We start from the raw sequence: 62,332 nt of genomic DNA, 5'->3' as shown, positions 1-62,332 counted from the left end.
TAATCAAAAGGTGCCATAAGGTCACTGACAGCCACTACAGCTGACTGTAGGAACACCATCCACTGGAAAGCTGCGAAGATTCAACTAAATATAAAACATGAGGCTGTAAACTCCGCAACAAAGGCACAATAAGGAAAAGGCAAAGAGCACAGCAGCACAGAAACGCTGCATAGTGACATAACGAAAAGAGGAAAATATTCTAAGGACAGCATGAGAAGACTGTCACCGAAACTCAGCCTTGAAACAGCAGAAGCATGACTGACACACTGTGGGAATATTATAGAATATCACAAGCAGACAGTGTCCATGTAGGCGCATAAAGAGCGGCACGGAGACACTGTCAGAGCCCAAGATTATTATAAGACTGTGATAAAAGACTGTCACCAAAGCTGAGCGCTGAAACAACAGAGGCATGACTGACACACTGTAGGAATATTACAGGGATATCACAGAGGTGAACGGAGCGGCGAGCGCGCAGAAAAGGCGCATAAAGAGCGTCAAAAGCCGCAGAAAATCACAGGAATATCACGGAAGAAAGAAAGGAAAACGTACTGAAATGGCGAAGATGGAGACTCCTGTATCTCTGTCTCTTCTTCCTCCTCTCCTCTTCCTCTCTGGTTGGAAAGTCTGCAGCCTCCTTCTCTCACTCTCTCTCTCTTTCTCAGTCTCCGTCAAGGTCTCTCTACCCCTCCCTCTCTCTTTTGTCGCTGTGATAGCCTATCTGCCATGCCTTCAGTGGCGGAGAGCGGGATGGTGTGTGGGGGGGTGTGGAGGAGGTAGGGAGAGGGAGGAGGAGGAGGAACGAGGAGGGTCGGGGGGGGGGGGGGGGGGGGGGCAGACAGACAGACGGGAGGGAGGATTGGATGATGATGGTGATGATGATGAAGGTGGTGGAGGGAGAATCAGACACTGCAGCAGCAGAAGAAGAACACCACAGCGGGTTTACCTCTCTACCTCTCTCTCTCTCTCTCTCTCTCTCTCTCCTTCTCTTCCTCTTTTTCTTTATTTCTGGTGCACGCGCACGCAAAACCGGCGACGCGCCCGAACCGATGGAGAGGCAGCGGGGGCGCGCGCATGCAGGCTCCAAGGGTGGCAATGCACTGACTCCCTCTCTCCGTCCCCCCCCCCCCCCCCCCCCCCCCCCCCCCCCGCCCCCGCCCCACCGAATGAATTCCAAGTGTGTAGACTGTGTGTGTGTGAAAGAGAGAGAGAGAGAGAGAGAGAGAGAGAGAGAGCCCTGCAGTCAGTCTCTGGGTGTTGTTTTGATTTTCCACCCCGCAGACCAGATCACACACACACACACTAAAGTCTCTATAGGCGTTGAAATGCGTCAGTGTGTGATTCCCTTTGTTCAGCTCTGAGTGAACAAAGGAGTTGGACTTTTGGTCCATTTCGACTTTCACGTCATTGTGACCAGCAGCCGCTTGTTAGTGTTCAATCATTTTCTGATGCTTTCTTAGTAATAAGCCGTTCATTAGAGGAACATCTGGGCTGGTGTGAAAAATGCCCTGGGCTGGTGTTTATCCTCCACCTGCATGACCCCTGTTTTGCCTGTTTGGCTCTTTAATGGCTCTTTGCCACTGCAGGACTTAATAAACCACAGCTTTGCACCTTTTAGGTGATTCTACCTGAAGGTGTTGGTGGTGAGTTCAGGTAAAGTACTTTAAGCTTCCAAAATATTTAGCTGCAGTCTTCGTTACGCTGATGACTTATAGTGTTTTACTTTATAACAACTGTGTTAATTCCTCTTGTCCAAACTGTGGTCAGGTGAATCCTGGAGTCCACCTGTGGCAAACTGAACTGAGTGGACATAGTTTAGAAAGACATAAATATATGTAATACAATAAATTAAAATGGCATGGACAGAAATATATGGGCTTTAACCTAAAATCCTGTAGCACGTCCTTTAGAGGCAATCACTGCAATCAAGAGTGTTTTGTAGCTGTTAATGAGACGTCTGCTCGTTAGCAGCTGATAGTTTGGTCCACTCCTCTCCACACTACGAGTTTCAGCTCCGTCCATTGATGTTCAGATGGATTAAGAGGACTCGCAGGCCATTTCAGAACAGTCCTCCGTTCTGGGTCTTTATCGTGTTGGAGGAGCACTGACTTGTGGCTCTGATGCCTTGATAATCTTCTGATTTGATTTTTCCCCACACAGATTCAGGTTTTCACTTTTTTCCCTCCATTCCTTTGGTGTATCCTACCATCCATCTCTCCACACCTCTCAGTTTTCCTCCTGTTTTTCTAACCTTTCCCTCCTTTCTCTCTCTCCCTCCCTCCTGATTTCCCTTCCATCATATCCTCTTTTCCTTTCCTTCTTCCTTTGATTACTCCTTCCCTCATCCTTCTTTCCATCCCTCGGTCCGTCAATCCCTCCACTTGTCTTTCTCCCTCTTTATTCTCTCCATCTCTCTCCATCTCCAGTCATCCCTCATTCCCTCCACTCTTCCACCTCTCTCCGTCTCGTCTTCTTCCCTCCGTCTCTCTGCTTTGACAGCAGACAGGAGTGAACTGAGGACACAGAGACAGAGAGAGAGTGGTAGAGCGAGCTTGGTTTGAAAAGGCTGACCTAGTTAGACTCTCCCTTTAATAAAATATTGAGACTGTGAAAAGAAACACGTAGGTCTCTCTCTCTCTCTCTCTCTCTCTCTCTCTCTCTCTTTCCCTATTCATACACACACACACACACACACACACACATATATATATATATGTACTTACTGCATTATATTTACTTCTTTTGGAAAGTTCAGTTTTTGATTTCTGCTCAGTCAAAACCATCGAGGACTAATGATGAAGATCATTATAAATAGCATCTGCATTGAACTACACACAGTGACAGTGAGTGCAGGACTAAACCTCACAATGTTAAAGCCCCTATGTGTCTGTACAGGATTTGAAAATTTGTGAGTTTGGCGCCTCCTAATGCAAGCATCAAAAATTACACTAGCTGACAGCAAAGGACAGCGCTACATAAAGGCAAGTTAGGGAAAAAAAAGTGAAATAAATAATAATGGTGCTGGGAGGGAGTTTTAAAAAAGAAAAAAAATTTATGTTCTCTGCAAAATTTCAGAAACCTGGAATTTGCTGCATTTTGTAAAATTTGCATTTTCCACATTATTCTGTTATTTCCTCTCAGTACAAAACAGCAGGCGACTGGAAATGAACCTCACTCATACCAGTTACCAAAGCTTCACATTCTGAGTTTATATTTTGAGCTCAGCCTTCATTTACATCCACTTCTTCTTTTGAACATTTTCAATTAGCGCATTAAAGAAACGTCAAAAAAAAAAAACCTCACTTCAGATTAAACCACAGCATTAAAGCCAGTTACTGGTTTTAATGGGAACTATAGAGTTAAACGAGAAGAAGGTGACCTTGTCTAGCTTTCCAGTTTGGCCTTCACTGTTGACTGCAGTGCAGACAATTTTTCTCCTCATAAAACTCTGACAATAAAGGCAGACATGATGTTTACTCTGGTAGATTATAGAAACTTGAATGAGTTTCAAGCTTGTGCAGGTAGATTTTGTCTGAACACATTCACACCGTCTTGCACACACTCACAGATCCATCATCCTCACGCTGATCTAAGCTGGTTAATCAGATTTCTGTCGTTCCTACCTGTTTGGATCTGAACCAACAGGCACATGCTGTCGACTTCTCTGGATGAATTCAGAGACACACTCCCTCTTCCCTCTCTCTATAGGTCTGCAGTGTGTAGGTGTGCAGCAGTGTGTAATAGGTTTTTCAGTGCAGCTCTGCAGCCTGAAGCCTCCACTGGGCTCAGTGGGAGAAAGTCAATTACAGCAGGGCTGAGCCTGGCCTGCGGGGGGGCATATGGGAGGGAGATAAGAATGTAAAGATGGCTGCCACCGAGCACTCCCCCGACTGCATGCATGGGCGGCGAGCGCTGCACTTTGCCCTCCTGCATCTTTCCAGACGCAGAGCCGGAGAGCTGCAGCAGTGGAAACTCAGACTGAGCCTGAAACACAGAAGAGCAGATGTGGTGACTGTTAAACTTGAATACTGTCTGCTTTAATACACAAGTTTCTTATTGATCGCTTTTATCCATTCAAAGGTCCAATCAATAATATCAGAGCATGGACATTTGCAGTTTATTCACACAGAGTTTAAAAATAATTCTTGGATTTTATTTTCATAGTTTCCCTCGGTTATCAGTGATGACCATTATCAAGTATGTATATGTTTTACTTACATAAAAGCAGCAATACTACACTGTAAAAACACAAAAGTCTTGCATTTAAAATTGTGATTGAGTTAAGTGCCGAAGCACTTACTGTGAAAAACGGTCTCTTTCAGATTGTTAAACTACAAAAGTTCCAAACATGAATTCTTTTGGTTTGTTTTTGTTAGTTTTGTGCAACAGGACAAGCTACAACTTTACCTTTCTTCTCAGTAAATGTTGACACAAGGCAACAGGAAAGAGAATTCAAATGCAGACACACAAGCAGGTGCAGTGAAGTAACTTTCATCAAGGAAATGGTGACGGCAAGAGCTTGCCAGCAGGCGAGCAGATACAGGAACAGGTTCTGAAGACAGAAACAAGAGGAGTCCACGACATGAACATCAAGAGAGACCCACAACGATCTGGCAGAGAACAGGTGTAACTGGCTGGAACGGCAGCAACTAGAAAGTTCCAGAGAAATTCAGGGGCCTGGGGAAAACACCTGTGTTTCAGGGTCTTTCATTTAGAGTAACCTATCATTTTTATGGGTTGAGCGTGTTTTATATGTAAAACCAAAATAAAGAATAACTAAAGCTAAAAAAGAAAGAGATGTAGTGGTGAAGAAGTATAAATGAGAAGTACTTAAGTAAAGTACAAGTACATTGAAGTACAGAACTTCAAAATCACACGTCTCTGTACGTAGTTTTACCTCAGACCACCTCATTCATTTGCTTTTAACTTTATAAGTTTAACTTGTTAGCAAACACTTGCTTATTCACACATCCAGCAGTTAAAGAGAAGCATTAGCATTCATCTGGAGTGGCGTTTGTGTCTCTTTTAGCTCTGTTTTTGGTCTCTACCAGCTCCTGAGGGAAATATCTGGCTCTTTAGCTGCTAAATGCAGCTGCTGCTGCTGCTGTGGCTGAAAACGATGCTACGAGAGAGAGTGAACCACAACAGTAAAGTTGTGTCTGGACAGATAAACAATGAGCTGAAACTCGCAGTAAAGCTTGGTAAGGCCGAGGGCCGCTGCAGATTCAGCTGACAATTTGCTGTAGGTTCATCATTACGAGTGGCCCCTTTCACACTGTCACATTGCTTTCACATTGCCATTTGTCAAAATATTGATTATAGCAGCTTTTAAAGCGAGGACATTTTGTCTGGTCTTCACTTCTTCAAAGGGCAGTTTGACGGTTAGGACTTGGTTTTAGGGTTAAAGTTAGAATTCACTTTAGTCTAATATTGAGTTTAGGGGCTAGAGAGTGTATTACGTCAGCTGAGGGTTGGAAATACAATAATGTGTATGTGCTTCTGAAAGCCTAAAGCTCCTCGCTGCACAGGATTAGCAGTCTAGCGTTTCAAACAGAGGGAGAGGGAGAGGGAGAGAGAGAGAGAGAGAGAGAGAGAGAGAGAGAGAGAGAGAGAGAGAGAGATTGTCAGACTGATGCTCTTTCTCTCTGCAGAAGCTAATAAGCTCCACTGGTTTTCCTCCTGCCGTGAGCTGATTACAGCATTATACCTCATATACCTCCATTCACCTCCCAATACACCGATACAGCCACCCAGCATGCTATACCTCCATAACCGAATATACCCTACCATGTACCCCAGTGTGCTCTTTTTACCACAATTCATCTCAGTGGGGTTTTTACTGCAAGTTCAAGAATCCCATTATACTGTACCCGTGTGTCTCCTCACATACTTTCTAGTTTTCCTGCACTTCATTTCAGAGGAACATACAGAGATTGACCAACACTTAAAGATTAAGTCTGGTCATGTATGCAGAATTAACAGCAGCTCCATTTTGCATCATATCCAACAATGTAGAGACAACTATCACTTGCTTTGATCCTGAGGAAAACCTGATGATTCTCAAGCAAGTTCTCAAGATGTAAGAAACGTCTTTCTTGTATGATTTCGAATCTGATTTATGGAGGGTTATTCACGGCATCAGAGATAATGATATCCTCACATGACTCAGTCACACTGAATCCAAAAATATGTTTATCGTGTCTGTGTGCTCAGAGAAAGAGTGCGTTTATTGACAGTTTGTTTGGGGTAATCGGGCACTAATGGTTTTTAAGCACCTTATTTGCCTCCAACTGCAGGTTTCAAATTTTAAAAAAAAAAGGGGTTTTGTCAGCCACCACACCCCTCTACACAATCCTATATACAACCATGTCATTCCTGTATCAACCCACAGACTAATCCATGTACCCCATACATCCTCATATACCTTATACACATACCTCTGTGGACTTCTGTAACTTGCCCACATTAATCCTTATAAACATCCATATATTCCTATATAAATCCCCTAAACTCAACATAACCTTATATATCTGTAATATGAGCCTCATATTCACACACATTCTGAGAACCTTTTCCTGACTGAGTCCTGAGTCTGAGCTCAAACAAGATAATTATGATGAAGTTTTACATATTCGTGTAGATTATACCAGCAGAGCTGCTGAATAACTACCAGCCTTACTTCCTCTCTTTCAGTATGTGAGTGTTGGAAGCAACTGTGTTTCCCTGATGTCTCTGCTTCCCTGCTTTATATTCTGCTCCTGACTCTCACTTTCACACACACACACACACACACACACACACACACACACACACACGGTCTTGCAATGGACAGACAGAAGAGAAAGGGAAAGGGAGAAAGACAGAGACATTTGCAGAGCTGTTTCATTTATACTTGTATGATATGTGTCTCCAGTCCTATGCCCAGTATGTTTAATGGAGGAAATATGAATCAGTAAAATAATTTACTTATTCAGCACTGATGGAAACAGTGCACAAATCATTGACTTCACCAACATTATAAATACTACAGCGAGGTACGATACTTTTCAAAGTAATGGTTCAAAACCAAAAATTAAAAAAAAGGAAAACCAAAGTAAAAGACCATCTCTGAAGACTTTCTGATGTGAGCTGTGGCTCTCAGCTCAAAGCCCGCCCCTCCCCTCTGAAGACACAAATCTTTAGAAACACATCACAAACATATGATTTAGTTCATTAGTTTAAAAGGCTCCGTACTTTTCTCAATCAACAGGTCACTATAGCGTTTTATCAAAGAAGCAGGAGGGAACAGTGCATTTGCTGGGAACCATTTTCAATGGCTGACTAATCCACATGAGTCAGTATGAGACCGTGACTTCATGAGATCTGCTGACAATTAAAAGAAAATACAGCAGAGTCCCAGCACATGTTCTCCCAGAGAACTAATGGTTATCAGCTGAACCCAGATCAGATCAGGAAACAGCAGGACCTGCAGGAGTGTGTGTGTGTCGGGTGTGTGCCAGGCAGTGATGTCCTCTCTGTAGGTCATTCAGCTGGCTCACACACACACACACACTGCACAACATAGCAGTGCATCATGGGTAAAAGAAACATCTGGATGGCAAAAACACACAAGGCCTTTCTCAGTCTGTGTTCCTCTCTGTCCTCGTGGAGTCACAGTCCAAGAACTGTCCAGATTCAAAGTCCACATCAGGCCAAGTGCAGATTAAATACCTGTTTGTGCTCCACCTGTTTTATTGAGGACCTGACTCGTGTGTGCGCCAATCAGCAGTGATGGCGGAGAGTCTGACTCAGGCTCCAAGATGTTAGAATTTTTGTACTAGGACTGTCAATATGCTCTGGAGACAACCGGCCGGTTAACGTCCACCGTCTCAGGGAGAACAACCTCACATCTAATTTATCACCGACTGTTGTTCGTGGCCGTTTGAATTTTATTATAATTCCTTTTGGGAGATAAAATTTCAGAGTTGAAGTATAATATTTGTTGGTGTCAGTTTGTTAGAAAGTAAACCTGAATACATCATAAATACATGTTCTGTCTGACAGTGTAACAGCGGCGCTGCCTCTAAAGGCTTCTTCTGTGTACAGAGTGTCTGTGTATGAATGGACAGTGAAGTGTGTGTGTGTTTCTAATGTACATTACAGAGATCTTTTATTACACTTACCTCTTTCTCCTCCTTCTCCTCCTCCTGTTTCTCCCATTCCTCCTCTTCCAGATGTTCCCTTTCCTGTTTCTTTCTCTCTCCTCTACTCCTTTTATTTCCTCCCTCCTCTGCTGTCTTCCAGTCTCATTTGCTCTCTCTTTCTTCATCCTTCTCTCCTTTCCTCTCTTCTCCTCATTTCCTCCCCTTCCCTCCTCTCCTTTCCTCCTCTTTTCCTCTCCTTTCTTGTTTCTTCCTGTACTCAACTCTCTTTGATTTTCTCCTTGACTCCTTTCCTCACTTCTCTTCTTCTCCTTCACCCCTCTACCCTCCTCCTCCTCCTCTCTCCTTCTCTTTCTTCTCCTCCAAAGTTTCACCTGAGGTTTCTCAGCACTGGAGCCTCAGGCACACGGATCTCCTCCTCAAAGACCCTACCACCTCCTCCATAACACACACACACACACACACACATAGATCCATATTTAAATTCAGTTATCTAATGTTATCGAGGCCTGTCATGTTGCGATGGGGTGTACGTGGCGTGTTTGGATGGGGAGATTTGGGAATCATCACTGTGTGTGTGTGTGTGTGTGTAAATTATTCATCTCCCCTTGAAATGCAAACGACAGCTGAGGCGAGGGAGCCGCCACGCTATGTAGGTCACTTCCCATCCCGCATGGCCGTGGCGTTGGAGGAAAAAGAGTGAGAGATGGGGGGAGGGAGGGGAGGGGTACTGAAGCGAAGCGACCGGAGACGCACACAGTCACCACCGACAGGAAGTGGAGGCAGTGATGAAGACGAACTCTTCTTCGCTGGTTTTCTCAGAGGGACGAACATCTGTGAACTGCACAGTGTAAATTTTACTCAGAGGTAACTTCGACTTCAGTTACAGTAAAATTTCTCGTTCACCTACGGAGGAAACTACAACACTTTTTTGGAACAGTTGTTATAAATTTAGTCACTTTTGGCCACAACAACCAACTAAAAACAATCTGTGAGATCCTTCATAACAACAACTATATAAACTGAATTGTCCATTATCCGATAATGTGTCACCATTATCGTGTCTGAGAGTCGCTTCACATCAGGCTGGTGAGGTTAGCGACACAAACCGATGGAGCAACTGAGCACTTGAGTTATCAATTTAGCTTTTGTTCTGCTAAAAGTCAGAGTCAGACTCAGTGTTCAACGTGTTGTAATAAGTGCAGAGGTTTATGAGTTTGCTGATGAATGGTTATTCTTCTCGACCCTGACGAAGGCCACACAGCAAAACATGTTGGTCTTTTTACTGAAAGTGTTGCTGGGATTTTTGACCTCTTCAAATTCAACTGTTTACACATCTTTTCCTTCTGTGCATCCAAGGACACTGAGGTTGTTTCCACTGTGTTCCACAAGCATTTTGCTAACAATTTCTGTCTTGTCTAAAGGGATAAATCTATACTACCAAGAGTATCAGTACTTTCCATACAAAGACTCGTAGTGTCAATACTATCAATACCAAAAAAATGGATCTATCACATTAGGTCACATCACATTAACATTAGCTGCTTTTAACAGTTAACTTAACTTCCCTTAACTTCATATTTAACTGTCTGTTCAACTACACATACAAATATAAAACTGTACATTATCATTATCATTAACATACAGTTGTTAATAAAAATATATTATTATTCTTATTACAATAAAACATCATGAGTGAAGTTCAAACCTGTGACCTCTCTGTCTCTGATGGAAGACGGAGAGTTTTCGTCTCTGTGTGAGTGTATGGGGGGGAGGGGACGTCTGTTGTCTCCGTGGAAACAGGCAGCCATTTTGGATTCTCACAGGGAAGCTGATGGTGTAAATGCGGCTGCCATCAATCAAACTGTGGTTCCCCGTCGTGAGGGGGCGTCTGATCCGGTCTGCGCACACACACGCACACACACACACACACAGACACATACACACACACACACACATGCACACACACACACACAGTAAAGGTAGATACTCAGATAGAGATGGTTGACTCAAGGACAAACACAGTGTATACTGACATTAGTTTGTATGTTTGTATGCAGAGTGACCAAAGCGGAGTTAAAAGAAGAGTCAATGCTGGACTTACATTCATCACATGGACACGACGATGGCTTCAGTGGGATGCTGTTTTTTCTCTGTGTGTGCTGGGTGTGTAAGTAGGCAACTATTTGCTCATAAGTTCATCAGAACAGTTTCATCAGGTTGTCAGGGCTGTGTGTCGGAGTTCCTCCATTAACGCAGCTTTAAGTTTTCTTGTGGAAGAGGCATGGCCTAAGGATGCTGCTGCAGTTCAAATCAGTCCGTTCTGTTTGACCAAATTACAATATCTCAACAACCACTGAACAATTTGACATTAAATGTGCTCATGAATATTGATGATTCCCAGATGGTGAAATATAACGACCCCCGACCTTTCCTCTAACGCCACCATCAGAGCAAAGTTTCGTTTTCTTTGTACAATAGAAGAGGACAAATTACCATAGAATTTACTGAGGGTATTTATTAGAGGATGGCCCCGTGACCTCTTTGGCCACTCTCAGGACAAACTTTACATTTTTTAATTTCTAAGAATAGCTGTCTGCTCGATGTGTCTTGTATTTTGGGAGCGTGGAGTGTCTCTCTGCAGGGTTTTGGCTTTGAAAAGATTTTTTGGGCTGATTTTTGCATAAAGAATGAGGAGAAGATTTGGAGCTGAATTAAGAAACACAAAGCCGGAGAGAGCAGCTGAGTCTGCAGGAGGCTGATTAACATTTAATACAACTGAGAAACAGACAGACGGAGACAGACGCCGTCCATGTTACTGAAGGAATTCATACACGCTTTCTTCTTTTCTACTGTTACTGAATGAATGAATGGATAAATGCTGATTGTTTTTCAGTTTGAACACATTTGTATATGAATGTAAGCACCTCCACAACTCTATGTGTGTTTGTGAGGGGCTGACATGACTGACAACAAGGGCAAAATTTATACTTGGGGGCTCATAAAATCTCTGTAAACAGGGTCGTCTGATTGGCCGGCTACTGAAACCAGATGATAGAGCAGAGAAGTTTCAAAATGTTGATACGCTCGTGTCAGCCGCCTTTAACTGTTACTGTGCAACCACAGCAATAAGCTTATGAGAAGGTTCTTACACCGAGCTGAGGCGGAAAAACCTCAGCTCGGCAAAATGCGACAAAGTACAATGGAAACACTATGGATAGATATAATACATGGAGCAAACGGGAATGTCATATCTCCATCACATTTTCCAAATGGTTGTCCTTCATCTGAGGTTTGACTGGAGCTCTATTAACAACGTTGTTTCATTGCACCATCTTTTTCCGTGATGATTTAATGGAACCCAGCTGGAGAATTTGCTCGACCAACTGTGAACCAACTCCGCACTTTCATATAACAGTAGTGGACGGAAACGCAAATTAATTTGCATTTTCTTCTGCAGATTTTCTGGAAACTGACGCTACATGATGCAACGATGCCTCAGGGGCCACAGCTCCACAGCTGCTGAGCCTGCGCTCAACATCACGTACAGCTTCCAGTGTCTAGGAACACACACTGACAACAAACTGAATTTCACAGACAATGCTAGTGTGACATATAAGAAACGCAGACTGAAAATGAAGCGGTTTTGGTGTGAGTCAAAGCGTTTTGGAGAGAGTGCGTGTCAGCGTGATAGAGAGCACCCTGGTGTTTAACATCTCAGTCGAGTCTGGTAACCTGACTGTGACAAACAAAAACAAACTGGCTGGGGCTGAACAAGCAGCTGGGAAAATTGTAGGTCGCTGGTAAAGATCATTAGCTGCTCTAATACTGCTGAACACAGGAAAGATCTGTCTATTGTTAATGACACTGAACATGCACTCAATTCTGAACTCAACAAAAAGACATACAAGGGAACGTTTGTACTAAATGCAATCAATATAACGAACAGCACTGGAAAACCCCCACGTTGGAAAGTCCCATTGAATTTTACTGTATAATTGTATTAACAGTTGCACACATTGCTGTACCGCTGACTGTTTCTATTGTCACTGGTTTTTATTGTGTTGTTTTTACTGGTGTGACGAAGACAAATTTCCTGCTGTAGAGGGACAATTAATTTCCATTCTATTCTACTCAGCATTTGCACACCTGGTTAGTGCGTAGGAGACGTGAGAGGAAGACTTTCACCTCATGTTTTCTGGGTAAAAAAGAAAATGTATCTGTGTTGTTATTAGTAGTTAATATTCTCCTAAACAGACACTGGATATGAACAAAGACGAGCCTCTATAGGACAAAGCTGTCAATGAAACTTTAAACTTTAAACAGGATTCTGGACTTAAATTACATTTACATTTGTAAATTACAATTATTATGGAAATCAGGATAACTACAGTTTTTTGCTGAAGAACCTTTGACTTGTGAAACCAAACTCACAGCCTACCTCGTGGATGTTTGCTTTTTTTTCCCAGGCAGAACTTTTCAACAAAGCTGCAGACACAAGAAATCGAAACCAAAACAATTACTGAACAACAGCCCTGGGAGAATCTATAAAAATCTGTTTTGATAAGTGATTTTCGAGATTTTACTCATACATACGCTCAGTACATTCAGCACAGCACAGTCTGTGGATCCTTTCCCTTCAAACACATACACTGTACTGTACATACTGTATGTTCCATGCAGCGTGTTGCAGTAACATCTGGATCAGTGGATATTTCTGAAGGGAGAAAGAAGAACTGAGGTCAGTATCAAAAATTAATCCCGACTGAAACTTCCTGCCACTACTGAGAGGTGAGTTTAGTATCTTAGTCAAGTACAGCGCAGCCACATTACAACAATAATGATTCCTCCTATAACTGTGAATTGAATCAGAGAGTAAGCTGAGGTTCCCCTGAAGCCAATGATGTGAAACACGTGAATCTGAGTAAAGAAATGAGCCAAAAACAAGCTAATTTATGTAGAAATATGCAGACGCTCACTGGCCTGTGGCAGATCCCAGAGGGCTTCACTTTAGCTCCCTGTAATCAAGTTATACGGAGGGAGCAGACGATTGGCTGCTTGGTATTGTTAGTGGCTGTGTTTTGCCAAATTAAGACCACATCTCCCATCAGCCCTCTTTCCTCAGTGATGAGGATAAAACATTCCAGCAGATTTTCCCTCCAAATCTGATCCAGCCTTGTCTTTGTTCTTTTTTACACTAATCCTGTCTCCACCTGACGTCTTTATGAGAATTTGTCAACAGTAAAAACCAATGGTACAAGGCGTCTCACAGCTTCAGCGTCTGGATGAAGACGTATTCTGTTGAGGCAGGATGTATGTTTGGGATTCAGGCAGTCTGCCTCTGCCTCACTGGATGTTAGCCTGCTGCAGACCTGAGCAGCATTTTAACAGCCAGCAGGCAGCTCACAGCACCACAGTGTCCCATTTCTACCACATACACTACACAGAGCACAGCTGGAGAGTAATGAAGTACATTTACTCCAATACTGTACTGAAATACAGTGCTGGAGCATTTGTGCTCTATTTGAGTCATTTTGTTCTAATTTTCCTTCACTCACTTACATTATAAAACATACTTATTCTGACCAGCTCTGACGTACGCTGACATTTTCAGAAACCAGTTTTACTTTGCTTCAGGTTTTTCTTTAAATTACAGTTTAATTATAGTTGGATTTACCTGATCAAACAAAAGTTCTATATATTTTTGAGCAGACTTTCAGATTTTTATAGTCTGAAGTGGTGTAAACTTGCAGCGCTGTTGTTTTCTCGCAGGCCAAAAGAAAAATGCTGCTTTGTAAAAGCAGATCACTCCAAACTTTGACCCTCAGTCACCACCATACTTCAGCTGACAGTCACATCATGCCACTGGTTCTGAAGCACTATTTTTTCATTTTATAATTTTTTGAGTTTGATTTCCCTCAGCGACCCTGGATTCATTCTGGCTTCTCTCATCTTCTCTTTCCATTTCCTTGTCTTTCCTGATTTCACTTTCTTTTAATTCTTTTCCTTTTCTTCTCTATCTCCATCAGTCATCCTGCTTCCATTCCCTCGACCACCTTTCTTTTGTCTTTTTCCCCTCAGTTCCTCCCTCTCCTCCTCCTCCTCCCCCTCATTCCTCCTCTTTCTGTTTCTGTCTATCTTTATCTTTTCCCTCTCCTGTTTCCTCAAACGTCCTCCGATTCCCTCACCGTCGTCGGCTCCTCTTTTCTTCCCGCTCCTCTCCCTCTCTCATCTTTTTTCCCCCCTTCCATCACATCCGTCCTCCCTTTCGTCTCCTTCCTCCTGTTTCCCTGCCTTCTGAAACATCAGCTCTCACAGCGGGCTGTCGAACCACCCGCAGTATCTACCCACAATTCACCTCTCCTCATAATGAGGACGACGGGTGCTTGCGGTGCCGAGTTCAAACACTGAAAGCAGCAATTAAAAGAAGTTTATGAGTCATTTTTGGTGAATAGGTGAAGGTGGTGCTGTCGAGTCTCAGGGTGCAGTCAGCTGCTATAAACCACTTCAAATCTTTTTTACGATAATTCTGACACAAAGACCTTTATTCGGCCATGCACCTCTACAGCATGAGGAAGGATTTAGCTTTTCTATTACCTTTCAAAACACAATTGCCATGAGTATACACAGCATGAGGACTCACTTTATTAAAGCTGTGACTGGGCTCTCTCCTCTGGGCCTAACATACCAACTGTCACAATTCGCATCTCAGCCCTGTTTTATTTTGACCTCTGTCTCCTGCCACTCTCCAGCCGCCCACCAGATGTCCTCAGACTTTCATCCCGATCCCAGTCACCTGACGGCCACGTCCACCTGCTCACCTGTCACCTATCCTCAGTCACCTCAGCTTCCCTGCACACTCACACACCTGTTCCCAGTTTCCTCATTATCCCAGTCAGTACTAAAACCAGCCATATCCACCAGCTCCTGAGCAGAATGTCTGCTTATGATCTCCATGTGTCTGTCACCTGCTTATCCATCCATCTATCCATCCATCCATCCATCCATCCATCAGCTTGGTCCTTGTCATTTTATCTATTAAAGCCCCCCGCCCCCCCCCACCCACCCTGTGCTGACTCCAGCAGCCTTAATAGGGATTTGTTGACAATAAGAAAAATATTGAATATCAACAGACTGATCCTGTTTCACATGATGGAGACTCACAGCTAAATTAAACTCATCCAGAACAAATAATAACCGGCTGATTCAAACTCATTAAGAGAGTAACAAACTTCACCTCCCTGTATTTCAGAAACACCATTCTGGAAACTGTCTCCCTCGTTTGCAGGCAAATTTCATGAATAGTCAATAAGTTCAATGTATTTCCATAATGAGTTTTACTTTCAAGCCAATATTTGATTTTTTTTACATCAGAGTAGGCGTCATAATTTCCAAAATGCTGAAAATCTCATTTCAGAGTGGAACGTTAGAAACACAGAGATGGCTTCAGGGGTGCAGAGCACGCCAAACTTTCCACGAGGGCGCAGACTGATTCATACGTTTCTGTCCACGATGCAAATCAGCAGGGGGACGAGATAAAGAAGCCCTCAAAGATCTGTTAGTACGAAGAAAAACACGGATCAGGCTCCATCACTCAGAGGTCTGACTGACACCTGTGGGGCGTTCACTGACCTGAGCAACCAACACCTGCATCCAGCCACAAGCCTAAAAACCACAGGAATTCAGTCTTTTCCTGTGTTTCTGTGGGCACACAGAGGATTTTGCTGTCCATGTACTTATTAACTTAGGCTTAAAGGGTAATTACACCCAAATTACACAAAAATGTATTTACAGTTTAAAGATTTATGTAATGAGTTTTGTTATGTGGCAAGACTTTAAATTTTCTAATAACTGACTAATGCATAAAAAGCAGACAGTAAAAGACTGAGATTGTGTTCTAAAGATAAATCTGTTTTTTTTTTTTTGATGAGCAGAGCTGGCAGGTTTTTTATTCACACTGACCTCCAGTTACTTTCTGATTTCACCGGTTAACACATCTTCAGCTGGAGAGAAAAAAAAACGAAGCGGTTGCTGTGGGTTTGGTTTGTGAAAACAAGTTGGAGTGAAAAATAAGGAATGACAATCCTTATTTAACAAATCAGAGCGGTCTTTGAGCCATTACCCTCTTCTAGAAAAACAGTACCTTCACCAAAAACGCAGAAACCTCTAAGAAACTTTCCCTTCTCGTCATATCAAACAGCCGAGTTGGTCGCGAAGGAGTTGGGGGAGCTGGTTTCAGAGCTGGATGCCGACAGCTGTCATGGAAACAGATGCCACTTTGTTCTTCCCGCTATCTTTGATTGTGACTCCTTCTGTGGCTCCTCCATCGACGGCGTGCTGAGCCCTGCTTCTCCTTGATGCCGGATCAGAAAGGAAGCACCAGTGTAAACACCGTCTCGGGACAGGATGAAGAAATAATTTGATGATAAATGTTGGAGAGGAGAACAGGAACTGAGCTTAAGAGCTACACCGTCAATGCCAAATGTGCGCCGACAACTAAGGGAAACAAACAAACTCAAGATTTCCCTGCCCAGATATCAGCTGAAGCTCTGTGACCTCAGGGGCACAGCCATCACATGAGAAACGAGACATGAACTCAGCCATTCAGAAAAACCAACTGACCGACCTGCACAAGATCTCAGCAAATCAGACGTTACCTGAGTGACGTAGACGTGACCCTGTGACTCGGACAAGGCCACAGCAACTTTAATACAAAAGCAGAGACTGAGAAATTATGACAGCAACTCCAGACATGACCTCAGCACCTGGGACATTCACTCAAAGACTCTGTCGTGGCCTCTGGAACTCGGGCACTAGCTTTCCAACTCAGAGACTCGGGCGTGAGCTTGGTGACTTAGACACGATCTCCGGAACTCCAGACACGAACTTCGACTTTAACTCTAAGGCTTGGACATGGCTTCAGTGGCATGGACCTCGTCAACCTGGGCGACTGACCACGGCAGCTCAGACACGATGAAACAAGACCACGACTCTGACGCAATCTCTAACTTTGTGGGACTGAACTTGGAATTGGACTTCAGCGACTCGGCTACAACACCGCTGCTGGCTTATTGTCCGTCAAGCTACTGAATGTCTGCATCAAGTTTTCTTTTTTTCCCCATCAGCCCTGCGAGCACTTTAGCGAACATCCCCCGCTCAGTGTCAGACAGTTTGAGGTGTCAGGAGAGTTCTTCAACCTCAGCAGAACATTCTGGTTTATTTTAGACACTTCTGGTCTAAAAATTGACAAAACCTCTAACTGAAGTGTGAGCAGGATGTTTCTAATGTCTGGTTTGTTAAGTTTCTTTACAGTTTGCTCGGTCTTCCTCCCCTCCAGCAGGGCAGCAGCGGACTGATGCCAGAGCTCAGTCTGCTGAGGAGGCATGTGTGCGAGGAGGAGGAGTGCTAACGAGGCTCAGCCAGCGAGGAGGTGAAGCTGCTGAGGGGTGACCTTTGACCTCCTAGAGGCGTTTTCTCTCAGACTGGGCTGCCTCTGGCGGGGTCACTGCGCCCCACGCTTGCCGCGAGGCAGCGGTCGAGGTCAGAGCGAGGAACCCCGAGCCTCCGTCCTGCTGTTTCCAACATCGACACCGACCAATTGACCGACTGCAAGAGGACGGCGGAGGAGGAGGAGGAAGGGAGCGAGGGAGGAGGGGTGAGTCTCTCTTTCTCTGTTTCCCTCAGCAGAAAGAAAGCTGGAGATTATTTTTTACGAACATGTGCAGTAGGTCTGTCGAAGGGAAGGAGACGAGAAGAACTCAGATGTTTTACTTATGTAGAAGTAATTTAAAGTTTACTTAAGGAAAGTATTATCAACAGAGTATACTTAAAGTATCAAAAGTAAAAGTTCTCACTCTGCAGAAAACTGCTCCTTTGATGGTGTTGTATATATATATACGTATATACTTCATAAACTGTTAGGCAGTTTAATCTGGAAAATCCAGTCTCATTAAGACGTTTCTGTACATAATTACATGCCAACAAAATCCTATTTTCCAAAAACAAGCGAATAATCAGTTTGTTCAAAAATCTTCTTCTTCAAACTGTCCCAGCTCAGTCTCACTCTTCATCATATAGTTTTACATATTTAATTCCAAGTTGTAATTTACACTCAGGTATTATATCAGTCTCATGAATGTGATAACTGTTAAATTGGATTTATTTAAGATGCTCTTTAGTGACAAACAAGATACTTAGAAATTTCATACCACTTACCAGTACCATATTTCATTTTTGGAGCTTGTTTATTTCTTTGTTTACTGTTTTTCAGTCTGCGTTGGTGTTACAGTGTGTTGGAATATGATTTTTATGTTGTGTGTTAATGTGGTGTGTGTAATTGGATCCCTGAGAGAATAACCTCGGTTTTGGTGATGCTGAAGGGGATCTTCATGAATGAAACCAAACCTTCGCTCTGTTTCCGCTGGGAGGTGGAAACAGTGAGATGACTCTCTCTCTCTCTGACCAGCTTTAAACTGGTCAATCTACCAAACTCAACTGAAATTTCCTTTAAACATAATCATTTATGATGAGCACGGAAACAAGTACATGTTAACAGAACATCTCCATACGCCACTTTGTCAAACTGGGAGCAGATACCTCCCAGTTAAATTTTATGACTGGATTTTCCCGGATTCAGAAAACAATACTCCACAGGTAACGACATGTATGAAACAATGAGCATTGGAACTGATTCTTAAATAAACCCAAAATCCTTGTGTGTGGCACTAATAATGACATGGAGCTCCTCCTGCTGGATGAACGACTGCACTACAAGCAAGCAAACAGTTCTTCCCATCATACCACACACTGTTCCTCATAGAGCTTTTCCTACCTTCCTTCTTTTTCTTCTAATTTCATTTCCCCCTCCTCATTTCCTTCATTCCTCACCTCGGTCAAAGGCGCTTTCCTCATCTGTTTCCTCTTCTTCATCCATACCCTCCTTCCTTTCTCTGTCTTCATCTCCTCTCCTTAAAAAAATAAATAAATAAAAACAACAAAAAAATAAAGTAAAAAGAATTCTTGGAAGAAACCTCATACTGACTGACTCTGATTTCATGCTGCATCACAATACAAAAATCGGGTGGTTACAGATGAAACTGAGAACTTTATTCAGAGCAGAAACATAAATTAAAACTGAACATTCAACAGAAAAACCGATGCAACGCAAACTTCCCCGTCCGAGTTTCGGTTTAGTCACAAGCTCTGTTGTGAGGAAAAACAAACCTCCAGATCAAAGCAGTCTGGATGATAAACCAGACACGGTCAGTCCTGCAGAAGATCCTCATAATCGTAATCATCTCTTTCATCATCCTGCTTCTTTAAAGGCTTCGCTGCTCCTTCTCTCGACAGTCTGTCAGCCTCCTCGTTGCCTCTGTAGCCCACATGACCTGGAATATGCATCTGGAGGAAGAGGAGGAAGGAGAGGAAGAGTGAGAAAGAGGAAATAATGCATCAGGCCTGTAAAGACATTTCTTTGAGACCATGTCACTAAATATTCTTTTTATTAACAGTAATTTACTGTCAAAACACGTTATTTTTAAAATCCCAAAAATCTTGACTTTTCAGTTCTAAAAGAGTTCAAGTTGCTCCAAGATGTGTGCGTTTACACACACACACACACACACACACACACACACACACACACACACACACACACACACACACACACGGGATCTTTCCTGTGGTGTCACCATCAGGCACACCTGTGTTCCTTTTTTTAAATTGTGTTTAGAAGGCTGATACTTACCCAGATCACCTCCAGCTCTGTGTTCAGTCTGTCCAGCTTCATGAAGTCTTCTTTGTTGATGACCTGACCTCCAGACTTCAGCCTCCAGCCGTTCAGCTTCCAGTTCTTCACCCACTTGGTCACACCTGCAGCAAACAGTGCACAAACTTCAGACCCAACACTACAAAGGATATGGTGAGCCTCATATGGCAAAATTCAAAAATCTGAGCCTGACAAACGACAGTAATGAAAACCAACACTTTCGATCAGAATTAGATTCAGCAGAGTCCATGTTTCAAAATCCAGACTTTTAATTTGTTGTTTGTGACTCACCGTTGATTGTAAACATGCTGTCGGTGTAAAGAACCAACTTGTTAATGTTCCTCTCTTTGGCCTGTTCCAACGCTCTGCAGGCTGCCTGGTTTATACACAAACAAAGAGATATACACACACACACACACACATACACATACAAACACATTTACAGTATTTGCTAATAACACATTTTAAGACCTTTGCAAGCCTTTGAGAACATTTTTGTTTAAATCTGAGACATGGTGAGACTTTACAGAGCTGCAGACACCCTAGTTTAAAATAATAACTTAGAGCAGAGAAAGGAGGAAGAGTTTCTCTTTAGACTTCAGCAAAAAAAAAAAAAAAAAAATTTAATAGAAAACTTTTTATCTTTATCCATTTATGGTTCTGGCAGATGTATGCATTACATCTGTCTGACTCTTCAAACTACAGCGCTTGTGCTGAGATGTGATGAGAGATGTTTACCTGTATCTCTGCCCGCTGGTTGGTTGGTCTTCCCTGTAGCCGCTCTGCGACATTTCTGCAGAAAAGCAGCAATGATTGTGACAAACTTTTTGGATTTGTTCATTTCATTCTTGCTGAGGAGATTTTGAACACAGGTGTCTTCAATTCAGTTACAGTCTAAAGCTGCCTGTCTAATGTGTGTGTGTTTTCTCACAGGGGGTGGTTATGGCCCCAGTACACTCCGATGCCAGCTTTGGCTTTGTGCTTTCCATTGTTAGAGCAGCAGCCGTCAGTGTAAACAACTACAGCGTCACCTGGATGAAGGGAGAACAGCACTGAGTTAAGTGACACTGTCGAGCCTGCTGGACTTCAAGTTTTATTTGATGCCATTTGAAATTTATCAGTCATCAGAATATGTTAAGTACCACGTCACTAAATCAGTTCACAGATTATCTACCCACATTTTTTCAAAAATGCCCACCTTTCAACTCCAGTTGGAAAAAGAACTAAGTAAAAGCTCTACATCAAAAATGATTAGCACATTTATCTAATCTCCGCAGACAGTTTGAACATCTTACCCATGTATGTGAATCTGTCTGTGCTTTCTGAAGATGAGCTTTCTGACTGTTTGACTCGTTTGGGTGGGGACACCACCTCCTCTGAATGACACCTCTTCTTACCAAGAGGGATGTACTCCAGAGGCTCTGGGCCTCTTTTAGGAAGAAGAGTGACGGCTGATTCCACACTCTGAGCTGCTGAAAATAGCAGACACAAATTTACTGTCATTTTGGCCAATTTGAAATCAGAAAATTGCTTTTGTGTCCCTTATATCTACTAATCTGCTGGGGCGTACCTTTGGCGACCTCTGGGGACACAGAAGGTTTAACTCCTCTGACGAACGCCCAGGCATCTTTCTCTGATGCAAATTTCTTGAAAGAGGCAGATGGAAATTTGTCCACCTGACTCTTACATTCATCCCTAAATAATATTGAAAAACAGAAGAATAATGATTAATAATTCCAGTAATCTGAAATGAATGAATCAAATGAATGGGTACTGCAGTAGTTGTATAAATGTGGCGTGGCCTTAAAATGCTCATGTCATCCGCTGGTTGCTCGACACTGCCCACACTGAGCGTTTTAGAGAAGGAAAATGGAATGTAATAATTAAAATAAGCAGTTGCTAACGTGATTTCTTCCTTGCCGAATTACAGTGTGGATTGTACTGATTACAAAACTCAATTAAATCATAATTTTCGTGTTGTTTTGTTTTGAAGAGGCTCAGGTAGATTTTTAAACGCGAGAAATCTGAATTGAATTTGGCGTGTGACTCATCGCACTGAAGCAAATGCGTTTTGCGGGATCAGTGGCTTTGACATTCTTACAGAAAAATGTGCTGACATTAAGATGTGAACAGTCTCACCACGAAGTGTAGACTCCAGGTTTGAATCCTTTCTTTACTGCGTAGAAAAACTTGCCCTTCGCCATGTCGTCGGCGGCGCTGCAGACGGTCCTTCGTACTCCTCTGAAAAGACCAGTCAGCCTAAACATCACTCTCTGCCAATAAATTGCCGTGGAACTGAAGTGGCTAACATTGTGATGCTGGCTTAAACGCAGTACAATGTCATTAAAACTCACTGGTCAGTACGTGTTTTGCTATGGAAAAAAACGTAGAACTATGGGAAAAACAGCAGCCGAAGCTAACTACTTCCTCTGAATAACAAAAGTTACACAAACGCTCAAAAATTTTTCATAGTAAACAAAACATTCGTATAACCGGCCTTGTGGCCTTATGGCTCAGAAATAAGTATTTGTTTAAAACCTGAAAAGCGCAGCAACGCCGAAAAGACAAAAGCAAAAAAGCAATGTTTTGCTAGCTAGCAAGCGTCGGCGTTCTCTGGAGAGTCTCGCGATGTTCTGATGTTGCATTCATGTCTTATCGTTTAAATAGAAATTATCATGGGCTAAGTGGGCAAAATGTTCACATAAACCAAAGATTTGTAGTTTGGGGTTGTCGTGAATTTCTGCTTAGTGGAAAGAACTACAGGACTGTCAGCAAACTTCGGGCGAGATATCAATACTAATACAATCTATTTAGCGATTTCTATTGGCGCTATACACTGTTTATAAGGCGGGGTTACCAGGGAATGACGGCTTCTCTTTCTATTTTCCCATTCAACTGAATGCAACACAAAGCGTGGACTGCAAAAAGCTCTCGCGATATTAGCGCTGCTCGCTGGCAATGGATTAATTCAACTCTCGCGATGATCCGGTCTCTTCCTTGGCCGTCGTTGACAGAGGTTAGTCGTGCCATTTTTTACTGGCGTGACTTTTCTGTTACAAAATCTACTTTAATTCACTGAAATAGTTGATTTTACATACCGTTAAGTTTGTTAAGCCCTTGATGCCTTAGATTATGCGGTTTACGGCGGCGGATGGCTGTTTTATAGCACAAAATAGAGCGTAGTAGTGTCGCTCCGGTGAATGGGATCTGGTGATAGGGAGCAGTTAGCAGGCCGTGCATGTGTTCAGACAGGAGAAGGCGGTAGACTGGAATTATTAAGCTCAATTCAGGAGTTGTTCTATGGAAAATAAAATTAGTTCCAACTTTTTTATTTTAGTCCCCAGCTAATTTCTAGCGGGGCAACAATTTGACAGCTGGCTAAGCTATGATAGCTAACGTTTTCTTTCTCCAGCTAAGATGCAGCTTGTTTTTGCCGTCTGAGAGTCTAGTTTCTGGCTTTTTCTGACTCCGGATTTGTGCCTTCTAGTCTTAAAGTACTCACTTTTTGTTCCAAAACGTTCTGTATATCAGATAAGATATGGGTTATCCCGCAGCTTCCAGTTAGCATAGAGCCGGTTAGTCTTTAGCTTAGCGCGGTTCATGCTGGTCTGTGAGGAGCTCCTCCAGGATTCATGTCCGTCAGCTGTGTTTCAAAAGGCTGGGCTGCGTATGTGTGTGAAACCCTCATGTCTTTATTTCTCCGTGCAGAGACAAAGGCCATGTTCAGTACCAGCGCCAAAATAGTGAAGCCCAATGGCGAAAAGCCAGACGAGTTTGAGTCTGGGATCTCCCAGGTAAGAAGAACAAGTTTGTCATGTATGTTTATTATAAAGCTGAAGTAATTGGTGAAAGTGATGCTGTGAGAGCCAGCATCACATTGATAAGACCGTCAAGACAGCATGAGAGAAGATGTAACTGTTCCATAAATGTATTTGTGCCTTTCTAATTAGCTCATTCTCATATGTAATTTATACTGGGATGTTTAAGGAGATGTAAATGAAAGTCAACCATCAGCCCACGTTACGAGTTCTCAGATTGTCAGACGATCGTTTAAGTTGAATTCAAAAGGGAAACTACATGTGAGATGTCTGTGTACATACAAACTCAGTGATTTGTTTGATTTTTGCAGCCCCTGTAAATGTGTGTCGTTGCTCTTAAACCTTAAAAATACAGATTTTCTTGGCTGATTTTGTGTGTGTCTCTCTGCAGGCTCTGCTCGAGCTGGAAATGAACTCTGACCTGAAGGCTCAGCTGAGAGAGCTGAACATCACTGCAGCAAAGGTAGGCGCTTTTCACTCATCACAGTGTGTTTTCTACATTATAAATTAGTTGATGAAGAGCTAAGCTTCTTTACGTGTTTGCTGTTAGTTTTTTTTTTTTATTATTTGTGAAAGTCTGAATTGAGAGGGTATAATTTACCTGAAAATGTTGCAATTGGACAAAATCCAGTCCGACGTGGACATCCAGCGAGTTGCTCTCCTGGCTCTGTCCTGGTGGCGTATGGGAGCGTAGCTATGAGCTGAGACGTACAGTCCCGTTCCACAACGTCGGAGACAAAGCTCTGTCCCCGGCCTCTGGCTGGTGAGGATGGGCGTCCTGCATATTCCTACATCTTCCCAGAGTCCTTTTGGGGCCGTTACTGGGGAGCTAAACCATGCAGTGCACACTACTTTACATCAAGATTTGACAAGTATTGTGTATGTCGCCTTTTGTTTCTCACAGAGAAGATTAAGCAGATAAACAAGCCTGATGTTAGTTTGTAAGAAGCAGGAATATTACACAGCGTATTTTCTTCCCATTAAATGAAGTCTTTTGCTTTTGTTTCTAGGAAATCGAGGTTGGTGGCAGCAGGAAAGCCATCATCATCTTCGTTCCCGTTCCTCAGCTGAAGTCCTTCCAGAAGATTCAGGTGCGTCTGGTGAGGGAGCTGGAGAAGAAGTTCAGCGGAAAGCACGTGGTCTTCATTGCACAGGTGAGGAGGAGGACTGTGATGATGTCCATCCCGGTTCTAAGAGGGAGATGTTGATTGTGTTCTGAACTCTGGGCCAGTTCTTCACCCTTGACTGAATACTGCAGGGTCATGGAGTTCTGTCCAACAGTCCACGCGTTTTCAAGGACTGGTTGAAGACTTGATTTAATTTAATTTGATGTTTTTGAAAAAAGTTGCAAGATGAGCTTTGTGGAAAAGGTTGTTTAAAAACCACTTTACATGGGTCACTTACATGAAGGAAGAGGGGAGGTTGAACTTTTTGTTTGTTTTTCTGTCCGACGTGGACATCCAGCGAGTTGCTCTCCTGGCTCTGTCCTGGTGGCGTATGGGAGCGTAGCTCTGAGCTGAGACGTACAGTCCCGTTCCACAACGTTGGAGACAAAGCTCTGTCCCCGGCTTCTGGCTGGTGAGGACGGGCGTCCTGCATATTCCTACATCTTCCCAGAGTCCTTCTGGGGCCGTTACTGGGGAGCTAAACCATGCAGTGCACACTGTTTGATGTTTGGTTTTGACTTAAGTTCATGGTAGTTTTAAAAGTAAGTCATTTTTGTATAGTTTAGTTTCATACCCGGAACTGTTTGAAATGTTTCTGAATCCTGATTAGAGATTAATGTGAGGATGTTGTTGATTTTCAGAGGAGAATTCTGCCCAAACCCACCAGGAAAAGCCGCACAAAGAATAAGCAGAAGCGTCCCAGGAGGTGAGTAGAAATTCTCAGTCGAGTGTGACACTGGCAATGAAGAAGTCAGCTGTAGCCTCAGTGTGATGAAGTACTTTAATCCACTGGACTATCAACAACCAGACGGTTCCATTTTATCTGTAAACTGTCGCTCGAGTTTCCTGAATATTTATTTCTGTCACAAAGTTTCTGTCTGACGTGGACATCCAGCGAGTTGCTTTCCTGGCTCTGTCCTGGTGGCGTATGGGAGCGTAGCTCTGAGCTGAGACGTACAGTCCCGTTCCACAATGTCGGAGACAAAGCTCTGTCCCCGGCCTCTGGCTGGTGAGGACGGGCGTCCTGCATATTCCTACATCTTCCCAGAGTCCTTCTGGGGCCGTTACTGGGGAGCTAAACCATGCAGTGCACAAAGTCTGTTTATACATGACTTAAACAAAACATAATGAGGGCTCAGTGTTAATGTGATTTCTGTGTTGACTCGTCCTCCAGCCGTACTCTGACCGCGGTCCACGACGCCATCTTGGAGGATCTGGTGTTCCCCAGTGAGATCGTGGGCAAGAGGATCAGAGTCAAACTGGACAGCAGCAGGCTCATCAAGGTCCATCTGGACAAGGCGCAGCAGAACAACGTCGAACACAAAGTAAGTGTAGATGGGTCTGGACTTTCAGATAACATGAGGACCAGTGTGTGGCAGAGACAGGCCAGTCAGCCAATCAGAAACGAGTCTGTGCAGTCACTGGCTGGCACAGTTAGATCCGACGTGGACATCCAGCGAGTTGCTCTCCTGGCTCTGTCCTGGTGGCGTATGGGAGCGTAGCTCTGAGCTGAGACGTACAGTCCCGTTCCACAACGTCGGAGACAAAGCTCTGTCCCCGGCCTCTGGCTGGTGAGGACGGGCGTCCTGCATATTCCTACATCTTCCCAGAGTCCTTCTGGGGCCGTTACTGGGGAGCTAAACCATGCAGTGCACACTACTTTACAGCAGGGTTTAACAGGTCGTGGTCATGTTCTTACATTTTGCCGCAGCGGTTTAAATAAAGATAAATTGTCCTTCAGTCACTTCAGCTGCTGAATCCACCAGCTGACCTTCATTTATCAATAAGGATGAGTAGAAAGATGAACCCTGACCCCGTTCTGTTAACGAGCTCAGTCCAATCAGTTGAACTCCTGCTTGTTCTGATGAATGTCTGCAAATGAAATTAGCCTGATGCTAACGTCTGTTTCCCCTCATCTTTCAGGTGGAGACCTTCTCTGGTGTCTACAAGAAGCTCACAGGCAAAGACGTCGTGTTTGAATTCCCAGAATTCCAGCTGTAAATGCAGATGACAAAATAAATTTGTTTACTGTCGTTGTTGTTGGACGTCTCTTTGATTCCTGTGAAGGATCCCAAACAGCTGGTGTGGCCACCGGCGAAGTGTGTTTGCTCGCTTAAATGTCTGAATGTGATGTGTTGAGAAGTCACACAAACGGGCCGTTTAAGCTAGGAAGCAATTTACTGCTGGAAATATTAAATACAGAAAATACAAAGGATTAATATTAATCAGATCAAACACCAGGTAGGTTTTTGTTTAGTTGTTTTGGTTGGTCAGTTGGGTTTAGACCCTCCCACAGTTAAATGACATTATATATTATTAACAGACCGGCACTCGTTAAAGAGTCAGGTGATTCAAACCTGCATCTTTCTCCAGTGTCTAAATCTAAAAGATCACTGGTTTGAGGTTGTAGTGTGGACTTTTCCCAGCAATGAGACACACACACAAACACCTGTTGTATCACAAACATGGAGTGGCTGAGGCGTCGTGTAACTTCATTAAATCTTTTAAGATTTAAAAAGTTACCTACAACATGTTCTGCACCTTCGCTTGGTCTCAGGTGATCTAATGAGATCCAGAAGAATTCTGGCGCTTCAGTGTTCAGATGTTTTTTTTAAACCACCAGTGTAAAACGATGTTTATCACGTTTATCCTCCTTGGTGTGGACCTGTCAGCCGCTCAGCTGCTCAGCAGGTGTGAGCTGTGCAGCGCCCCCTGCTGCCGTACTCATCTCCTGCAGCAGGATGAGGTTGGAGAGTCTCCACTGTCTGTATGCGGTCGCAGTGAGAGCCGGGTCGGTAAGGATCTGCTCCACCGCCGTCAGCTCCAGCTCTTTGGCCTGGAGGACGAGAGAGATGCATCGAATCAGACAGTGAAAGTTTAAAATGTAAAACTAAAATACTCATGTACAGGTACAGACACAGGTTTTTATAGTACTTGAGTAAATGTACTCACCTTTAACGTGCTCCTGAGGATCCTGAGCACGTGAAGCTTCTCGTTGACCTTGTCGTTTTTACATCGTCGGATGAACGACGCTCTGAAGTCCCTCTGGCTGGACTGTCCCATCGGAGACAAGCTGGCCGTCTTCAGGTGGTTGTAGAGAGTCTCCATCTCATCAGGCGGCTTCTCTGGAAACAGACACACGAGAGGTTCAATAACTTAAAGCAGCAGCAGGTTTGGTGACCAGGTGCGGCTCCAGGTGTTCACCATGGACGGCCTCCTCTTCTGATTTCTCTCCGACGTGGATCAGAGGGAGGGACGCTGCTCCACCGGCTCCGTCGGGCCTGGGGAGGCGCTCACCGCTCTCCGAGCCCGCTCCTCCTCTGTCTGCGTTCAGGGCTCCTCCCTCCGAGCAGCTTCCACCTGTGCCGTCAGGTGTTACTGTAGAGGGAGGGGTGGAGGATGGAGGCTTACAGGGAGTCTGAAGGAGCTCTCCCTGTGGGAAGCACAGAGGAGAGTCTCAGAGATAAAACTCCTCCGTGACTTTTCAAACTTTTCACACTGACTCACGTTTTCTGATTCTGCCGTTTCCTGTTCAGAGTCCTGAGAACAGGTGGACACACACTCTTCAACCTCCTGATCACTGCCCTCACTGTAGCACTCTGCACACAGGAAGGAAGGAAGGAAGGAAAGGGTGAATGGATGGATGAATGTGATGCAAACATAGGAAGAGAATCACTATCGAGGAGGGATGAGGGAAGAAGGGATCACAAAAATAAAGGAGAAAGACTGAAAGAAAGATTGAAGGACAGGAAGAAGTGAAAGAAAACAGGAGTGAAGAAAGTGAAGATGATATAATGATGGGTAAAAGAAAAATAATGGAAGAAATTGTGAAGGACAGGAAGACAAGGAAAGGGAGAATGGAAAGAGAGAAAGAAGGAAAATGAAAGGAAAGATGCAGAATGAAAGGAAGAAAGATTAGAGGAAGAAGGGAGAAGTGTGTGAATGAATAAAACTAATGAATCATTCTCGTATTTTGTGTGTGTGTGTGTGTGTGTGTGTGTCACTGAAGCTACATCGTCCAGGTTTATCACTGAGCGTCTGACCTTTAGCGTCGACCACTTCACACAGCTCGGCTGCTTCCGACAGTTTACTGATCCACCTGCAAACATGCACACTGCCTTTAATGCTACAGCAACACAACACAACGCAACACAACACTCAACATGACGTACGACAATGACTCATCGTTTTCATGTTATAGCCCCCTCCAAAAAAAAAAAACAAAGAAGAAGTTGATGAAAAACAGACAAAAATAGATTTAGTTCCTCTTCCTCCTCTTTCTGTCTCTCAAAGTTAAAGAGTGAAAGATCTTAACAGTTATTAACTGCACTGACAGAGGACGAATCCTAATGATTGTAGAGATGCTCTGACTTTTCCTCTTGTCCCACCAACTTCCCAAAAATCCAAACTCATACACACACACACACACAAATCTAAATCTAACAGACAGATCAGACAGATCACATTCCTGCTCCAAAAGGATGAAATCCTCTGATTTTAATGACCCTGTGACGTTTCCTCTAGCACCACCACCTGGACACACATCACATTTTCAGTTCTTTTAATGAACTCTGACCCACCCCTACGCTGTAGCTCGTATCAGTGTTTAGATGTGACTCAGTTCTGTAAGAGAAAGGAAGGAGGGACCCTGAGCTCTCACAGGGTAACTCTCTGAGCAGCACTTGTTTACTCGGTAGGACTGTACTTCCAGTTTTTGCTGACATCTGGCTTTTGTTCTTATAGCAGCTGAATGCAAAGCGTCTCCTAAATTAACACTGAAACAGCATCAGAGGCAGCTGGTGAGAGTGAGCGATGTGTCGGCGGTCAGATTAAAATCAGCCCTGCATTAACACAGAGTTTAAAGGCCAATCAGCAGTTCACAAATCAGGCATGTGTGGCTGAAAGCATGTGATTGGCCAACGCAGAACCGCACAGGATGACCAGTCGAGCCTCGTTTATGTTCTAACAACGACTGCACTAATTACCAAGGCTCCTCTGTGAAGTCATCAACAGTTTTACTTCAAATGTGAAAATAAAATAAAAACACTCACTTGTTAATCTCTGTGAAGCTCTCTGCCGCAATAAAAATGGTCACAATCTCTGGATGAGTGGCTGTAATGGAACTGCAACAACACGAGCAACACAAAGGAGCAGTTAGTAACATCATCATCACAATGGCTGGGGACTGACTTTGCTGATGAGGGGCCCTGTACACGCTCATACACTTCAAAGCCTCTTCAAAACCTGGCAGAGGCAGAGGACAGGTGGGACACGTGTCATGCTTCAGACACGTTTCATTTGTGCTCAATGTTTTACAGTTTTCGCTAAAATAATTTTGAGCCCCAACCAGCAAAACTGGAAAAGACGCGGTAAGGGTTCTTCGGGAAGTGGCAGCCTTTTATAAATTAATAGAGAAGTTCAAACAAAACAAAAACTAAAATGTCCGTCTGCACAGCTGGATGTGTGCAGTGTGTTGGTGCAGCTTCATACTGACTGAATGTGCAGGCGGCAGTTTGACCACAGGCAGCTGTTAGTGGTTTTTGAATTTTTTTTTTTTTCCACTTATCAGCCATCACAAAATGTTTCACAGTAACACAGACAGAACAAACCAAAAAAAAAAAAAAAAACATGTCGTACTGTTTCTTCCTGCACTGTTTGGCCTGTTCGATGGTGAAGCCGGACAAGTTGACGAATCCTTCTGCTTTCTCAGCCTGCAGAGGAGAGAAAGAGCAAACACTCTGAGACCCACAGATACTCGCTCATCTGTTCCTGCGTTTGCCGAACCTGAATGTGTGGCTCTGGGATCTGTGAAGGCTCGGTGGTCTCAGTCACAGGATGTGTTGCTGTGTACAGTCCTCACCATGTTGGACTGTAGATGTAAAGAGTGTTTGTGTTATGTTTACGCGTTCGTTTGAAGTGTGGCCTCATTTCTTTCTTACTGTGCAGGAGCTTTTTTTAAACACACGGCTACACAGCATGTTTATGAAACCACGGTAACAGTTTACTTTGACCTCACGAGTAAACATACATTTAATAAATGGGTCAGAACACTGTGGCGTAGTTGTAAGCAGACAGTCAGTAAAGTAAAACATAGTTGGAATGATATAAAATATGTTTTCATAGGAGATGTTACACTTGTTGACAGATACTTTACATTAATAAACATTTACACACACACACACACACACACACACACACACACACATATATATATATATATATATATATATCCTATTCAGATACAAGGGCAGAGCAGCAGTGGTGTCCAGCACTGATGTTGGGTGATAAACAGTGCAGACCAGTTAAGTTCTTTCAGACCAAACTGGGAAAATCCTTTCTGTGTGGAGCTGCTTTGGGTGTCGAGGCACTGTCATGTTGAAAAATCAAGCAGATTTCATACCAATCCATTCAAACATTAGTGAGACATTTCACTGAATTTGAAATGTCAGAGGATCAGCAGTCAGGCGAACCGTGGCTCACAAACAGTCATCGTGCTTCACCCAGTGTTTTTCTACGCAGCTTTTCCTGGATTGAATCACAGAGCGCCTGTTGTCCAGGTTTTTGGGTCTCTGGGTGAACATGTTATGAGCCTTTAAAACATCATGTTTATTGTCACCATTCAAAAAAAAACAAAGCCAAAACAAACCCAAAAAGCCTTGCTGTGACTTACCATCTTGTCGGCGTACCAGTACAGAGAGTTCTTCTTCAGAACAAACCAGTATTTCTTCCATTTGCTTCCCAGGAAGCTGCGGCCTTCCTTCCTGCGGTGAAGCCAGCCCTGGCAGTCCACCACACCCAGATCTTTGACCGAAACACGCCGCCGACTCATGGCTGCAGACGACCTGGAGGGGAGACAGCAGCTCAGGTCAGACTGTACCACAGACTCAGGCCGTACAGCTGGCAGCAGGGACTTCACATCTCTGTTCTCTGAGACATAACACAGTCAAATACAAGTTCAACAAGTTGTGGTCCACAGTCGACGCTCTCCACTGACACTTTAACTCTTGTTCACAGCCTCCAAAGCATCATGGGAACTGTGGGCCTGAACCACGGAGTGTGATTATCATCCAGAACTGAGACTAAAGAATAATTATAAGACTGACAATAATATTAACTTAACATCAGATTGTTTTTTATTGTGTGTCAGATTTCTGATTGCCTTTGCTTTTGATATATTTATAGAATAATGTTTTTGTGTTGAGGGTTTGAAAAAAACCCTGAACCTGCCCTGAGTTAGCTCAGCCTCAAACAATCTCCACTGTTCAAAGGTCCACGTGGCTTCACAGAACGCTTTCTGGCCTTCCTGCCACTGCTCAGCGGTTTACCTTTGGTTTTCTGTTTTGTTGTTTGTCGATGCTTTGAATAAGGCTCTGTCCTCGTTTCTGAAGGCCACAATGTCACATGGTACAACTGTGTCCTGGGAACGTAAAGCCAGAGTAAGTCTGTGCTAATGAACCTGCCCAGTCTGAAATCCACGTCTCTGTCTTTGGGGACGTCTCAGGGTTTTCTGATGCTCGGCTTGCAGTCTGTAGGTACAACTGTCTCACTTCTGCTCTGAGATTAGTTTAACGCAGAGACACCAGTTGATCAGTGACACCTGGACCAGGCTGCAGCACCTGTCCATAAATCCTTCATTAGCTCTCAGCTACTTCCAAACTCATGATTTACTGAATCAGGTTGAAATGTCCTCGACAGTAAAGTGTTGTCCATTCAGGAGCAAACGCCTGTGTGAACAGACAGTTACTGTAGCACCACAAGCTTCATCATGACCTCTGAAAATAACATTCACCAGGTCCAACGACAGCTGCCAGTCCTTTGTAAATGTGTGCATGACTTTGTTTTATTTACATAAACATTCAGTTAGAATTCTCTGTTAAGAATAAGATTGACAAACTGAAGATTCTCCACAAATAGATTTGTGCAATGATGTCCTCCTGAAGTTTGTGAAACCCCAGGACCTGTTTAGCTCCTCTGGATCTTTAGGGCTTGACCTTTAAATCAGTGCGGTCAAGAAGTCCTGAGTCTTATTGTATAAACCTTGGCACTTAAGAATCGCACTCTGTTCCCCTTCATACCTAATGTTGTATATGGAACAACAATAAAAACTTTCATCAGTAACGTTGAATAATTGTAACAATCATTACTCATCAGCATCAACATTACTCTCAGCAGTGCTGCCTAACCGTGCACACAGCTTTGGTTTTATTTGTCCAGATTTTACGATAAATATTTCACTCTGAGATTTCTACATGCAACCCAACACAAAATGTGCTGCTCGAAACATCAAAAAAAAAAAAAAAAAATCTGCATTTCATTCCAGAAACAGACATTACTGTCAGCACTTTTTACAGGAAGTACTTCTTCAGTAGAAAATACATTAAGCTGACTTTTTATTTTTGCTCTTAGAGAATCAAACCCTGGAAAAGCCTCAGCGAGGTCTTACCTGCAGTGTGGACGTCCACCCGTTCAGTGTGTTCTCAGCAGACTGACGCTCGGCAGAGGAAGAAACACAGTTAATCTGCCTGTGAGAATTTATATAACAACCCAGTGACAGACCACAAAGTCAAAATCACACTCGCACATACATGCAGGCAGACGCCACATCGAGTCTTCGGCATCCTTCCTGTTTCACATGTTCTTCATGGTCCTGCTCTCATCTGTTCTCAGAAACTTCCCCTTTGTTTTCTAGAAAATAAAACATATCTGCAGCAAAAATTTATTCAAACAAGAATTTCTTTCATAGAAAAGTTTTTTCTTTCATTAAAGTTCACAGAGATATTTTCAAATATAAAGTGAACTAACGCACAGGGAAACAACAGGGACAGGTGCATCAGGTTTTACTGTCACTCTGTGAGTTCAGGGTTTAGGTTTAGCCTTTGGCTGAGCCACAGTCAGAGTCCTGAAGCTGGAGCAGGTTTTCTTCGAGGACCTCTCTGCATGTGGCTGGATTCATCTTTCCCTTAGTTCTGAACACCCTCCATGTTCCCCCGTAGCATCATGTTGCACCCACCATGCTCCACCACAGGGACTTCCGCCCAAAGGGTTCAGTTCTTATCTCAGAGCAGAGAAGATTTCACAGAGTCAGCCACAGACGCAGAGTCAAAACCAAAGATGGTGAGATTTTCTTTTTTAAACTAACTGTAGTACTGACATTCTCCACTAGATGGGCAATTACCACATACATTACCACTGCAACTGCAGATGGGGGTTAGTGAACAATAAACTTAAATAATTTAAACATTACATAGATGAGGATGGTTTCATTAAAATGAATTTAACAGAATTTGAAAATATGAAATTGTTTAGATTTATAGTGTGTTCTGAATCGCCTTAAAGGTTAAATCATCCAGCCGATGAGTACACTCTTTCCAGTGCGTATGGCTCCTCATAGTGACTCTGCTGAATGGGAAGTTAAAGGTTAGAAGATTTCAAAACAAATTGCACTTTATTTTTATATTTTTGACAAGTTACAAGGCATCACAGAAGCATCATACTGCAGAGCTCTGGAATAATAACACGAAGAATGAATCCAGTTAAACAAAGTGACTCTTACAAAATACTTAGAAACAAAGTAGATTCAGATCACGTTAGTTGTAGTTTGGCAAAATGACAAACTCATCCTGAAAAAGTTAGTGTCTGAACAATAAACAAGTGAGGAATTTTCATCTTCAAGTGAGACTATGTGACTTTAGCAGAACAGCGCCCACTGTGGCCACAAGTGGTAATTACAGGATGATGGTACGTTGGATTCCACTGACGTTTGCCCATGATTCTTTTTCTTTAAAGACATCATTAAACTGAGAGCGAGGGGAGTGAGATCATAAGCAGAAACTGACTCAGAAACGTCAGTTTAACTCCAGCATGTATGTAAAGTTCGTTTCCATTGAACCTCTGGTCGCACCAGACCAAGTGAAGCTGGAAAAACCCTGAGTGTTTGGAAAAAAGTGTCTGTTTCATTGCTTATAAATCACAGTGGTGGAAAGTAACCAAGTACATTTACTCAATTACTGTTCCAAAGTACAACTTAGAGTATTTTTATTTCCTGCAACTTTATACTTCTGCTTCACAGTATTTCTCTGATAAATTTAGTTACTAGTTACTACTTGCATGTTTTATATACTATATATTTTAGTATATGCAAATACTTGTGCTTTAACCCAAGTGACATATTTAATGTGCACAGGACTATTTGTTATTTAAGTAAAAGACGTGACTACGTTTTCCACCAATTATGAATGAAGCTAAAATTTTATTTGTAAGATGAAGAATTTTATATTTCTTCTTTCAAAAGTTACATAGTCTCACTTTAAATAGAAATGTCGTGTTCAGAAACAACAAAAATGGAAGTTAGAGAAATGCTTTCACTTATTTCCACGTTTCACATCCAGCAAAGGAAATACGAGGTCGCCTCTGTGATATTTACAGTTTCTGTTACACTCTGGGTTTTTCTTTTCAAGCTCCATAGCTCTTGCATAATGTTTGTTAGTATAAAGGCACCTAACACAAACCAGAAACACTTTACATAAGTAAAAGGTCTCTGAGGAAACCTGAGGAGCTTCTCGGATGGAAAACACCAGAGGATCCATGACGTTTCCCTGAGGAACTCCTTCTGAGGGTTTTATTCAAAGACGCTTCAGAGAAACCACAGTTGTATTTCAGAGTGCAGTGAGCCACACCTGAAATACTAAAAGATCAGTTAGTTTTACCTGAAATTTCAAGCAGCTTCCAGCAGAACTGCATCAACATATCTGCAGCCAACTCTGTCAAACAACAAAAGAATGAACTGAAGTATGAGATTTAAACTGTTTTAAGGTTAAATCTTTGACTGTTAAAGCACTTTTCTCTGAATTGTTGAAATTATTATTTATTTATTTCTCTTAATAGCAAAAGTCGATATTATTCCTGTTGTAACAGGCCTGTGTGGTGCTTCAGAAATATTTATTAACAGTGTTGAGCTCTTGTATATCTCTTTTTTTTTTTTTTACCTTTATTAATCTGATATACTCTGAAAATCATTCCTTTCTGAGATATACGACTGAAGTTCAGTCTGCAGTGGTAAAATAAAAACTGTGACTTGTTTTTTTCCAGATAAAAAGTCCAGATTCGAGAGGCACTAACGGCTCCTGAGATAAATATAAAAGGTGCAGTGACGTTTGGAAAAGTTTCACCATCTTTAAACGAGAAACACTGAAGTTTGACATCTTGCTCACTGAATCTGACACTCGCCAGCAAAGCCTGAATTCTTTGACGTTTCGGGATTGTTTTGATTTTACTGATGATGATTCTGCGTGTTGATTATTCTTGTCATGTAAACTGAAGAATAAAAAGAAACCACAAGCAGAAGTTCTGAGGAATTTTTTAGGAGGGGGTTAAAGATCCAAAGTGATAAAACGTGTAAATATTTTCTGTTTTCATGCACAAGCTCAGTGTTGGCTGTTTGACGTCCTGTATGGAAGCTCAGTGTTTTTACTAACAGGGTCCTGGTTTTTATATATCAGATACTGGTTCAAATTCAGAACTGGCACAAATATTTCCACATTTCTTTGATGCAGCTGTTAAAGATTCAATTGCAGCGGAGTTGTCTAAATAACTTTGTGAGCTGTATTTAAAAGAAAAATGTTCAGAATCTCTCTGGAGTTTCAAAGTTAGTACAAAATGTTGAAGTTTCAGCAGCTAGATTCACTTTTTAAGTGTCTGTAAAGAACAAAGAGTCAGTTTGTCCTTATGAGTCTGAGCCTGTCACACTGTGCTTGTATGTTACGGATGCAGTAACTGACACAGTTGGCAGCAGTGGACTCAGACTTTAGGCTTTAAGGTCTTATGTCTATGTTTGATTCAGTGTTGATGGTCCAGGTAAACCGAGCAGTCGAGATCCACCGAACTGTCCTGTCATGTTTTGAACTGGATCCCAGTCACCTCAGCTGGTTCACAAACTGGAGAAAGCCCCTTCATATAATGCTTACTGGTTCAATCTTCCATTTTTTTAAATAGAAAATGTGATCCCAGGAGCCTGTGAGGCTGTATTCAGACATGGTGGCCCTGATGGAAATGCCATCAGTTTTGCAGGTATTTGGTCATAATATCAGACAAACTGATATTTGGTCCAGGTGGTCGTGAGATCAAAGTTCTAACAGCTCATCCTGAGGGGAAAATGAGCGTATGTGTTAATCATCCTATAGTTGCCAATATATTTCAATAAAAGTCAAAATGTCAACCTCATGATGGCGAGAGAGGAAAAGAGGATCATCAACATCAGTAGGAGGAGTCTGTACTAATTTTAATGACAGTCCATCCAGCAGCTGCTGAAATATTTCAGTTTTTCAGACTAAATGGAAAATGAAACTGACTCTCCAGAGCTCCGACCAAACTGTCCTGGTCATTAGACGTGACGCTGCAGTTTTTTTTGTCTTTCCTTCCTCCACCAAAAGATCTTTGATTCATTCCATAAGTTGGTTTTCCACGAAACATTTCACTTCTAAAGTTCTGTGTTGTAGAGTTTGCAGCTGCTGCTGAAGACCTTCAGCTGAGAGCGCTGACAGTTTGTACATTTAAAAGCCTTTTTCTGGGAGACACCCTGTGGATAAGGCGTGTTTTCCCTCCATCAGTGGCTGAGCAGCCTGAGACGAGCCAGCCAGCCGCCGAGCAGCGAAGTCGACTGTTTAGTCGCCGCCTGAGGAGGAGAAACAGCAGCAGAGGTGGAGGAAGAAGACTTTTTGGAGGCTGCTTCCTGGTATGGGATGGTGGCGCTGTTGTGCAGGTCGGAGCTGATGAAGCACTGGCTGCCTCTGATGTGGTCGACGCCGCGAACAGATGGGTGTCCACGGTACGGCAGAGGGAAACATGGCTCCTCCTCCGTGATGGTGCTGATCCCCTCGTTACTCAGGTATCTGTGAAGAATGTCCTGCCCTGTTCAGGAGACGAGGCGGGAACAGTGAGTCAACACGTTTTCTACAGAGCCCTGTGTTTACATTCTTTCATTCACTGTGTGATATGAGCACCGGTGGGACGTTCACAGAGCAACACGCGGTCCATAAACATGTCACATGTCAAAGGTCCATACATATAATTTAATCCTTTAATGCACAACTAAAAATCCCCTTAAGTCTTTACTCCAGAAACTCAGTCACTCAGTTTGGTTAAAGATCATGTGACTTTGTTCAAGAAACTGAGAATTTATGATACAAAAAATAATAATAATACCAACAGAAAAAAGGAAGTAGAAGAAGAAGAAATAGAAGCAGAGTCATCGTTGGTGTAGTGAAGTGTGACTTTTTTAAGTCTCATGTAAATGATTCAATATAAAACATGTCACAGCTGCTCACAGGCTCATACACCAGTGTGTCAGGTTAATTCTATTATTAGACTCATGTTAAGCGTCAGTGGAAAACAGTCCACCTCTTAATGTGTCTTTATTTAACCGCTCTGACATGAAAGTCCATTAACAGCCTGTTATCTCGGACAAAGTGCCAACACACACACACACACACACACACACTCAGATCCACAGAGTTAGTTCCTCAAGGTGAAGGGCTGTAAGAGCCAGGCTGAGCCGAGGCTGAAATCAGCTCTGTGGATGCAGCATCAGCTCTGTGGGTAAATGATCAACGAGGTAAAAATTCAAAGCACGCAGCTCGGCCTGCCGCGCTTTATCCTCGGCTGTTAATGAAGCAGACAGACGGCCATTACAGATAACGATCAGATTACAGGCGCTGGGCTGCGTCTGGTTCAGCCACACGGGTGGAGCTTACCTTTCCTTCCCTGAGCTCTGGGCCTGGAGGACGGGTCAGACACGCCGGACAACGACTCCACCGGCATGGAGACGGGTCGAGGTTTAGCTGCAAACAGTGCAGATAAAACAAACGTTTAAAATCTGCCACAGGACGCGGGAAAATATAAACGTAGATGGAATTTCATAAAACTTTTCATCTTCTTTTCGTGTGCACACATTTAATTTTTCCAGCTCTTGAACCATCTCATCTGCTCACACTATTCTCAGCAGCTGCCGTCGCCACAGAGACCAACAGAGGCTTTAATAAAGTTATATTTATCATACAGACATGGGAACGGTATCAATCTTCTCATCAAACTTTCAACAAGACAGTGAAGGAAAGTATTTCCCAAATTTCAGAATCACTCCTGCAAAACAGCTGAACCAGACCCGGGTTTCTCAGTCTCTGGGACAGAGACATGTGAGGTCACCTGTCAGGTCACAGGATCTTTGGGATATTTGTCTGATTTACTTTGAATTTGAAATAAGTTTGCACTGAATCACTCATTCAACATAATCCAAGGAGCTCGCTCTGAGTTTCTGACCTGGTTAAACTTGGTTTCAGGGTTGAAGTCAGAATTAGATTTGGGTTAAAGTTAAGCTTATGGGCTCATAGACTGGGGAAGTATAGACATGCTGGTGTGTGCACGCACTGCGTGTAGAGGAACGCTGTCGAAGGCGGACAGGGATTGGCTGGTTGAGTTCATGTGGGGGGCTGACAGACGTCCTGTTGTCGTCTGCAACTGTGAAGCGCCGCCGCACGTCTGAGTCCAGACACGAGTTTGGAGACTTTGGCCTGAGTTTCACACCTGGAGACACATTCATGTTCCCATCTCTGCAGAGAGGAGCAGAGCAGGAGAGGAAGGATCAACAGGAGTCATTAAAAATCAAATCTGAAATCTGTTTAAACACTACTTGTGTTTATTTATGTGTAATTTAATTCTGATTTCCTGAACCACTGCAGCAGATCCTCTGTACCTAAAATATATTTTTTAAATATCTGCTGCCAGAAACCTTTGCTTGACTCAATCTGTGTGTTTCATTAGAACTGTTGCGTGGTGTTCAGGAGGATGAACTGTATTGTAAGAGTTTCTCAGTCTGGTACTCACAGTGGAACGTACGGTACGGGAGGGGGAGGAGGGATGTACAATTCCAAGATGCCTCTTCTTCCCGTTCTCTTCCCAGGAGCCTCTGAGGTTTCTGGCTGTTGAGATCTGAAGAGACCTGGAGCTCCCTGAGAGGTCTGAATAAAGAAAAAGACAAACCATTGGTTTGCAGCTGTTTTTTTTTTATTTGAAAAACCAAAACAGGTCCAGGGTTCTGCAATCAGCAGCAGAGGAGGAGGTGACTCCTTTGACATGTTTATCATAAAACAACAGTAAGATGTTCGAGCCCGAGAAGAGAAACAGCAGACGAAGCTCTTCGTTTTCCTTCCTCATTTCCATAAACACAGGAAATTCACTCAGCTCTTGTTCTGCTTTGTCTGTGTTACAAAAACACGTCTGAAGGAGTTCACAGAAAAAACCATGAGCCCCTCTGCTGATGAAAGCTCAGTTTTAGTTTCCAGTTTAACATGTGGTGGTTTGGTGATATTCTACATTTTCCTTATCATCGAAAATCCAATAAAAAGACCAAAGCCAACACTGTGTGTATCAAAGCCTGATATATCTTATGCCTCTGTGTTAATCCGCTGCTGAAAGTAGTCCCCAACAAATGCACAACAGTGTCCAGCAGTTTCAGGAAGTTGCTCGGTGACAAAGCAGTTTACGTTTCTGAGCCCACTGAGTTGTGATTACCAGGCTGAGTACAGGAGAGATGTAAACACAGATGACCTTTGAACTAAATGATGGGAGTAACAATGACGTAAGGACAGACTGACATCAGACCTGTTTTCAGAGCTGAGATTAGAGACTGAACTCATCGACCGAGCTGTCGAGTGGCATTCAAGGAGCCTATCTTCCCTAAACACACACATCCTGGACCTCTGTCAACACAAAAGCCCTGAAAGCGGTTTGGTGGATTCAGAATTGTCACATTGTGGAGTAAAGAATGAGTCATCTTCCAAAGAAGGCTGACATCAACGCAGCCCGATGTTTGGAGTGTTCCCTATCCATTTTTTTTTTTTTTTTTCAGGAAAAGGGAAGAAAGGATCCATTGTTCACCCACACACCTCAGCGGAGCAGCAGACTCGGCGGCTGCTGTGTTTTCTGGTTGGATCGTTCACAAACAGAAACAGCTTCAGAAACTAAAAGTTACAATGACAGACTGAAAACCAGCTTTATTTACAGAGAGTCAGCTACCTGTACGAGCGGCGGCCTCCAGCGCAGGTTTTTCAGAGGAGCAGGTGCAAAGCCACCAGAGACTCCACACGGCCTCTTCTTCACCACCAGGACAACACTTCCAGTCTCCGCCCTCAACTTCTCCACCAGGTGCTTCAGCTGCCAGCCCACCTGGACCAATCACAGAGCAGAACACTGAGCTGTAACGAACACGGCAGCCCCTGGAGAGCATTAGCCTGAATTCAGATTTATTAAACCTAAAAAATTTCTTTACTGATAAATATAACTGCAGTGTAACAGCCACTGAAAATCCTGCTCGGTTAAAAACTCTCAAGCAGGTTGTACATTTAGAGGAATTTTCTGGTTCTGGTGAGTGGACTTTTTTACCCTTGGACAGGGTCAGGCTAGCTGTTTCCCTCTGTTTCCAGTCTTTATGCTAAGCTAAGCTAACCATCTCCTGGCTCCAGCTTATCATTTGTTGAATAGACATATGAGAGGTATCGAACTTCTCATCTGAATCTCAGTATGAACATAAATAAGCACACCAAAATGTCAAACTTTTCCTTTGGACTTCTGACTCACCACTGTCTGTTTGTTGACCTGAACCACTTCGTCTCCAGCGTGAATTCTCTGGGTTTTATCTGCAGGAGACTGAAGAGCAGACAGAGACTGATCAAACACAACAAATACTGGAGGGTCAATACAAGTCAATACACAGCACAGTAACACATCTACTGTTTCACTTTTCAGCTCCAAGTGTCCAAAAACAGCTTTTCCTAACCAGACAACGCAGCAGCTGTGATGAAGAAGCAGCAACACACTCACGTTCTCTGTTGTTCCTGTGATGACGTGAAGCCCGTCGTAGGTGGATTTGATGTAAATTCCCTGGGAGATTAAACAGATTTGAAGGACTCAGTGTTTGAAAACGTATATATGGGTTTTCTATATAAATACGTCTCTTGTGGTTTCTCTGTAATTCCTTGTTGCAGTGGTGGTTTCAGGGTTTTCCTTTTTGGACCGACATCTGTTTCTGTTTTCGACTCAGCGCTGATTGTGGTTCATGGTGCAGCACTAAACTACCTGTTAGAGCCGTCTTCATTCTGGCAGCGTGTTCTGATTTAGATTTGGATTTTAGTCTTTAGATGAAAAGTTTAGTTTTAGTCTCATTTGCATCGTATGCTAATGTCAGTGTTAATGTTGGACCGGCAGGATCTGAGCTCACCAGTCCCTCCCCGGGCTTGATGTTGGTGATGTGAACCTCCTCCAGACAGGCCATCTCGCTCTTTGAGGGGTCAGAGGTCACCTGGACCGTCTTCTCACAGATGCCATTTAGAGCTCGTGACTGAAACACACACACACACACAAGAAAAATAAAAACAAACTCAAGCTCAATGCCTGTTTTATTCAGTTTAACTCTTCACTTGTTGGTTTTGTTACACAACAGATGAGGCACCTCCGGGAGCCTGAGGCCTGAACACAGTCTTATGCTATCATCACACAGACTAGACACCAAAGCCTGGAGCACAACAGGGGGTCTGAGGTCATGGGAAGCAGGGAGGTGATCAGCAAAACACATACAGCAGGAAATTACAAGTAAACCAGGAAAACAAGCTCCTCTGCAAAGTTAATAAGTCCTGTCCCTTCTTTTTCTGCCGATTTGCTTTGTCAAAGTTTTATTGCTTCAGTTTATAAATTACAAGCTTATCTTGGGCTGAGAACAGGCAGAGTTTTGTCTGTCTCATGTCTTTATCATGTCTGTAACAGACAATTTATTTTTGCAAAGTTTAAAAGCCCGTCCTAAACAGTGAGTTAAATTACCAGAGAGCACATGGAATGTTTTAGTTCTATAAGGTCGTCAGCTGACAATGTTGATCTGCGCAACTAAACTAAAACCTGAGGTCTCATCAGAGGAGAGTCAGAGGTCATGAGGCCACACTGGAAAACCACAGTCGACTGGGAAAGTGACCGAACTGAAGGGATTTTGTATTCTGGGAAAACCAGGACAACCTACAGGAAGTGTTATCTCAGACAAGAAGTGGACGGTCCTGAGCTGAATAAACAAACCTCCTAAACACCATGGGACACTCAGTACAGGATGGCAAAAGGAAATGTGTGTTTCACTGACTGTGTGTGTATGTGTGTTCTCATGATTCAGATTAACATCTCTCTGCATCCACCCCAGAGGAAAAAGGAGAAGCAGCACTCACCACTTCCAGAATCTTCTCCTCCATCTCATAAACTGTACAGTCCTGCAATCAAAGAGACAGAAAGACTGACTGACGGACGTCACACTGTAAAAAATAAGTTATTTCTAGTCAGCTTTTATTTTTAAATTCTTCCTGAAACTGCACCGAAGCAGAGGATGTGTTCTCTTGTTTGGTGCTTTTATTCTGACGAAACAAACAGAGGCAGCCGAGAAGACTGACCACAGCAAATTATCCATGAAAAAGAGGAAAAGAAAGTTGCCCTTTGACCCCACAGACTCGTCAGTGCTTCCTCATTACAAACAAGAGCTGCACAAACACTGTTCAAAATAACAGAACCTTACTTTAGATTCTAGTCCCAAAGTTTCCAAACGTGTCCGGCTGTAGGAAATGCAGCAAAAAACCCAGCAAAAATCCAGAGCAGTAGCTGTAACTGACGACACTAAGCTCATGACCTCAGAAATATTGTGGAGTTTGCATTCACACATTAGATTACATATTATTTTTCAGATTAAACAAAAAAGTAAACTGTACTTGGTGAATAAAATCCAAGAAGAGGATTTAACTCTCAGAGAAAACTCCTTAACTCAGGTTTAATAATATTAACCTACATACTCAGCAGAATATTATGGCAAATACACACACATCACATTCAATATGCAGAAACTCCAGGCACAATCTGGATGTTTGTTTAAAATAAGTTTAAAATAGGCAGAATTTTAAGCTCCTCGTATCAAATGAGGCAGCTTTCCTTTTCAGACGTCTGTGTATGAAAAACTGTGATGGTTGTAAACAGAGATGGGACGAGAGAGAAAAAAAAGAATCAGTGGAAAAAACAAATATTTGAGAAATGACAGCCTACGGGAGAGTGAAACCAGAGGGAGGGACCGCAAACGCCTCCCAGAGACACTGAGAGGATTCCTCCTGTGGTCGGAGAAATAACAGCTCCCTGTAAACAGGCTGACAGGATGATTGCATGACAGCGCGGCGGGGCGACGCCTCCACGCAGCACAAAGCTCTGCAGTCACATGTAGGGAGGTGACACACTGCAAAAAATATCCAGCTGCACTGAATGATCACTTATTGACATCATTGGTTGACATATCTTAATTAGGCTTTTTTGTAGTGCAGATCTTTATTAGCAGAAACATCTTTATCAGTTCTGATCCCTCATGCTGAGCTGGTCCTGCAGCTTTCAGACAGACTGTGATGATTCTTTCATCTGGATGAAACTTATCCTCGGAGTTATGATCGAGTCAGTTCTTTATTGGCTCCACTGAAGAACTTATGTCATCACTCGGTTTGAAAGAAAACTGAGTTTTACACCATCTCGTGTCCTGTACACGTGTCCGACCACGGCTCACTGACTGTCCCTTCAAAGCAGCTTCTTTCAGCAGATCCACTGTCTCCATGATGTTTTCTTTTCCACAGCAGCCTCACTGTGTATGTTTACATGTACATGCATGTCGGCAGGAAGGGGATGATGGGACACGAGTGAGCATTCAAACCTGCACTCAAACAGTAATACAGATCTGCCACAGACCGAATCATCACCAGTGAACGTCTTCCTGCTGATATTCACTAATTTGAATGATGCTCAGGGATTTAACAAAAATCAAACACGAGCAGGAAGGAAAAAAAAAAAGTATTAAGACCCTGAACATGATTTAACATCCCCCACTGAACTGGGTTTATCTCAGCTGAGTGCACAGGAAGTTTTTAAATGAAGAAGTTAGATTTATGGAGAAAAAATAAAAAAAGATGAAAAAGTCAAAATGCAAAACTTTCCTTTCACTGGTTGTTTTGGTAACGCTGATCTCTGAAAGAGAATCTTCATCAAACAGACTTTGTACATGTAAACTGCAGTTATCTGGTGCCTCATCGTGATTATCATCATCAAAGTTGGAAAAACAAACAGTCCCAGGGGTCATGAGACGAGAAGTTTGACTTCAGTTCACAAAGAATTCATCTGAGAACTGTCTCTGTCAGAGTCAGACAGAGATGATGTTTCTGAAATTTCCCAGGTGAAACAGGTTTCCATTAAAAAAAACCAGTAACTCAGTGGGTTAGTGAAATCTGAGCGTCACTGACCTTCTGGACGGTGGAGGTGAGCTCCAGACAGAGCTGGATGATTCTGCTTTTAGTGGAAGTGAAGTCGTTGGCGCTCGTCAGAGGAGTCCTGAAGAGACAGAATATTTTTAGGGATGTTCTGTGACAGTGTGCTGACCTGTGGTAAAACCATGAACCTGCTTCGCTCCAGCGGCAGGAGAAGGGAGAAAAACGAAGGAGGCTCCAGCTGAGTCTGATACATCAACACAACATTTCTCCTCCTGCTTCATTTTCATATTGTAACAATAGAAACTTACACATCTCATGTGAATCTTCCAGTTTTTGTTTTTATTAACTTCAGATCCTGACAAATGTCGAAAGCTGAACCTTATTTGACTTGAAATGATCAAGTGGATTTAATGATGGATTCAGATCCAATAAAATGCTCCTGAACTCCGAGCCCGGGTGTCTCTGGGTGTGTGTCTGTCAGTGTCAGGTGTGTTATGGGCGTCAGTCTTTGTGAGTAACAGCTGCAGTGAAGCAGGAATGTTCTTCAAGCTCATACAAGCTGAGAAGCTCAGCTAACTCAGGAGAGACACACTGACAGCTGACAGACGCCACACACGTTAACAAGCACCAGCACTAATAACACAGTGTGAGAGTGAGGGTGCATCCTGACACGCTTTCGTTTTTCTCTTACACACCCTCAGACGGCTTTTCACACAAACCTGTAAACTACAGTCGTTCAAACCTCCAGCTCCACGTGTTTAGCATTTCTTCCCTGTACACACCTGACCTGTACCTGCACCCACGTCCCTCCTCCTACTAATGAAACAGCCTTTTTAATTACACTTACCTACAGTAGAGTTGTAGAAAAGTATGTTAATGTTTTGATGCAAACTATGAAAGAGAAAGATTTAAATGTGCTATTTCGTTCTGACCTGCATCACGTGTGTGTCTCTGTTATTGACCAACATGTTGCGTGTGTGTGTATGAGAGAGAAAGTGTGTGTGCTCACTGTACAAACGGAGTGTGAGTTTGTGTGTAATCATGTATTGTATGTACTGAATTATTCTTGTGTCTACCTGTCCAGCCAGGCCAGCAGACTCTTGGCGGCTCCAATCAGCTCGACCACGGCGGTCAGGAATTCGTTGGAGGGCTGATGGGAGTTTTTGTTGTGGTAGGCGGGGTTTTTCCGTCGCTGCGACACAGCGGCGCTCAGGTTGTGGTGTGCCGCTCTCATCTTCCCCACCAGAGTCTTCAGGTTATCGGACTCCACGCCGTAGTTCTGATAAAAGCGTAAAAATATATGGTTTAAATCCAAAAATTACAGATGTTACTGTTTAAACATAATTAATACACTATCATGTGCTTCATTATATTATTTATTCATTTTAGAATAGTTGAATCAGACCCTGAGAACCAACAAAACCCAACCACAACATTCACATCACACACAGAGACGATGAGGGAGTTAAGGAATTCTCACAACCTCAGACCACCAACAACCCCCCCCCACACACACACACACACACACACACACACACACATTCCTACAGACCAGTCACCATGGCAGTGATCTGACGACACCACGTCGCCTTCCTGACAGTTTACAAGAACAACGATGATCAACAATAATGATCAATAAAAGCGAAAGTTGAAAAAAGGCTCATTAGTAACTTTAGTGACAAATCAACAAAAAACAAAAGTTGCTTGATTTGTTAAATAAACAAAAAGAAACTGCTGGACTGGAAAAGTAATAAATCAACAAATCAACCAATCAACTGATCAATCATCTGATCATTCAACTGACAAACATCAGTGCTGCAGAGATAAAGATGTAGCAGCACACAACACAACATCAGGACACGATCTCTGCATTGTTCCAGATTCTTGAGTGTTATTTCCAAACTTATCAATAACTTCAGGTGATCAGAATCTTTTCCAGTCGTCTCCACAGATCTGAGCAGGATCTATGATCTGTTCTCTGTCAGCTGATGGTGTGAACACGCTGGCTCGCCTGAGGCAGCTCAGATGTTTGAGGCGTCGCGACGCTCGGAGCCAAGTAAAACATCTGCAGCCAAACCGGCTGACACTCCACCTGTCGACTCCACTGCACTGTAAAATTAAATTTCCACCTCGACAAAACATGACACCTGACAGTGAGTTAAAATCATGTTTCAGGTCAAACTTCAAATCATGTTAAAAGCAACATGATCTCAGACTGCGAGCAGCAGACGTGTCAGTCAGAGAATCAACCTGAAACAGGCAGAATCAGCTTCACCTCAAAGATCCAGAAGATTAAATTCAATAAAAAGCTGCTGTATTTAAAAACTAAAGAAACGCACCAACTCTCCTCTAAAGCTGCAGCTAATGATTATTTTCATCACTGATCAACCTACAGATTTATTTTTTTTCAATCATTCTGATCAACTGTCAGAAAATGAACAAAAATCCCGATCACAAGATCCCAGAGCCCAAACGGATCTCTTCAAACCGCTCGTCTGTGCTCAGGATAAAAACAGACTGATTCATGTGCAACATCAATATCTGCTGTCAGTTTACAGTCATTCATTTTGGCTTTACGTGTTACGTTAACGTTCCTTTAACTCTGATAGATCTGTAGTGTTTGAATGGAAAGAGTCAGAAAAGAGAAAGTGTCTCCTGCTCGGCTGAATGAGCCTCAGATGGAAAACTGATCATCTGACAGCCGACGGAAACTGCTGGAACAAAACTGCAGTGGCTCTTCCTCTGCATGCTGTACACTGTGTGTGTGTGTGTGTGTCAGGGGAAGGGTGGGGGTTCTTTCTGACAGGTGAGAGGGGTCACATCTGTTTCCTGTTCCACACCAGAGAGCAGTAAACTCAGCTCTGCGCCGCAAAAAATATCCACAACAGGTCACATGACCTTCAATTCAGATTCACAGGAAAACTTTCCCCAGAACGCTGGAGCTGCTGCCGATGTTTGCTGCGTTCAGGACTGTTTGGCTGTTTCAGTGCATCTTTCTCTGCGGTGGGGTTGTGATTTTATAGAGTTTAGTATGTGAAATTAAATTATGTTTTCTGGGCCTTTAACCTTGAGTTGATTTATTCAAACTTTGACCTGTCTGTACGTTTTCCTGCCTGTCCCTCAGTGTTTCCTGAGACAGACTCCAGCTCCCTTCTATTCTGAATGATAACTGGTTGAGAAAAGAGGTTTTATGTTGGACCCTGAAGCTGGACCGGCTGGGACCCACTGAGATAAACTGTCCTGAAGTCTAAACATTAAGTGAAAACCCGAGAACATTTAGATCTGCTTCACTTCAAGATAATGCCTCCACATTTTATTTCCAACAAGCTGAGCTGAGTCATATCAGACACTTATCTCAGCCCATTAGCACAGTTTTTCACTTCCAGATTAAATGACTGTAAAAAATGTCCACATCCTCTCATAATGTCCACAGTCCAAGCTTCAACAACACAACGACGGACAGAGGCTGAAGTTGTCGTGTCTGTGGTTAGTCGTCCTTTTCTTTTCGGTGTTTGTCGGTGGAGACCGCAGAGTGTCAGGCTCCATTTAAAAGGCTGCTGGCTCCCATTCAGCAGAGCGACACCAGTAAACCTCAGCACCGACTGTAAATCCTCCTTTTCACTGTGACACAGCCCGTCAGCTCATAAACAGCTGACTGAGGGGCTCTGTCTGGAGCTCAACACTTTCACTCTCTCAAACAAGACGTTTGCTGGTTGTTTTACAGGATCAGGTCAAACACTATAACGTAAAATAAACATTTAAAAAAAAATGTGACACCATCCTGTTAAATTCCTCATTTCTTATTTTATTTACAATACTGAACGTTTTCGGAAAAAATGGAAGTTTCACAGTAGAATTTTGACTTCAGGCTTGTTCAGATTATCACACTGAAAACCATTTGAAGGAGCGATGATTAAAATCCAAGTCAGTTTTCTGCAGAAACCTTTACTGTATTTTTTCCAGTGCACAGTATTAAACCCAGCACTGGAGGCACGTTGCCAAATCTGATTAAGATTTAACAGAGTGCATTTTATTTACATCAGCACATTCTCTGGCGAGAGAACCCGGCCCAGTATAAACCACTGCTACCAGACCACGTGATGAAAACGAAGCCGCTTCATGAGCCGAACACTCAGACTCAACAAATCAACACGGGAAAGATTCAGGAGACGTTCATGGACAGTTCAGGAGCCGGCAGATAAATACTGCTGATATTTTTTACACCCAGTACTTTCAGTTGTTAACAACACTACAGAGAGTCTAACACGGCCTCTCACTGGAGATTCAAACCGAGTTTATCTCTGTGGATCTGTGGCCACTGTTTCAAAAAACACGGGATTTAAGCGTAACACGCCAACCTTTGGCACAGTGATTAAAGTCTGTGATGCTGTGACGGTTTACTGACCAGAGCGCAGAGCAGATCCACGGCCTCCAGCACCAGCTCCTGATGTCCGACCCGGGACACGCCCAGAGACAGCAGCTCCTGGTGGGACATCCTGAGCAGCTTCTCCCCGTCCACCTGCTGCCGCTGGAAAGACGGGATGTACTGCTGCAGGCTGTCGTCCAGTCCTGAGGGACAGATGAGAGACAGCACACTGAGAGGACACACCAGGTACAGCATAAAGAGAGGGGAAGTTACTCACAAATACATTCTCCCAGTATAAACCACTGCTATCAGCTGGTTTTGCTTTTGTTGTAAATATTTATGGATTAAATCACATTTCTGGTTCATAGTTAATCATGTGACCTGGCCTGAGTGCAGTGAGGCACAGGGAGGCAAAGGACTGAACATACGAGAGAGCAGCTGAGTTTCAGTGAAAGTCGGCTCTGTTATGATCCATTCAAGTCTGACGGCAAACACAGCTGCTGAGTCAACACTGACTTATTGACTCTTCCTGCTGATCCATCACTGTGACGGCACCACAGCTCGTCCTGTAACCTCGCCACACCTCAGCTCAGCATCAGCTGGATCTCTGGGTCCAGACAGACACACGGTCCAACCGTCCTGCACACTCAGGGTCCAGGTTTGATTCCTGATGTCTTACATTCATCAACATATTTGAGTTTCAGCAGAAAATAATCATTAAGTCCTATTTTACTCATCTGAATCCTTTAATAAGCCCATGCTGCAGGACCAGCAGATAAGATCTGAACAGTTCTGGATCTGCAGGATCTCCCTGACCTTATGTGACCTTGAGCGAGACACTGCCAGCTCCAGTGGCGCCACGCTGTGTTGGACCCTGAACTCTGACCCCTGACCTCTCTTGTGAAAGACAGCAGCGGGAGACGAGATGAAAGAGTTCCCACCGCTCGATCAATGGAAGAGCATCAGCGTCTCCTGAGGCTCATCAGCACAGGAAGACGAAACGTGTGTTAACCAGAGAACGTGTGATTCATGAGTGAAGGAACTAAAACTGCAGCGAACAGTTATTTACAGAAAAACACGGATTTAATCACGTTTGTGTGAAGCAACAACTACTGACAAACTAACAACATGTTAGTCTGAGAGAGGTTTTCACACAAGCTTCCACCAAATGGCAGATGCTGTGAAGAACTCGGCAACAAGTGGGACGAGCAACTGGCCGACAAAATGCCTGAGCCGGTGTGAACGGTGGAGAAGAAAACAACTGGCCCTGCATGTGGTGATTAAAGGGTCCCGCAGAAACTCCGACTCCCGTTTGTGTTCAGACCGACACGCTGGACGACAGATGGCCGACACTCACTCTGACAGCAGGGAGGAACATTCCTCCTTAACTAACCGCTGATGTGACACCTCTGAGTTTCCCTGAGCTAAGTCCTCTGACACTGGGAGACACCCAGAACAATACACTGTGACACTGGGAGACAATAAGGAGCACGTTTGTTTGCTTACTGCTGAAATTTCTTTAAGTTAAAGTCACGCAGAGAAACACGCAAACTGTTTTATCCCCTTAAAGAGAAATCCGTTTGTTTCGGTGTTGGTTCTTTAGTCAGAAAACATGTTCTGCTCCTGCATGTTCCTGGAAAGACGCCTGGTTACAAACTTCCATCATGCTCCCAACTTCCTCAGAGAAATATTCGAGCTCACTGCCTGAAACACACCCATCAAAACTGGGAGACAGCAGGTCTGATGGTGACACACCAACATAAATAATAACATATTCCACTGCTGTTTGTCAGAGCTGGACGGTGAGAGTTTGTGGTCAGCAGGAATGTGTTGCCGACAGCCTGGCTCACATTACTGACACCCGAGGAGGCCGATAATCTCTCAGCTGCACAGCAGGGGCGGCTAAATGTCACGCGACTGCCAAATCACTTGCTAATGAAAGCATGACAATGTCGGGCCAAGCCTCCCTGCAGAGCTCCCTGCAGAACACCACCACCTTAACAAGCAAACCTGAGCTCCTGTTTAGCCTTTACATGTGATTCCTCCTTCAGCACGAGCAGGTGGGATTCAGCTGATGGCATCAGGTCCAGATTCACAGACTTTAAAACTGTTTTCAAATTCTTCAAAGTGCATTGGGAGATCTGTTCTCAAGGTGTTCAGATATGGCAGTTTAAAAAAGGCCTTCTTTAGGTTGAAGGTTTTATTTACATTGTGAAACAACAGACTTGATCCCAGCAGGATTAACCTGAATATGTAAAGTAAACATGCTTCATGAGTCTGGCACAGAGCCAACATCCAGCGCTGGATCCAAAGTTCTCATGAGAAATGAAATAAAATGGCATTAATTTATGTGACAGTTGAGACATTTTTTTTTCATCCCACATTTCGAACCCTGAAGTCGGGTTTGGCGCTCGTCCCAAACTCTTGAAAAGCGGCTTCAAGCGTCTGGCACACAGCGAGGATCGAGCAGGATCACCACGCTGAAATACTGCTGAGCGGTTTGTGCTCTTGGCTTTGGAGACGCTTCTCAAGCAGCACCAATAATGAAACACAGCAAACTGCCGGCTCGAACGAACGCTGCAAAAAATGTGCGATAAATGTGGTATGAATTTCTTCTTCATCCAGAAAAGTGGATCAGTTTAAATCAGATATTTTTTTTCTTTAAATTCTAATAAATTACTTTTTTCCTTGAAATTTTACATGATCACAAAAAAAGAGATTCAAACAAGCTGATCTGTGTAAATTATCACATCATTAGCTGATTTCCGTTTCTTTTTTTAAACATCTATCTAAGAATATACAATGAAATATTCACAGCCTGATCCTGTTTTTGCTGGAGTTCTTACTTCCTGTCACCAAACAGGTGACAGGAAGAGGAGGAAGGATCCTGACGCTGGCAGCAGATCAGGCGCGTGCTCACCTCACGCACATTATATCTCATGTTCATCAATTAACAGATTTATATTGAGCAGCAGAATCATTCCCCACTAATCTAAATCTAATCAGCTCTGAGGTCAGTTCACGACACAACGACTGTGTTTTAACCTTTGTTCTCTGTAAAACACTCTGTAACCAACCTGTTCGCTGACGGAATAAATCTGACTCAGCGTGAAACCATGCAGGAGACTGAGCAAAGTGCACACATCCTCTTAATCCTGACAAATTCCCCACAAGTCATTAAACGGTGAGTCTTCAAACTGTGTGTGTGCTTTTCTTGATAATAATATTGACAACGTCTCGAGATAAAGCTGATCACAGATCAGTGATATTTATACTAAAGGAATCAAGCGACAGTGTCTCGTGATTTTACAAACCTTGGTAGACTGTGGGACTTCGGATGACTTTAAATGAACCTGCAGGGATGGAGATTTTTTTTTGCAGTGTATTTCCAGAGGCCCAGTTTCCAGAGTTTACTTTAGTCACAGATGTAACAGAAGTTTGTTTCTCTGTCTGTGTTCTCGTCTCGGACCGTCTTATATTTGCAGACGACCCTGGGCCTCTGTCCTCCTGTCAGTCAGGTGCTGGTGGGAAACCCTCTGTGTACCAACAGGACAGTGCAGCAGCTCAGGGTGGAAAGGTTTTTTCTTATTTCTCATTCAGTGATAAAAACCAGCGTTTCACCTCAAACCCGTTCGACACTGTCGCTGCTTCACCAAAGTTACCTGCTAAAATCACTCGATAAAAAAACAGCTATGGAATTTGTCCAAACAGAAGATAAAAACACCAACTTACAGCTGCAGGTAGAAGAATAATGTACTGACTTCCTCCTAAAGGAAGTGTAGAGAACACAGAGTCTAAAACCCAACGTCTTGGAATGAAATGTTCGACAATTTCACATAGGTGTAATGTTCTGATGTCCACATACTTTTGGCCTTGTAATGTATGTCAGAGCTCCTGTTATAACATGGCAGCGTGTATGAGAAAACCTCACTGTAAGATAAGAGTATTTACTCTTGAACTGACTTTTCTTTCTGAAAACAGATGAAAGTCTCTGATCGGTTCTGCTCTGAAATCTAAACGTATCTTTCGATAACTCAGGAGTTTGTTGACATGGTTTCGTTTATGGACCGTCCTCTAAACTCCTGGCCGCACAGCAACTGAAAGTATTTACAGGGATGATAAAGTGGGTTAGCCTGTGAGTCTCCAGTCAAACACGTGAGGACGGTGCAGGTGAAACTCCAGCTGCTCGTAAACAGTCCAGTTAATCATTTGTCAGAAAGATCAAAACAAACAAGACGTGCTGCCTCATTTTACTCAGCGTTATGACAAAGCGCCCAGAGGTCCTACCTTTTTTACTGACGGGGAAAATCTGAAAGATATTTACCATTTTCATTAATGCAAACTGTGACAGGCCTGTGGCATCTCGCAATTATTTCACGTTGAACAATTCCATCTATGACAGCTACACATCCACTGTAGTTTTTATAGTGTTTTAACATTTTTTCATATACGCATTTCATTTACTTGTTTGTCAAGGTAGTTACTTAATTGGTTGGATAATATTTATAACTTCATTCAATTAAATTTTGTATATTAACTTTTTCTCTTCCTTTCTGAGGCAATATAATATTATATTTAATATCTAAGTATTTAAAACAGGGAGAATCACACTGGCTGTTTCAAACCAGTTGAGGAAAACACTTAAACTGTAGTCAAACGCCACATCAGGGCTGTCCTGAGTGAAGTCTCCGTCGCCTGTCCTTACAGCGAATGGCACGTGTTGTGTTGCTGAGGCACAAAGCCGGAGTTCGGACCCGACACTCCCCAGCTGGGGGCAACAAAAGGAACCCACCTCCATCACAACAGGACAAGGGTGGAGAGCCGGGAGGAGGAATGGCAAAAGAGCACTAAGGCTATTCATAGCTTCACTGGGCCTCTTTCAAACTCTACACTGTATCACACACACACACACACACCCTGACCATTTGTCTCACTGGTACGAGGCAGTGGGGGGGGGGGGGGGGGGGGGGGGCACACTCTGTGAACAAACACTATTCAAGAGGAAAAAGGATTTCCTTGAGAGCTGAGCAGTCTTATAACACTAAACAAACAGGAATTGTGGGAGTTCACTGTGTGCAGAGCAGAGAGAGCTGCGATCCCACTGCACAGACTGAAAGCAGAGCCCAGTTTAACCAGCAACAGCAGCACACTGGAGCAGACCTCCAGGGATGGATGGCCCACACAGTAACGGCCAAAACGAAAATGTCAGAGGTGTCATCCTGTGAAGAGCCAAACAGAAGACAGCGTGGCCACTATTCTTACCACCGGTGGGGTAAAAATGTAAAGTTCCCTCCAATGTTTTGTGCAACCAACAGTCCTAAACTCAAACACGTTCAGTGCCATCACAACAGAACGAAGCAGAGCCTCACAACTCAGAGGCTGGAACTGGCTAATCGCTGCTCCTTCAGATCTACACGAGTCCTGTGTGAACGTGGCTCTAAACACTCTCACTCCTGAATGACATCAAAGTTCATCTCAGAAGGGGGAAAAAAGCAGGAAGAGGCGCTCGGTGGAGGGAACCTGGCTGTTTCCTCTGATTCAACACGCTCCCCGAGTGAACTCAGTGTCACTGATAACACAAACGCTGGGTGGGAGACTAACAGCAGGGAGAGAAAAAACCATCAGCTGCTGGATGGTGTGACAGAAATCACATTACAGGACAGTGTCTGTGAAGATTCTCAGTCGCCCGGGTCACAGGTGAGATGAATCATGGGTACCTAGACTGAATGAGAGCAAACGAAATCACGTGTCCACATACTTTTGTCCACACAGTGAATTATAGTTCCCTCGTTTTTTTTCAAGCCATCACTGAAGCTGACGTCTCCACTGTAAATGTTCTTATGGTGCGGTAAACGTTCACCATTCATGTGTCTCTGATGGGACTTCAACCCCCAACCCTGATGGCGCTAGTGCCTTGCTCTGCCTGTCGGACCACATCAGGCTGCGCCGACGTTCTCAGGCGACAGTTAGAGGTTCTCCTCCCACTCAGCAAACAGCCAGCCTTCATGCTGTGGGTCTGATGGGAATCTCTTATCTCATCTCACAGGATAAAATGTGGCTGATTTGGATTCGTTCCAGCTGATGAGTTCAAACAGCACACCTGTCTGCCCTCACGCCTGTGATGACACGCTGGTGACATGCTGGTGACAGGTGGATACAGAGGAGGAAGCTTTTCTGTTTGTTTGCTGATGTGCTGCAAAGCAACTCCACCATCCTCCAAACACAAAGGACGACGGGTAAAAGGAGACGGATGCAGTTCATCAGTGACACAAAACAAAGGTTGGACTGAAGCTCATAAATATATACAAACACCACAGAACAAGAGACATCAGTGTCCATCGATGCTGAAAGCATGTCTGTATCCCACAGGCCAAATGATCGGCTGATGTTTTCACTGCGCTGTGTCACAAACATACAAACATGAAACAAAGGGAACTTCCCCACAGAGAAGAAGCAACATGTTTTACAGTTTGTGACGGGACAGTTCAGTGAAAAGACTGAATTATTAATAAATACTGCAGCTGTGTGGGCCTCTTACAGCTAAATGACTGCACATTGTTTAATAACGGTAATTAAAATGTGTTTGTCTGTCCACCAGATCTGTGACCTTCCTTCCTTCATCTCAAAAATAAAAAAGACCAGGCAGGAAGGTCTTGGTTAGATAAAATTCTGCAAACCAAAGGCACAATGATGCAGAGTTCTGGCTGCTCTCCACGCCACGCTCCCTCAGGAGGGAGGAACCGGAGGGTCAAAGAGTCAAAGAACATGATAAGAGTCTGATTCTCTCTGCTAAACTCTCAGATTTTTATCAAGTGGAAATTAATAATCTGATGGAGGTGAAATCCAGCAAATCCTGAACTTTGAGAAGCCTGGACTGGAGTCCAGGGTTAGGAGTGTCTCTCCTGGTTTGATTGAATATGAAATATCTGTGATAAGCTAATATGGACCAATAACACTGGGCCTACCTGGTTCTATTTCTATTAACCAAAATCCCAAATATACTGTATCTGATTCTACTGTATTTCACAATATGATGACTCAATTCTCACTCAACAATCTTTATTTCTAATCTAAAACTCGGTAAAGTAGGAATTCCAGCTCAGTGTATTTGCAGTACACAGGTAATTCCTTCTAATCTTCTTCCACAAACCTCTTCATGAAGAGAACTGGATGTGTCACTTTATTTACCAGCCTCCTCAGCCTATATCCAACCTGTCGTCATTTACGTTGCCGTGTGCGACTGCACCTGCCAGACGAGCAGAGCGGTATGTGGATTTGTCTCAACACGCCGAGCTTCATCCCCGAGGTGAACGTGTTTCCCTTGGAGCTCAGCTGTCTGATCAGTTTGCTCCAGTAACACGAAGCGATTAAAAACTGCCTCAGGGCTCCGTCACCGAGGGACTCACTGATCTGAGAGCAGTGTTATGGACTGTGCTTTAGCTGAACAACACCAAGCAACAACAGCATTTTTAAGCCCTGTGCAGGACACGCAGACATGGGATCAAACGTGTAAAGGCTCAGTGACAGTCGACCTGTGGGAACACACTCCAGATCAAACAAAAGAATTTCTCAACCTCCCGTGAAATAACCTGTTGCTGAAGTCGTACAAGGCGAGTAAACACACACACACACACACACACACACACACACACACTCACCACACACACCCTGGCCGCCTATAACCAGAGGCAGCAATACATTGTGTGGTTACACTGTAAATACAACAGCAGGATCTCGATCAATGATGCTTGCGGAAGGAGCTATGCAACTAAACTAAACTAAACTGAACTGAACTGAATGATTCTGGAGCAAAGCAGCGCAGCAAAGTGAGAGTTGTCATGATGCCATGTTGTGGGTTTTTGTTGCATTGAAAACGTTGTGCTGAGAGCTGGCACTGAACATCTGATCATCACAGATCTCCTCCACGTGTTTTATCAGGGAGGGAGAGAACAAACTTAACTGGGCCACAGGAAAAATCAAGACCACCTGCCTGACCCCTCTGTGTGTGTCTCTCTCTTTTCAGATCTTTCTGTCATGGCGCCGCCATCAGAGCGACCTTTTGACCCTCCACACGGCAGGAGGTCGACCTCAGTGAAGAGCGGCTGTTGTCTGGATCTTTACACACTCAGCTCTGCATTGTCTCTGCTCCTAAATGACATGTGTATGGGTTTTTGAGTGTGTGTGTGCTGTTGAAGGACAAGCTGAGCTGAATGGATGCTCACTTTCTCACAGCAGTAAATCAAACTCATACAAAGCCTAACTCATGGGGCATTTTAAGACGTAGTTTCAACTTTGACTCACTCCTCCACACAGCTGGAATTTCTGACCCAGCTGTTGAGGAAACATCAGATTAAAAAAAAAAAAAAAAATGCTGCTGCTGCTTATTCAGACCTCCAGGTAATTAAAGACTTCTTTATCAAACCAGAATTATGGGCCTAATACTCATTTGATGGCCGATCTGTTAACTGGTCGGGCCTGTTCATTGTTTAATGACACACTATATTGGATATGAATACTTGGCTGAGCGCTGTCTATGAATGTGTGTGTATATAAACACATACATCTCATCCAGCTGCCACTGAACAACAAAGCCCAAGGTTTTTTTTTTTCCAACTGTACTGACAGGTAAAAAAAAAAAAAAAGGGTAAACACTGATATAATCATGGAGGTTTTTCCCTATCAGTCTGTCACTGTGTCAACACACATACACATACATTTCATACAGTTTACTGCATGTTACAGCCAAAGAACACGTAACTGAGCTGCTGAGCTGATTATGGCTGTAATGAACTTTAATACTTTTCCAGTAACTGTAAAGTATCAGATATGTTCTTTGATTGCTCCTGATCAAGACTTTTGATATTAGATTATTTTTATTTAAGCAAAGTTACCTCAGCTCACACATTTAACAGCTTAGAAACTGTCCTTCTTGAGTTTTACAGTATAAAAAAAAAGTACCGAATTTGGTATGAAACTGATGAAACTGATATTGGCTCTCACTTGGCTCAGCCCTAAAGCTGATTTAAGGCACAGTCCATGGAACACATTTACAACAAACGGGTCGCACCACCAGCACAATTCAAAACACAACCTGCTGATAAAGACACAGAAACAGCAGCTCCACACAGAGCCGCTACCTCCCCTCGCAGGAAGCCGCAGGTCTCAGCCTCACCTCTCAGCCAGTCCACCACTTGTTGCGGGGTCCACTTACTCAGAGCCTCCATTACTCACAGCGCAGCGACAACCGGCGTCTCTCCGGGATTCACTTGCTTTAAATCTCTTTTGTCCAAATCACCGATTAAAATCATTAATTAGACATGATTAGTTCATTAAAAGGCACAAAGACCCGCAGTCACAACGGTCCAACTGTCCGCCGCTCACTGACTTACTGCTGCTGAGGAGAGAAGTTTATGAGCGACTTTGAACGCACGAGCCGAGCTGCGCGTGGGGTGGGCGTGGTGTGGCGTGGGCCACGCCTTTTCCTACCTTCTCCTCCAATCATATGAGAGTATTTTAATGTTGCCTTCAGGTGCTATGGGAATGACCACACATTAACGGCCACACATTGGCGACCGTAAGTTCGAGCCTCTGGTTTTCAAAGGTGACAGCTGTATGGAAATGTTTGGGTGAGTTATTTATTTTGTTGATTTTTGATGTGAAAGAAGTAAATACACCCCCCGCGGCAGGCAGACATCAAAAGTGAGTTTTTCTTTAAAGGTTTGAGTGGTGTTAGTTTTGTACATGGTGTTTTGTTATTTTACATTTTCTGTTTTTTCCTCTACTGGTTTATTTTAATTAATAAATTCATCAATCTATTTATTTATTTGTTTATGTTTTTATTAATTTATTTATTTGGAAATGCAACTTGGAAATTAGGCTTCAGAAAATAATTTCATAGTATTTAAGAGCCTTGATTTTATAACTCTTATGAGTTCAACCAGTCAGCGCTACTCTGATTGGCTGACGCAACATGTCGTCAGTGCCAGTAAGCGGCACTCTGATTGGCCAAGTTTTTGGCGCAATGCGGCAAATTTCTCTGTCTCTGATTTCATCCCAACCGTGGAAGCAAGTGGTCGTTCGGCTCTGTTCAGCGTACATCAAAAACCACCGTTTTTTACTAAGTTGAAAGCAAGTTGGTCATGTTTGTTCATTTTATGTTCATTTATGTATTTATAGTGTTACCTGTTCGAGCTTTGTTGTTTTAAACTACCTAAACCTACTGTGGCTACAATTGTCATTGCGTGTCATCCCATCAGCTAACGTTAGCTAAACATTGGCCATAGTTATTAAAATGGAATTGGAATTACTTTTCAAAACGACCGTGCCTACAAATGTTCACGTTAAAGCTTCAGCTAACGTGAATATTTGTAGGCACGGTCGTTTTCAAAAGTAATTCCAAGTATTGTTAGGTCGCTATTCGCCAACCAGAGCTAGACTGGTAGCTAACCTAAGCTAAATTCGCTAAGCTAGCGAAAAGACCAAGCTACTGACCTGCACAGTCTCCGTACAGTGTTTGTATCTAGCAGCTTCTTCATGGTAGGTAATATGCTTTTTACATGCTAACGACCCACTAGACAGGCAAGTGGTGATGTAGATGTATTAATCCAGTATTGGAAGTGGATGCATAGGCAACATATTTTACTTAAAAATATGGGGACTTGGTGTATGTGTGGTGTCTTTAAAGGTTAAAAATAATGTTTAAAATTCATAAGTTAAATGTGTTAAAACGTATAAAAATGTTAAATATGTGTTTTCCTTTGGTTCATGGAAGTTGTATCAGAGTGTTCTGTACTTTTCTTAGTTTTCGGAAGCGGCGACAGAGTGATCCTTCTTTCTGTTAATACTCCAATTCGCATCTTTGCCGCTCAGCTCCGTTCCGTTGCTTCAGTCAATAAGTTCGGTCAGTAACAGAGATGGGCTCGTAAAGTTGGTTAATGTGGTTGCACATATTTCAGCCAGGGAACGTACAGTCTGTAAGTATTGTGTGCGTGTGTAGTTTTCAAAGTGGTTTGTTTATTGTGTTGTGTTGTCAACATTGTTTAGTGGAGTTTGTTTGCTAGCCGCATTACGTTTTGCGTAATGTCCTGTTATTGAATGTATTTGTGTATTTATGTAGTCACCTGTATGTGCGTAAGGGCACGCGTGGTGAGAGCAGTACAGTATGACTGCAGGTTGCCTTTGCATGTTTCTAATGATTTGTCTTTTTCTACTCGTGCAGATGGAGCCATTAAATTTGATGACACCGCCACAGAGGACTTTATAAGGATGAAGCAAAGGACCGCAAAGAAGTGGAGGTGGAGGACACGGCGGTCACTCAGGACTGATTATCCATTGTGGAGAATGTTGTCACGGCTTTTGTACATTGTCTTCTTTTCTGTATTCAGTATAATTGGTTCTGGTTGGATTTTACCTCAAAACACATTCAGTTTAGCGCTTTAATTTTTATTGTTTTAAATTTCTATTGTTGTATATTTGTTGTGGTACAGACCCAGGCAAGGTGGGCTGTGTAATTTATTTTATTATTTTTATATTTATTTATTTATTTTTATTTTTCTATTACTGGTAGTTGTTAACTATCATTCATTTAGTTTTGGCAGACAATCAAAAGTAAAAGGATGTTTGCTTCAACTGATGCACAACATTGACGCAATCGCCACATGCAAGCCATTAAATTCATGTTCCTTGTTTTTACTGGTAGTTGGCAGGAAATTCATCAGAAGTCAAAAGCTTTTTTTTAGTGACATGTTTATGCCAGTGATTAACAAAAATAAAAATGGAAATAAATGAGTGGGGGGTTGAACTGTGATTTATTGTAAACCTCTGTGTATAACTGTAGTCCCACATGTTTCCAAAAGGTGGAGGACACGTTTCCTGTACCAGTTAATTTTCCTGTAGCTTCGTTGGCTCAGCAGCAGGTTTAAACTGGGAATGCATTACACCTTTGTATGCGTTTCCAGTTGTCACCTGCTGCTGAGACAATCAAATGAAGCTATAGGAAAATGAACTGGAACAGTGTGCCACCTTCTGAAGTGGGACTACAGTCGTGCGCAGAGTCTAGAAGCAGTGTAAAAACGATGTCTACAATGAGTTTAAATTTGAATTAGAAAAGACGCACAAGGACCGCATTTGGACTACAATTATCCCTCATTCACAGGTGCTGTGGGCGTCAATACTGGACTCTCATCGGAAAAAAGACGTCGTTTGGACGTGTCTTTGCGCAGTGCGTGTGCTGAAGTGTGGGCATCCTGCTGGGTCAGTGAGATTATCACATTAAAAACGTTTCCCCTGGTCTCTAATCAGATCCACAGTCATGTGTGCTGGGTGTTGGCTTGTTAAGCTTTTTTAGGGTCTGCAGACGTTTCCCATGGGAAGACCACACGGGACTCTGTTTAACTGCCTGAGAAGAAGAACATAACAGGGGATGGAAACAGAGAAAAGGCCAAATCAAACCAAACTTTGGTGAACGCTCAGGGCTTTCACTGGATGTAAGAGGGCGTATTTAAGGCTTTTCTACAGCGCAGAAGTACATGTGTGTGAGAAACTGTAAAACACTGAACTTCCATCCTGGAAATCACGGTCTTCATTATAATCTACAATCTGAAAATGTTGCACAGAACAAATAATAATGTAAAGTTTGTGCTTCAGTGACACCAAAAACAAGACTGATTAAACTAAGGTTTAATCAGAATCATTCAACTTTAAAGATCAAACACTGAAGCAAAACTGAAAAACCAATGGCTGAACAGTGGAGTCCTGTGAAAACCA

At 43.2% G+C, this 62,332-nt stretch overlaps 3 protein-coding genes and 4 non-coding genes across 10 annotated transcripts; 5 read left to right on the top strand and 2 right to left on the bottom strand.

The window, feature by feature from the left end:
* Positions 1 to 19,225: 19,225 nt before the first annotated feature.
* On the bottom strand, positions 19,226 to 22,528 carry rnaseh1 (ribonuclease H1). 4 transcript variants are annotated; one of them, XM_041065043.1, is made up of 9 exons: positions 22,263 to 22,528; positions 22,048 to 22,149; positions 21,479 to 21,603; positions 21,204 to 21,380; positions 20,840 to 20,939; positions 20,647 to 20,701; positions 20,200 to 20,284; positions 19,888 to 20,012; positions 19,226 to 19,541 (listed from the first exon to the last, which is right to left on the bottom strand). In XM_041065043.1, exons 2-9 carry the CDS (start codon positions 22,110 to 22,112, stop codon positions 19,404 to 19,406), a joined length of 870 nt encoding a protein of 289 aa, XP_040920977.1. In that variant the 5' UTR covers positions 22,113 to 22,149; positions 22,263 to 22,528; the 3' UTR covers positions 19,226 to 19,403. The 4 variants fall into 4 exon arrangements, with proteins under 4 accessions (XP_040920977.1, XP_040920978.1, XP_040920975.1 ...); XM_041065044.1 differs by having other exon boundaries at positions 22,447 to 22,518; XM_041065041.1 differs by having other exon boundaries at positions 22,048 to 22,528.
* Positions 22,529 to 22,876: 348 nt separating this feature from the next.
* Positions 22,877 to 26,925, top strand: rps7 (ribosomal protein S7). Its single transcript, XM_041065045.1, has 7 exons — positions 22,877 to 22,924; positions 23,617 to 23,702; positions 24,118 to 24,189; positions 24,737 to 24,880; positions 25,534 to 25,598; positions 26,067 to 26,217; positions 26,816 to 26,925. Exons 2-7 carry the CDS (start codon positions 23,628 to 23,630, stop codon positions 26,891 to 26,893), a joined length of 585 nt encoding a protein of 194 aa, XP_040920979.1. The 5' UTR covers positions 22,877 to 22,924; positions 23,617 to 23,627; the 3' UTR covers positions 26,894 to 26,925.
* LOC121200143 lies at positions 24,359 to 24,577 on the top strand. Its single transcript, XR_005896511.1, has one exon. It is a non-coding gene; the product is annotated as a small nucleolar RNA SNORA73 family (small nucleolar RNA).
* On the top strand, positions 25,174 to 25,392 carry LOC121200131. The gene has a single exon (XR_005896499.1). It is a non-coding gene; the product is annotated as a small nucleolar RNA SNORA73 family (small nucleolar RNA).
* LOC121200132 lies at positions 25,771 to 25,989 on the top strand. Its single transcript, XR_005896500.1, has one exon. It is a non-coding gene; the product is annotated as a small nucleolar RNA SNORA73 family (small nucleolar RNA).
* On the top strand, positions 26,333 to 26,551 carry LOC121200142. Its single transcript, XR_005896510.1, has one exon. It is a non-coding gene; the product is annotated as a small nucleolar RNA SNORA73 family (small nucleolar RNA).
* Positions 26,926 to 27,400: 475 nt separating the features above from the next.
* Positions 27,401 to 58,947, bottom strand: cnksr3 (cnksr family member 3). Its single transcript, XM_041064946.1, has 21 exons — positions 58,740 to 58,947; positions 49,607 to 49,770; positions 46,278 to 46,480; positions 45,235 to 45,322; positions 43,147 to 43,188; positions 42,162 to 42,281; positions 41,765 to 41,824; positions 41,522 to 41,590; positions 40,961 to 41,110; positions 39,770 to 39,903; positions 39,314 to 39,495; positions 38,641 to 38,727; positions 37,495 to 37,798; positions 31,563 to 31,734; positions 30,530 to 30,603; positions 29,944 to 30,015; positions 28,936 to 28,991; positions 28,400 to 28,491; positions 28,097 to 28,325; positions 27,845 to 28,017; positions 27,401 to 27,728 (listed from the first exon to the last, which is right to left on the bottom strand). Exons 1-21 carry the CDS (start codon positions 58,789 to 58,791, stop codon positions 27,561 to 27,563), a joined length of 2,691 nt encoding a protein of 896 aa, XP_040920880.1. The 5' UTR covers positions 58,792 to 58,947; the 3' UTR covers positions 27,401 to 27,560.
* Between the last annotated feature and the right edge of the window lie 3,385 nt (positions 58,948 to 62,332).

Source organism: Toxotes jaculatrix, chromosome 19, assembly GCF_017976425.1.
Source record: "Toxotes jaculatrix isolate fToxJac2 chromosome 19, fToxJac2.pri, whole genome shotgun sequence".
Lineage (NCBI taxonomy): Eukaryota > Metazoa > Chordata > Actinopteri > Toxotidae > Toxotes > Toxotes jaculatrix.
This window is presented reverse-complemented; position numbering and strand designations above follow the sequence as displayed.

What these genes read in the sequence shown, in the direction of transcription:
- rnaseh1 (XM_041065041.1), bottom strand. Translation starts at nt 22,175, where the DNA reads ATGTTTAGGCTGACTGGTCTTTTCAGAGGAGTACGAAGGACCGTCTGC. An exon ending in CCTGGAGTCTACACTTCGTG is followed by an intron (nt 21,604 to 22,047) that starts GTGAGACTGTTC and finishes AATATTATTTAG; the next exon opens with GGATGAATGTAAGAGTCAGG. An exon ending in AGACAGATTCACATACATGG is followed by an intron (nt 20,940 to 21,203) that starts GTAAGATGTTCA and finishes CCCTTCATCCAG; the next exon opens with GTGACGCTGTAGTTGTTTAC.
- rps7 (XM_041065045.1), top strand. Translation starts at nt 23,628, where the DNA reads ATGTTCAGTACCAGCGCCAAAATAGTGAAGCCCAATGGCGAAAAGCCA. An exon ending in TGAACATCACTGCAGCAAAG is followed by an intron (nt 24,190 to 24,736) that starts GTAGGCGCTTTT and finishes TTTTGTTTCTAG; the next exon opens with GAAATCGAGGTTGGTGGCAG. An exon ending in AAGCAGAAGCGTCCCAGGAG is followed by an intron (nt 25,599 to 26,066) that starts GTGAGTAGAAAT and finishes CTCGTCCTCCAG; the next exon opens with CCGTACTCTGACCGCGGTCC.
- cnksr3 (XM_041064946.1), bottom strand. Translation starts at nt 58,791, where the DNA reads ATGGAGGCTCTGAGTAAGTGGACCCCGCAACAAGTGGTGGACTGGCTG. An exon ending in TGAAGTGGTCGACGCTAAAG is followed by an intron (nt 28,492 to 28,935) that starts GTCAGACGCTCA and finishes TCCTGTGTGCAG; the next exon opens with AGTGCTACAGTGAGGGCAGT. An exon ending in TCCTCAGGAGCACGTTAAAG is followed by an intron (nt 27,729 to 27,844) that starts GTGAGTACATTT and finishes CTCGTCCTCCAG; the next exon opens with GCCAAAGAGCTGGAGCTGAC.